The sequence below is a fragment of the Dermacentor variabilis genome, chromosome 1 (assembly GCF_050947875.1).
Source record: "Dermacentor variabilis isolate Ectoservices chromosome 1, ASM5094787v1, whole genome shotgun sequence".
NCBI lineage: Eukaryota > Metazoa > Arthropoda > Arachnida > Ixodida > Ixodidae > Dermacentor > Dermacentor variabilis.
The window spans coordinates 41,763,144-41,835,232 of NC_134568.1; the positions used below are offsets into that span (position 1 = coordinate 41,763,144).

Sequence of the window (72,089 nt, forward strand, 5' to 3'; positions counted from 1 at the left end):
TTTTTGCGAATCTTTTCAGAGAAGCGTGTCAATTGTAATGTAAGAAAAAAAGAAAAAAAGTGGGCTTTGATAAAAGAAGCAATCTCCGGTAGCACTCGCCTAACCTTCCAGTTTCTCACCGGCTGTGGGATGTAAGTCAGGAAGAAAAGGCAAAGATGCCATTGATGATAGTTTTTGGACTGGAAAACAACACTCAGGTGCTGAAGTCCCACGCTGCTCGTTTTGACTGTCTGACGCACAACAGCCAATTTGCGGAGCGGTGAACTTGTACGGAACTATGCCGAGCAAGGTTTCCAAATTAAAGAAAGTTATATCTCCCCTAAAATAAACATAAAAATGAGGTAATTACATAAAAGAAACGCCAAAAAACAAGCTATCTTATGCGCTTTCTATGATATTTTCAGATGGAGCGCCTCGTTGCGAAAATCAGGCCTAAAACTGAAGGAAAACCAACATTTTGGCACGTTTGTCATACTTTTGCCAAAAGTTCGTAAATTGTACTGGCGCCATCAATTTTAACTTGAAGTACAGCCCTAGGACAGTGAAGTAAAATAATTACGATGAACAAAGGAGTAGGTATTTCGCCAGTGAAGCATAGCCAACTTGGCGAGATTTTTGCAACATTTCTAGCACCTTAAGCTGCGTTTCCAACTGAAGCTTCCGATAAAGACCAGTGCATATTGACATGTGCTTAAATTGTTTATGTTTTTGGTGACCGTTCTCGAGATAATTTTTGTTACAGTGTCATCGCTCAGCCCAAGACGCGCAACGGACGTTTCTGTATCGGCTAGATATATTATCGCTGATTTTATCTGTTGGCTATCGTTCACCCAACCGTGTAATCAGATTAAATTTGCGATACGAATTGTGTGGTACTTTCTGAAAGGCATGCAGCCACCAGCAACTACGCCGCCATCTTGGACAAGTGATGTACAAAAGCAGACGTGCTTGACCCACAGAACCAGATTTCGACGATTGGCGAGTGTGCTCTCCACTCTCAATGTGCTGAGCAATAATTTTTTTTTTTGCTGGGCGCAGGTTCGTCCAGTGAACAGTTAGTTTCGTAACTTGCGTTGCACACTGTAGTTCATTACCGTCACTAAAACGTGACAGTATTGAAGATAAATCATTGTAGGTTCAGCGGACGAAGTAGGGCAGCATTGTGCACTAAAATAAGTTTGGTATTAATTTTCTAGCGGAACCATGTTTCAAGTACTTTAATAAGCTTAAGGAAAATATCACGTTACACAAAAACATATAAGGTATCCCAGCTAACGTTAAAGAAGTATGGGGTTTTACGTGCCAAAACCACTTTCGGACTATGAGGCACCCCGTAGTGGGGAACTCCGAAAATTTCGACCACCTGGGGTTCTTTAACGTGCACCTAAATCTAAGTACACGGGTGTTTTCGGATTTCGCCCCCATCGAAATGCGGCCGCCGCGCCCCAGCTAACGTTATCCAATATGTTCAATAAAATAAAATATTTCAAAAAACACGGTACAAACTACGATTATAAAATCTACGATGTTTGGTGTTCATAGACACTGACGAGTTAACACCGCAGTTCTTATAACTGCATCTCGCACTGTGTTTTTTGAATAATTTGCTTCGTTGAACGGCTTGGCTAACGTTAGCTGGGAAACACAGTATACTAGAAAATGACTTCGAGTAAGGTAGAAAGTAACCATGTTTTTTTTACAAGAAAATCTGAGACGCACGAGTAAATCGTCTGGGACAGTTGGTGTGCAGTAACCTGTTTTGTACGACAGAAGTGCTAAACAGTAGCTCACTATGGTGAAATACGCTAACAGAAGGCTGCTTTTCTACAGCGTAAGGTGTTGCGTTTCGCCTGCGACACGTGGTTTTGCCGGCGCGACTGCGGCGGGGCGGCAGACATTTTGGCCCGATCGTCGTCGCCGCAACACTCATCGCCAGGTGTTTCCAGGCGCGACTGCGGCGATGCGACCGCCTAGGGATCATCCTCGCATTCCAGTCATTGTGCCCGAAACAGGCGATGCCAAAGCAGGGATCTCATTCCAGTTATTGGGCCCGAAACAGGCGATGCCAAAGCAGGGATCTCGTTCCAGTCATTGTGCCCGAAACAGGCGATGCCAAAGCAGGGATCTCATTCCAGTTATTGGGCCCGAAACAGGCGATGCCAAAGCAGGGATCTCGTTCCAGTCATTGTGCCCGAAACAGGCGATGCCAAAGCAGGGACCATCCTCTCATTACAGTCATTGTGTCCGACCGGCAGCGCCACGACAGGGTGCTACGAGATCGTGCTCGACATGGTGCTACGGCATCGCTACGACAGTGTGCGTCACCATTAGCCCATTGTACATTCACGTGCTCGTCTTTTGAGGGGTTCCTTCTTGCCCTCAACTGCGAGAGTATAAAAACAGCTGCCCCCGGACGCCAAAAGGAGGGCTCCGATTTCTTCTGTTGAGTGAAGTGCTCTCCCGTCTCTCTACTACGGTCAAACCTGACCGCCAACTCTTTGCGATGTTAAAATAAACAAGTTGTTTCGTTGTTACCAGTCGACTCATGCTTTGCCGGGACCTTCGGATGCTTCCAGTTGTACCCCAGGCCGCCAGGCCAACGCTACCCTTGGGGCTTGCGACCCAGGTACAACCACGGGCGTCAGCGCCGAGTTCCCAACAGATCGTACCAGCAGTCCGATCCCAAACATCTGGTTGGCAGCGGTGAGATCGCCTCCGACTTCAGACAACTGTCTGCCAGCGGTGAGATCGCGACAACGGAGGCCAGCAGCGAAGAGATGCAGTTGACTGTATGCTGAGCAGCTCAACGACGATCCGGGAGCAGTGCAACGAGCCCTGTGTGACGACTGGTTGCCTGCAGCGGAACGACTGCGCGGAATTCCTGCCTGCGAGGTTTGGTGAGTGCGGGACTTTCTTCTTCTGAGCTTTGCCAGGCTTTTGTTAGTGTTAGAAACAGAGCTGGTAATTGTGGTTGTCGTTGCTGCCGGGTTAGTTGCGGCAAGACAATAGTAAGCAGTAGAGAAAGCAGCATTCAGAGCAGCCATGGATTTGAAGTCGTTGCGCAAACCGAAATTGTTGGAGCTTGCAAGAGAGTTGGGTCTGGATGTCTCAGACAAACTAAGAAAACCTGAACTGCTAAAGGCTATTCTTGAGTTAGAGGCTGAGGATGACGAGCTGTCGGAATGCCTTGAGACTATTGAAGAGAGGGAGACTGCAAAAAGACAGGAGCGCGAACTTAAAGAACAAAAAGAGAAAGAAAAAGAAGAGCGTGACCATCAACACGCTTTGGAAATGAAGCGTCTCGAGATAGAGATGGAACGCGCTCGTAATGGAAGTCAGGCACACGGTGCAGGAGAACGCGTATTGTTCAAAATGACTGACCTAATGCGGCCGTTTAAGCTTGGAGAGGACATTGGTTTGTTCCTGGTTAACTTTGAGCGAACGTGCGAGAAGCAGGGGTTCTCTCGGGAAACGTGGCCACAGCGCTTGCTCACTTTGTTACCCGGCGAGGCGGCCGACGTAGTCGCTCGCTTGGATAGAGAGGAAGCAGAGGATTTCGACAAAGTAAAATCGAGTCTGCTAAAAAAGTACCGGCTGTCTGCGGAGGCGTTCCGTCGGAAGTTTCGGGAAAATGAGAAAGGCAGAAGTGAGTCATATACAGAGTTTGCGTATAGGCTTATGTCGAACATGCAGGAGTGGCTCAAAGAAGAGAAAGCGTTTGGTGACCACGATAAAGTTCTGCAGTGTTTCGGGCTAGAACAGTTTTATAGTCGGTTACCGGAGAACGTGCGATACTGGGTCTTGGATAGGCCAGACGTGAGTACGGTGGCTAGAGCCGCTGAGCTAGCCGAGGAGTTTGTGACGCGTCGAGCTCGCGGAGCTAAGGACGGTCAAAAGGGTGAATTTGGCTCGAAGTTTGAGAGGCCGAAGTTCACAACCATGAGATTAAAGGGGGACACGCGTAGTGCGGATGCGAGCGAAAGCAGTCCGACCAAACGTAAAGAGACGGCGGCAGCCAAACGCAGAAAGCGGTTCGAGATGAGGCGAGCGCGCTTGTGTTATACGTGCCAGAAGCCGGGTCACTTTTCGGCGCAGTGTCCGGAAACAACACCAAAAGTTGTGTTTTTTTCAATAGGCAGCACTGACGAGAACATGAAGCTTCTCGAGCCTTACATGCGAGACCTCCTCGTGAACGGGAAAGAGTGCCGAGTGCTTCGCGATTCCGCAGCTACGATGGATGTAGTTCACCCGTCTTACGTAGAACCCCATATGTTCACGGGCGAGTGCGCATGGATCAAGCAAGCCGTGGAAGCTCATAGCGTGTGTCTGCCGGTAGCAAAAGTGCTTATTGAAGGACCTTTCGGAGCGCTTGAGACGGAGGCGGCAGTGTCATCTATGCTGCCACCCCAGTACCCGTACCTATTTTCAAACAGGTCCGATCACCTCCTGCGCGAGAAGGGGCTTTTGTTTGGTGAAGCTAGTGTTCAGGCCTTAACCAGATCGAAGGTTCGGGAGCTCGCTGCAAAGGCGGTAGTTGCGGGGCCGACGTTATCAAACAACGAAAAAGGGTCAGAGGCGCAGCAAGCTGATATTCAGAGCACACCCGAACTGAATAAAATTGAGTCTGTAGCGTTGAAGGCGCCAGATACTGGAGAGGAAAATCCCGATTCGGGAAAGTTAGAAGAGCTATCTACTGATTTGCTCATCGCGCCTACGTCAGACGGACTTGATAGGTTGCTAAAAGTCAGCCGGTCGGCTTTGATAGCCGAGCAAAAAAAGGATGGCAGCCTGGAAAACGTGCGCTGCAATGTCAAAGAAGGTATCGCCAGGAAAACTGCGCGTTTTGTGGAAAGAGGTGGAGTCCTGTACCGGAAGTATCTAGACCGAAGAGGAGTGGAGTTCGATCAGCTGATCGTGCCTCAATGCTATCGCCAGGATCTGTTGCGCTTGTCGCATGGGGGTTCGTGGTCCGGACACCTAGGAGTTAAGAAAACTAAGGACCGTCTCTTGCAAGAGTACTATTGGCCAGGGTGTTTTCGGGACGCAGACCATTTCGTGAGGACATGTGACACTTGTCAGCGGGTGGGCAAACCAGGGGACAAATCGAGGGCGCCGTTGAAATTGGTACCTATCATTACGGAGCCTTTTAGACGGCTCGTTATTGATACTGTGGGACCTCTGCCGGTAACAGCCACGGGGTACAGACACATTTTGACTGTGATCTGCCCAGCGACAAAGTTCCCTGAAGCAGTGCCGCTTAAAGAACTCAGCTCAGTTGAGATAGTTAATGCACTACTGTCCATATTTGCGCGAGTTGGTTTTCCTGCAGAAATCCAATCAGATCAGGGCACAGTGTTTACTAGCGCTTTGACGACAACTTTTCTCGAAAGGTGTGGGGTAAAGCTGTTACACAGCTCAGTGTACCACCCACAGTCGAATTCCGTTGAGAAGCTCCACTCCGTCATGAAGCGCGTGTTGAGAGCGTTGTGTTTTGAACATCGAACTGACTGGGAGCTGTGTCTGCCTGGGGTGATGTTTGCTTTAAGGACCGCGCCGCATGCGGCTACGGGGTTTTCGCCAGCTGAACTGGTGTACGGTCGCTCGCTTCGATCTCCGCTTCGCATGCTTCGAGAATCATGGGAAGGTAGGGGCGACGACCCAGTCGTGGTGGAGTACGTGCTTAAGCTCCTCGAACGCTTAAGAAGGGCACAGGAGTTGTCAGGTGAAGCAATGACAAAGGCCCAGCAGAGGGCCAAGGTTTATTATGATCGGACAGCCAGGGCCCGTCGTTTTGAGGTTGGCGATGAGGTCATGATATTGCGCACATCGCTAAACAACAAACTAGACGTGCAGTGGGAGGGCCCAGCACGAATTGTTCAGAAACTGTCGGACGTTAACTACGTGGTAAGTCTGCCAGGAAAGCGGAAAGCACAGCAAGTTTACCACTGTAATCTGCTCAAACCTTATAGACAAAGGGAAGCAGTGGTGTGCATGATGATAAACGTTCCTGAAGAGCTTCCGGTCGAGCTTCCGGGACTAGGCTCAGTGACGAACAGGGAAGACACCGGTCAAGTCATTAGTGACCTTATCAGTAAAGCACCGCTGTCGCCCGAGCAGAAAACCGAACTACACCAGCTATTACAAGAGTTTCAAGGTCTGTTCTCTGAGAGGCCTGGTAGGACTTCTGTACTTACTCATGATATAGAACTTACCTCCCCAGAGCCAGTACGATCCAAGGCGTATCGGGTGTCACCCCGCCAGAGCGATATTATGGAGGCTGAGGTAAAGAAAATGCTACAGCTCGGTGTTATTGAGGCAGGTGAGAGTGATTATACCTCCCCTTTGATTTTAGTTGAGGTACCGGGCAAGGAACCTCGTCCTTGCGTCGACTACCGCAGGCTTAATTCCATCACTAAGGATCAAATTTATCCGATCCCTAACATCGAGGAGCGCCTTGAGAAAGTTAGTAGCGCTCAGTTTATTTCCACCCTAGATCTTGTCAGGGGTTATTGGCAGGTTCCACTTACAGAAGAGGCTAGTAGGTATGCGGCGTTCATTTCACCAATGGGAACATTCCGTCCTAAAGTGTTGAGTTTTGGTTTGAAGAACGCGCCATACTGTTTTTCAAGTCTCATGGATAAAGTGTTGCGGGGACAGCAAGAATTCGCTTTACCGTATCTAGACGACGTAGCGATATTCTCCGCATCCTGGTCTGAGCATATGACACACTTGCGGGCAGTGCTAACCCGCCTGCGCGAAGCAGGCTTGACAGTGAAGGCTCCTAAGTGCCAGTTAGCACAGGCCGAGGTTGTCTACCTCGGTCACGTGATTGGTCAGGGTCGTCGCCGCCCCTCTGAAATAAAAGTGGCCGCTGTGCGAGACTTTCCGCAACCGCGCACAAAGACCGATATTCGGTCGTTCTTAGGTGTCGCCGGCTACTATCAGAGGTACATCCCTAGGTACTCTGATATCGCGGCTCCCCTGACGGATGCTCTAAGAAAAACAGAGCCTCAAACAGTCGTCTGGGACGAGACCAAGGAAAGAGCTTTTAGCGCCCTAAAGAGTGCCCTAACAAGCCAGCCTGTGCTACGATCGCCAGACTATACAAAAGGGTTCATTGTTCAGTGCGATGCTAGTGAGCGAGGCATGGGCGTTGTACTGTGCCAACGGGAAAATGGAGAAGTAGAACACCCCGTCCTGTATGCTAGTCGTAAGCTGACCAGTCGTGAGCAGGCGTATAGCGCCACCGAGAAAGAGTGTGCATGTCTCGTGTGGGCCGTTCAGAAATTGTCATGCTATCTAGCCGGCTCGAGGTTTATCATTGAGACGGATCACTGCCCTCTCCAATGGCTGCAGACCATCTCTCCCAAAAATGGCCGCCTCCTGCGCTGGAGCCTCGCTTTACAACAATATTCCTTTGAGGTGCGTTACAAAAAGGGGAGTCTCAACGGTAACGCCGATGGCTTAAGTCGAAGCCCCTAACGTAGGAATCAGCCTCAAAATTGTTTGTTACTGATGTTTTTCTTCCTGAGGCAGGATTTTTTTTAACATATTGCTTTTGTTTAGTGTTTCAAAGTGATGATATGCTTTCTAGTGCAATTTTTCAATTTGTGGACGCGTTCTGAGTGATGCTAGACTACTGTAAGGAACTAGGCAGTGGTATAAAAAGGGGAAAGAGCCTGGCAGGGCTTAGTGAGGGTTGTGCCGTGCTTGCTGACTGAGCGGTTGAGTTTCAGCGTAGTTCTAACGCTTGCCGGGAACGAGAACAAAAATGTGAACTCTCCCGAAGTCACTTTGCAGTGTCCCGTGCGAACCTGAACGAGAGAACGAGGCCTTCTCTGTGCGCTGCGCTCAAGAAACGTCGACGGACGCCCGACTTCGGTTATGAGCATCATCGAGCGACATCCCTCCGGACAGCGGATGCAGTCCCCTGTCCATCGGGATCTCCTTCCCCCGGCGGGGCGGTCTGTTGCGTTTCGCCTGCGACACGTGGTTTTGCCGGCGCGACTGCGGCGGGGCGGCAGACATTTTGGCCCGATCGTCGTCGCCGCAACACTCATCGCCAGGTGTTTCCAGGCGCGACTGCGGCGATGCGACCGCCTAGGGATCATCCTCGCATTCCAGTCATTGTGCCCGAAACAGGCGATGCCAAAGCAGGGATCTCATTCCAGTTATTGGGCCCGAAACAGGCGATGCCAAAGCAGGGATCTCGTTCCAGTCATTGTGCCCGAAACAGGCGATGCCAAAGCAGGGATCTCATTCCAGTTATTGGGCCCGAAACAGGCGATGCCAAAGCAGGGATCTCGTTCCAGTCATTGTGCCCGAAACAGGCGATGCCAAAGCAGGGACCATCCTCTCATTACAGTCATTGTGTCCGACCGGCAGCGCCACGACAGGGTGCTACGAGATCGTGCTCGACATGGTGCTACGGCATCGCTACGACAGTGTGCGTCACCATTAGCCCATTGTACATTCACGTGCTCGTCTTTTGAGGGGTTCCTTCTTGCCCTCAACTGCGAGAGTATAAAAACAGCTGCCCCCGGACGCCAAAAGGAGGGCTCCGATTTCTTCTGTTGAGTGAAGTGCTCTCCCGTCTCTCTACTACGGTCAAACCTGACCGCCAACTCTTTGCGATGTTAAAATAAACAAGTTGTTTCGTTGTTACCAGTCGACTCATGCTTTGCCGGGACCTTCGGATGCTTCCAGTTGTACCCCAGGCCGCCAGGCCAACGCTACCCTTGGGGCTTGCGACCCAGGTACAACCACGGGCGTCAGCGCCGAGTTCCCAACAGATCGTACCAGCAGTCCGATCCCAAACAAAGGTTAAAAAAACACCACTTTCGGAAAGGAAAAAAAATGGAGGTGCCGGGGTTTGAACCCGGGACTTCTCGCATGCGTAACGAGCACTCTACCTCTGAGCTACACCCCCACATTTAATCTCTTTATAGTAGCAAGATAACTACAGCGAAACTAGCACACATACCAGTGCATAATCTCCTGGCACCACGATGCTTTCAAAGCTCAAGTCCTTAAAATTTACCTGAAACTCCGGCATTATTCATCCAGCCAAAGCCAGCCAGCCAACCTCAAAAGCTTTAGCTCGGTTTGATGAAATTTTAGCCCGATTTTGATGAAATTTGTTGCATTTGAAAGAGAAAGTTAAATTCTAGTGACTTTTGGAAGCGGAATTTCGATTGTTGGCTTGAATTTTTCTAAAACAATTTTCAAATATTTGACCGTTTGAAAAAAATAGAAGCACGAAGTTTACAAATTGATAGCTATGCATCAAGAACTGATATCGCGGTTCTGTAAACGGCATCCATTAGATCATTCAAAGCGGACAAATTCAATATGTCATTTTACATCTTACATGAATTTGTTACGTTGGTTACAACGGTTTTACAAAAGTTGTATTTCCCTATGATTAAATTTTTTTATATTCATGTGTAACATATCAATTTAGTCCGCTATGGATGTACTTTTAGATGCATTTCACAGAATTGTATTATAATCTTTAGTGGTTGAGTTACAGAGTTGTAAACTTGATAGTTTCGTTTTTTGAAAATTTTTGATTTTCGCCAATTTTTAATAAAATATTGACGACCTAACTCAAAAATTCGAAACCAAGAGTCACTAGATTTTAAGTTTGTCTTTTAAATGCAACAAACCTCGTCAATTTTGGTGCAGTGGTTGCCGAGAAAAACGAATTCTCCTTTTACATGTATTTAGATAGGAGCACTCGAGCTAAAGCTTCCTCTTAAGGGCGGAGCACTTCCAGTTGTTCATTTTATACTCTGCAGAGGCCACGTGTGCTCTCATTTTCTACTATCGCTGAACTTTTCCCTATACTATTGGCGTTCCGCTTCACAGCATCAATAGACAGCACGCAGTGATTCTTAAGCCAAATCCGCCTCGCTAAAATGCATGAACAATAATTTTTTGAATACATATTTATTATACGAAACGCTGAAAGAGCTAACAGAAGCAAGTGCGACTAATTACGTTGCAGCATTTCAGTGGATGCTAACTCACTGCACTATTCCTGGAAACGCTTCAGCGGATGGAACTGCGAATCGGGTTCACAAATAAAAAAAAAGGGAGAGATTAAACTATCCTCTTTCACGTAGTGAAGACTGCTTGCTCCTGAAACAGTGACCCGGTCGCCTCAGCAAGAATACCTAGTTTGATCAATAGTTTGAAAGCACCGAATTATTGTTTTACTGCAATGGGAATTATATGAAAACTCCCGACGCATTTACACCATCGGTGTGCATGTCGCCGTCACCGTGATGTTCCGTATAAAGTGCAAGTGCGATGACACTGCGGCCGCTCGCCGTATGCTATGGGTGTGAATGAAAGCGTGCAAATGTGAGCCGAGAAGGATGGCGGCTCGAACTAGCGCGCGCACGGGAAGAAGGCGGGGAGAAAGCGCGCAGTCTTTCATCGCGCGTTGGTAGCTGGGGGCGCTCTACTCCAACGGAGGATGGACAAGGTTGAGAAGTGAGGGAAGCTCATAGTAAAGTTGATTATGAAGAACGACTGAGGAATATGGAAGAATGTAAATGGACTGGTAGAGTGTTCAGGTACTTGTACAGAAAATAACATTGATTCACAGTGGAGGAAAAGAACTAGGAAGCTTACCAGCAAGTATGCGGCCTGTAGGGTGGGCAAAACAGCAACAAAGAACGTCAAGCGGAAAGTCAGACAGGCTGAATTAATCTCATGGGTGGCGGCAATGTAAAAGAATCCTGCCATGAGTAACTACTTAAGAGGAAAAAACGAAATTCGGCGTAAATTCTGATGGCACGTAGGACTGATGTCTTATAACACCTTTGGCAAAAGTAGAATATGGCCTCTTTGCTGGCAAGCAAGCAAGATGGTGTGAGGGAATCCGAGTCAGGTGTCGGATGTGTGCTCTCAGGATATCAGTATCTATGTAGACTGTCAAAGGAGTGTCTCCAGCAATGGCCACTGTCGCAATCGATGACGTAGTTTTGGGGAGACCGAGACAAGTTCTTAGTGCTTGTGCTTGCACACTCTGAAGTTTGCGGATATTTGTAGTGCAAGTATTTCCTAGCACATGTAAGCTGCACTGCACGATGCCCAAAAACAGTGCTTTATATAGTTGCGGGCAAATTTAATTCTATTAGATCGAGGGTCATTCACCCTAAAGAAATATACACTTGGCACATGGCCAACTGGGTGGCTTCACAAAAAAGCGCTTGCCGTTTTAAGCGTTTTCTTGGAAACCACCAGTATCTTAGATCTATATTGTATTTTCCGCTGAAAGATACACGTACAATGCAAGTCTATGCTTATTTTCTCAGAAGTTTATTTAGTATGTTATGTACGGGTATAATTACGGGTCTGTACACTCGTCTGTGAAACTGAACTTTATGTCGCGGATGAAACGAAGCACATGCGTTTATATATGCAACTGCATACACGTGCATCTTCTGTGGGTCCCTGGACTCATGCATAGAACTTTTGGATATTACTGACTGACTGTTTTTGTGATAATTTTGTACCGCATTTCGTTACCAATGTTGTGGCAATAGTATTCTTTGCCGGGCGACGAGGAGTAGCCGGTGCCACTTGAAGGCGCCATTCTTTCCTAATAAGACACGCCAATAAAAAAAGCACAAATCGAACATTAGGAACGAATAAGCACTTTGTTCGGATGTACAGGATTTTTGGGAGGATGCGAACTATTGCTGTATATAATCGGTAAGGTCTGGCTCTCTCATAGACGTAGCCTGCTATAATGCGCAAGTCGTCATCGTTTAGGTCAACACTGTGTTCGTGGAGATGAAATTTAATGTATTTTAGCTGAGATGTTATGTTTTATTACAAAAACAGTTCACGGCTTCAAATATTCGAAAACTTTTCGGAAAATATTTGCGTTTACAAATGGTAGCAATTCAATTCGAAGACCGCATTGAATTGCTTCGCGCGCCAGACTACAAAAAGGAATTAATAGTTCAATGCGACGCAAGCGACAGAGGTATGGGCGTGGTACTTAGTCAGGTCGGCGACGATAACGAGGAGCATCCTATCCTCTATGCCAACCGTAAAGTAAATCTAAGAGAGGAAGCCTACAGCGCTTCAGAGAAGGAATGCGCTTGTTTAGTTTGGGCCGCCCAGAAGTTGTCGTGTTACATGTACGGAGCGAAGTTCATCTTCGAGACCGACCACTGTCCTCTGACGTGGCTCAATCAAATGTCACACAAAAATGGCCGCTTGCTCCGATGTAGTCTTAATCTCCAAGAGTACAACTTCTCCGTTAGATGTAAGAAGGGAAAGTTGCATAGCAATGCGTATGGTTTGAGCAGGCTAATTTGAATTCTGCGTTTGAGGGTCCCGCCTAAATTTTAGGGTTACTAGTGTTAATTTTATTAAGCCAAGAAGATCGCATCTCATTTAGCAAGATTCGCTCCATGATTGCTGAATTTGTCAGCACGAAATTGCTTCAGAAATTGGCATAGCGAAATGCAGCATTTTTTTTTGTTTCTGCACTTATTTTTTTTGGAAGCCTATAGGGTCTAAAGTGAGAGCCAATGTACGTCACCTCGGCGTAGAGCCGTGTTGTGGGGTTCATTTTGCAGTTGGTGGTCCTTGTTGGATGTTTTGGGGCGGTGACATTACACAAGTGGTCGCTGCGAGCCAAGGCATCACCCCCTGGCCACCAGGCATTCTCTTCCTGCCCAGCGGTTATCTGCGCTAGACAGTCGAGATTTTCCGGGACATGGAGGCGCTGTTAAGAACGGCCAGCTGCAGTGCAAGTTTGCCATCCATTTACGCAAGCCGTGGCAACCTCATCTTCGAACGCCGCCGCCAACCACTGGCCATGGCGCGACTAAGTCGACTTTGTGTCGGGAACAATTCGCGCATCCTCCACTCTCCGTCGCTTTAGCTAGGATGCGTTTGACGAAGTAGGCTTTGTGCTGAAACCGCCACCGTTACGGTCTGGCCTCGTCGCCGTTGTGACTGAAGGAGTTCGACGAAGCAGGCTTTGTGCGCAACACGACAACGCCGCCCTGTTCTGCTATGAGTGGGGGAGTTGCCGCGGGAGCACCGACGAAGGCCCCTTCCCACGTGCCGACTAAGACGCAGGACAATGGCTACCCGGGCGTGCTACCCGGGTCCCCTCCGAGTTCTACAAAATTCGTGTGGTGTCGGTTTCGGACCGTGAACACGTGTGTGTGTATGCATGTGTCTGTGTAAACTGTCCCGCGGAGAGGCGGCAGTTTACGATGACTAAACGAACGTTCGCGTTACCTTGTATCGCGGGAGGACCGAGTGTTTAAAAACTGCTGTTGTGCGGATGCTCGGCACACTTAAGCAGTCTCGTTGGACTGAGACACTCTCTCAAGCAGTCGTGTTAGACTGACGTACTTTCTCTCGCAGTCATGCTAGACTGATGAACTGCATGTAAATACCGTAAATAAACCCCTTTCCTCGTTCTCGATGAGAAGCAGTCCTTCCCTTCATCATCCTCCTCAGCGTGGATAACGGCATTGGCGAGCTACCTTCGAATTGATGCCGGACTCCAATCTTGACAACGGGTTACGAGCGATGGGATTCAGCCCCCAATCCTGACACCATGGAGGCTTGGACGCCATCCCCGGGCGGTAGTGACAGCGAGCCCGAACGGACTCAGGCGCTTAGGAGGGTCGTGGACGGAGGGGGATTAAGACCCGTGGCTCCGTGTTTCGCGCCTGCGCCATCATAAAGCAGAGATGCAGACAGCCTGCTATCGGCCAGAATGCCTGTTTACATCTACTTCTTCTTCCCCTCTCCATCCATGGAGTCCGACCGCGCGAGCCTAAGTGTGTCATTCTCTTCAATACAATATATAAATGCAAGACTCTTCTCTTTCAAATCGCCTTTGGCATATGCAGCGCGACCCACCTCATCAACCAGCCTAGTGAACACGCATGCAGTGCTTCTTAGCGAGTCAAAATAAGAGAGTAAAAACTTGAGAAATGTTTTGCAGGAAATTTACTTAAACATTTTTTAGAACAATCGCGCATATGTGGAACTGAATCCAGTGAGCATTCTGCGCCCAATCGAAAAAACTCCTATGCGCCATATTCACTAATTCCAGTGAGCCACATTGCGGTGGCATTAAAAAGCCGTTCATTCCTGTGTATCATATGTGGCCACCATGTGACATATGGAACTGTACTAGATTTTATATATGTCCTGATATGTTTTCCATGTTTTCCAAGTATTACGTCTCCTCCATCTTTGATTAAATCGACTGTTATTTCATCTTCTCCTGCAGCTCTTGATCGTTTCATCTGGCGGCTCTTTATACGAAGTGTCTATGGACTGCAATGTCATCCCAATGTCGTGTGTAAGAATTGTAGTCGTGCATATCAAAAAGGGGTATGTCGCCTTGCCGTCGTCTGCCTTATCCACACCAAAGACGACGTTGAAAAGAGGAGCAGCTTCTCATCGGGAATGAAGGAATATAATTTACACCAGGAATAGACAAGGTTACTTCGCAACACTCTGGCGTGACTGAACTGATGTACACCGAAGGAGCCGAAAAATGTCTACCTGAATCCCCTCTGCCCTCCCTATATCTGTAGGTCAGAGAAACCGACAGGTACACCTTCTTCTAATCGGAGCATCTAAAGTAACCGAAGACTCCGCCTTCAAGAGATGGCCACGCGCAATTACATATTACCTTTGTTCACTAAACACAATGTGGGAATAGCCACCGGCCCAAGCAGTTAACTACCCCAGAGACAGGAGGGAACCACTTGCTGAAGAAGGGGTTCAAACTTGCCTCACTCGACCCATATCGGCTGATTGAACGGACAATCAATTAACTGGTTCGTTTGACAGTCGTCTTGAGCGGCTAGCAATGGCCGTTACACTTGCTTTCACAGGAGCTTCTTGATCCCGTCATCGTGATCCGCGGTCGAGCAGCATCCAGAAAACACCGCTTTACAACCGCGCATTCTTCGTCAACCATGCATGTCACGCAATGCCATCACCGCTGGTCCGGTGGGGCGTGCTGACACCTTCACGATGCTGAAGCGGTTAACAGTTCGCTGATGCTACTGGCTTATCGTAGCGATGCATTCGTCGTCACGCCGTCATCGTCACACATTCGTTGTAATTCCAGCATCATCATGCCGTCATCGTCATTCCAGCTTCTTCGTCATGCCATCGCTATCACGCTGTCGTCATCATACCATCGCCGTCGCTCCAGCGTTATCCTCCCGTTGACGTCATGCCAGGATCGTTATTCCAGACTCGTTATATGTGTGTCATTGTTGTCATAGTGTCATCGCCATACTGTCGTCATCATGCCGTCGTGGTCGCTTCGTCGGCGTCATTTTGTTTGTAGCGATTTCAATGTGGTCATATCAGTATAGTCCTGCCCTCGTCGTCATTTCATCGTCCTCGCAGCTTCGTTGTCATGTCTTCGTGGCCGTTCAATCATCATCATTTTGTCGCAGTGATTCCGCTGTCATGTCATTGTCGTCATGACGTTGTCCATCCAGCGTCATCGCCGCAATTTCTTCGTAATCATGCGTAGGATGCGCATGATCAAGAGCCACAAGTTCCTGTCGAGCGAGTCGGTTCCCGCTTATCATTTGCTGTATGCTTGCAAATGGTTGATAAACTAGAACATTGTTCTTTGCAAACACTAATGACAGGTTCGTGTAAACCGACTCCCATAGCGTGTGGGATCCGCATGTTTTCTTTCTTTTTCTCATTTGCCAGCTGAATAGCAAAGCCGGCATTGCTTGACCGCTCTCTACATGTACTTGCGGGATAAGCACGCCATGTGCACCAGAAATCTCCGGCATGCGCACTCTGGGCTCTTTTTGCGAATCTTTTCAGAGAAGCGTGTCAATTGTAATGTAAGAAAAAAAGAAAAAAAGTGGGCTTTGATAAAAGAAGCAATCTCCGGTAGCACTCGCCTAACCTTCCAGTTTCTGACCGGCTGTGGGATGTAAGTCAGGAGGAAAAGGCAAAGATGCCATTGATAATAGTTTTTGGACTGGAAAACAACACTCAAGTGCTCAAGTCCCACGCTGCTCGTTTTGACTGTCTGACACACAACAGCCAATTTGCGGAGCGGTGAACTTGTACGGAACTATGCCGAGCAAGGTTTCCAAATTAAAGAAAGTTATATCTCCCCTAAAATAAACATAAAAATGAGGTAATTACATAAAAGAAACGCCAAAAAACAAGCCATCTTATGCGCTTTATATGATATTTTCAGATGGAGCGCCTCGTTGCGAAAATCAGGCCTAAAACTGAAGGAAAACCAACATTTTGGCACGTTTGTCATACTTTTGCCAAAAGTTCGTAAATTGTACTGGCGCCATCAATTTTAACTTGAAGTACAGCCCTAGGACAGTGAAGTAAAATAATTACGATGAACAAATGAGTAGGTATTTCGCCAGTGAAGCATAGCCAACTTGGCGAGATTTTTTCAACATTTCTAGCTCCTTAAGCTGCGTTTCCAACTGAAGCTTCCCATAAAGACCAGTGCATATTGACATGTGCTTAAATTGTTTATGTTTTTGGTGACCGTTCTCGAGATAATTTTTGTTACAGTGTTATCGCTCAGCCCAAGACGCGCAACGGACGTTTCTGTATCGGCTAGATATATTATCGCTGATTTTATCTGTTGGCTATCGTTCACCCAACCGTGTAATCAGATTGAATTTGCGATAGGAATTGTGCAGTACTTTCTGAAAGGCATGCAGCCACCAGCAACTACGCCGCCATCTTGGACAAGTGATGTACAAAAGCAGACGTGCTTGACCCACAGAACCAGATTTCGACGATTGGCGAGTGTGCTCTCCACTCTCAATGTGCTGAGCAATAATTTTTTTTTTGCTGGGCGCAGGTTCGTCCAGTGAACAGTTAGTTTCGTAACTTGCGTTGCACACTGTAGTTCATTACCGTCACTAAAACGTGACAGTATTGAAGATAAATCATTGTAGGTTCAGCGGACGAAGTAGGGCAGCATTGTGCACTAAAATAAGTTTGGTATTAATTTTCTAGCGGAACCATGTTTCAAGTACTTTAGTAAGCTTAAGGAAAATATCACGTTACACAAAAACATATAAGGTATCCCAGCTAACGTTAAAGAAGTAAGGGGTTTTACGTGCCAAAACCACTTTCGGGCTATGAGGCACCCCGTAGTGGGAACTCCGAAAATTTCGACCACCTGGGGTTCTTTAACGTGCACCTAAATCTAAGTACACGGGTGTTTTCGGATTTCGCCCCCATCGAAATGCGGCCGCCGCGCCCCAGCTAACGTTATCCAATATGTTCAATAAAATAAAATATTTCAAAAAACACGGTACAAACTACGATTATAAAATCTACGATGTTTGGTGTTCATAGACACTGACGAGTTAACACCGCAGTTCTTATAACTGCATCTCGCACTGTGTTTTTTGAATAATTTGCTTCGTTGAACGGCTTGGCTAACGTTAGCTGGGAAACACAGTATACTAGAAAATGACTTCGAGTAAGGTAGTAAGTAACCATGTTTTTTTTACAAGAAAATCTGAGACGCACGAGTAAATCGTCTGGGACAGTTGGTGTGCAGTAACCCTGTTTTGTACGACAGAAGTGCTAAACAGTAGCTCACTATGGTGAAATACGCTAACAGAAGGCTGCTTTTCTACAACGTAAGGTTAAAAAAACACCACTTTCGGAAAGGAAAAAAAATGGAGGTGCCGGGGTTTGAACCCGGGACTTCTCGCATGCGAAACGAGCACTCTACCTCTGAGCTACACCCCCGCATTTAATCACATTATAGTAGCAAGATAACTACAGCAAAACTAGCACACATACCAGTGCATAATCTCCTGGCACCACGATGCTTTCAAAGCTCAAGTCCTTAAAATTTACCTGAAACTCCGGCATTATTCATCCAGCCAAAGCCAGCCAGCCAACCTCAAAACTTAAGAGGAAGCTTTAGCTCGGGTGCTCCTATCTAAATACATGTAAAAGCAGAATTCGTTTTTCTCGGCCACCACAGCACCAAATTTGACGAGCTTTGCTGCATTTAAAAGAAAAACTTAAGATCTAGTGACTGTTAGTTTCGGATTTTTGATTTAGGTCGTCAATTTTTTATTAAAAGTTGGCAAAAAATGAAAATTTTCAAAAAACGAAACTATCAAGTTTACAACTCTATACCTCAGCAACGAAAATTGATAATACAATTCCGTGAACTGCATCTAATAGTACATTTAAAGCGGACAAAATTGATAGGTTACACATGAATGTAAAATAATATTGTAAAATGGAAATATAGGTTTTGCAGAACCCTTGTAAACAACGTAACAAATTCACGTAAGATATAAAATGACGTATGGAATTTGTCCGCTTTCAATGATCTGATGGATCTCGCTTACAGAACCGCAATATCTGCTCTTGATGCAGAGTTATGAATTTGTGAACTTCATGCTTCTATTTTTTTCAAACTTTCGAATTTTTGAAAATCTTTTTAACAAAATTCAGGGCCTAAATAGAAATTCCGTGACCAACAGTCACTAGAATTTCACTTTCCCTGTCAAATTCAACAAATTTCATTAAAATCGGTCCAGGGGTTATCTCAGAAAATCGTTTTTGCGTTTTTACATGTATTTGAATAGGCCGCGTCGGAGTTGGGCCCGAGCTAAAGCTTCCTCTTAAGAGGAAGCTTTAGCTCGGTTTGATGAAATTTTAGCCCGATTTTGATGAAATTTGTTGCATTTGAAAGAGAAAGTTAAATTCTAGTGACTGTTGGAAGCGGAATTTCGATTTATGGCTTGAATTTTTCGAAAACAATTTTCAAATATTAGCCGCTTGGAAAAAATAGAAGCACGAAGTTTACAAATTGATAGCTATGCATCAAGAACTGATATCGCGGTTCTGTAAACGGCATCCATTAGATCATTCAAAGCGGACAAATTCAATATGTCATTTTACATCTTACATGAATTTGTTACGTTGGTTACAACGGTTTTACAAAAGTTGTATTTCCCTATGATTAAATTTTTTTATATTCATGTGTAACATATCAATTTAGTCCGCTATGGATGTACTTTTAGATGCAATTCACAGAATTGTATTATAATTTTTAGTGGTTGAGTTACAGAGTTGTAAACTTGATAGTTTCGTTTTTTGAAAATTTTTGATTTTCGCCAATTTTTAATAAAAGATTGACGACCTAACTCAAAAATTCGAAACCAGCAGTCACTAGATTTTAAGTTTGTCTTTTAAATGCAACAAACCTCGTCAATTTTGGTGCAGTGGTTGCCGAGAAAAACGAATTCTCCTTTTACATGTATTTAGATAGGAGCACTCGAGCTAAAGCTTCCTCTTAAGGGCGGAGCTCTTCCAGTTGTTCATTTTATACTCTGCAGAGGCCACGTGTGATCTCATTTTCTACTATCGCTGAACTTTTCCCTGTACTATTGGCGTTCCGCTTCACAGCATCAATAGACAGCACGCAGTGATTCTTAAGCCAAATCCGCCTCGCTAAAATGCATGAACAATAATTTTTTGAATACATATTTATTATACGAAACGCTGAAAGAGCTAACAGAAGCAAGTGCTACAAATTACGTTGCAGCATTTCAGTGGATGCTAACTCACTGCACTATTCCTGGAAACGCTTCAGCGGATGGAACTGCGAATCGGGTTCACAAATAAAAAAAAAGGGAGAGATTAAACTATCCTCTTTCACGTAGTGAAGACTGCTTGCTCCTGAAACAGTGACCCGGTCGCCTCAGCAAAAATACCTAGTTTGATCAACAGTTTGAAAGCACCGAATTATTGTTTTACTGCAATGGGAATTATATGAAAACTCCCGGCGCATTTACACCATCGGTGTGCATGTCGCCGTCACCGTGATGTTCCGTATAAAGTGCAAGTGCGATGACATTGCGGCCGCTCGCCGTATGCTATGGGTGTGAATGAAAGCGTGCAAATGTGAGCCGAGAAGGATGGCGGCTCGAACTAGCGCGCGCACGGGAAGAAGGCGGGGAGAAAGCGCGCAGTCTTTCATCGCGCGTTGGTAGCAGGGGGCGCTCTACTCCAACGGAGGATGGACAAGGTTGAGAAGTGAGGGAAGCTCATAGTAAAGTTGATTATGAAGAACGACTGAGGAATATGGAAGAATGTAAATGGACTGGTAGAGTGTTCAGGTACTTGTACAGAAAATAACATTGATTCACAGTGGAGGAAAAGAACTAGGAAGCTTACCAGCAAGTATGCGGCCTGTAGGGTGGGCAAAACAGCAAGAAAGAACGTCAAGCGGAAAGTCAGACAGGCTGAATTAATCTCATGGGTGGCGGCAATGTAAAAGAATCCTGCCATGAGTAACTACTTAAGAGGAAAAAACGAAATTCGGCGTAAATTCTGATGGCACGTAGGACTGATGTCTTAGAACACCTTTGGCAAAAGTAGAATATGGCCTCTTTGCTGGCAAGCAAGCAAGATGGTGTGAGGGAATCCGAGTCAGGTGTCGGATGTGTGCTCTCAGGATATCAGTATCTATGTAGACTGTCAAAGGAGTGTCTCCAGCAATGGCCACTGTCGCAATCGATGACGTAGTTTTGGGGAGACCGAGACAAGTTCTTAGTGCTTGTGCTTGCACACTCTGAAGTTTGCGGATATTTGTAGCGCAAGTATTTCCTAGCACATGTAAGCTGCACTGCACGATGCCCAAAAACAGTGCTTTATATAGTTGCGGGCAAATTTAATTCTATTAGATCGAGGGTCATTCACCCTAAAGAAATATAAACTTGGCACATGGCCAACTGGGTGGCTTCAGAAAAAAGCGCTTGCCGTTTGAAGCGTTTCCTTGGAAACCACCAGTATCTTAGATCTATATTGTATTTTCCGCTGAAAGATACACGTACAATGCAAGTCTATGCTTATTTTCTCAGAAGTTTATTTAGTATGTTATTTACGGGTATAATTACGGGTCTGTACACTCGTCTGTGAAACTGAACTTTATGTCGCGGACGAAACGAAGCACATGCGTTTATATATGCAATTGCATACACGTGCATCTTCTGTGGGTCCCTGGACTCATGTACAGAACTTTTGGATATTACTGACTGACTGTTTTTGTGATAATTTTGTACCGCATTCCGTTACCAATGTTGTGGCAATAGTATTCTTTGCCGGGCGACGAGGAGTAGCCGGTGCCACTTGAAGGCGCCATTCTTTCCTAATAAGACACGCCAATAAAAAAAGCACAAATCGAACATTAGGAATGAATAAGCACTTTGTTCGGATGTACAGGATTCTTGGGAGGCTGCGAACTATTGCTGTATATAATCGGTAAGGTCTGGCTCTCTCATAGACGAAGCCTGCTATAATGCGCAAGTCGTCATCGTTTAGGTCAACACTGTGTTCGTGGAGATGAAATTTAATGTATTTTAGCTGAGATGTTATGTTTCATTACAAAAACAGTTCACGGCTTCAAATATTCGAAAACTTTTCGGAAAATATTTGCGTTTACAAATGGTAGCAATTCAATTCGAAGACCGCATTGAATTGCTTCGCGCGCCAGACTACAAAAAGGAATTAATAGTTCAATGCGACGCAAGCGACAGAGGTATGGGCGTGGTACTTAGTCAGGTCGGCGACGATAACGAGGAGCATCCTATCCTCTATGCCAGCCGTAAAGTAAATCTAAGAGAGGAAGCCTACAGCGCTTCAGAGAAGGAATGCGCTTGTTTAGTTTGGGCCGCCCAGAAGTTGTCGTGTTACATGTACGGAGCGAAGTTCATCTTCGAGACCGACCAATGTCCTCTGACGTGGCTCAATCAAATGTCACACAAAAATGGCCGCTTGCTCCGATGTAGTCTTAATCTCCAAGAGTACAACTTCTCCGTTAGATATAAGAAGGGAAAGTTGCATAGCAATGCGAATGGTTTGAGTAGGCTAATTTGAATTCTACGTTTGAGGGTCCCGCCTAAATTTTAGGGTTACTAGTGTTAATTTTATTAAGCCAAGAAGATCGCATCTCATTTAGCAAGATTCGCTCCATGATTGCTGAATTTGTCAGCACGAAATTGCTTCAGAAATTGGCATTGCGAAATGCAGCATTTTTTTTTGTTTCTGCACTTATTTTTTTTTTTTTTGAAGCCTATAGGGTCTAAAGTAACAGCCAATGTACGTCATCTCGGCGTAGAGCCGTGTTGTGGGGTTCATTTTGCAGTTGGTGGTCCTTGTTGGATGTTTTGGGGCGGTGACATTACACAAGTGGTCGCTGCGAGCCAAGGCATCACCCCCTGGCCACCAGGCATTCTCTTCCTGCCCAGCGGTTATCTGCGCTAGACAGTCGAGATTTTCCGGGACATGGAGGCGCTGTTAAGAACGGCCAGCTGCAGTGCAAGTTTGCCAGCCATTTACGCAAGCGGTGGCAACCTCATCTTCGAACGCCGCCGCCAACCACTGGCCATGGCGCGACTAAGTCGACTTTGTGTCGGGAACAATTCGCGCATCCTCCACTCTCCGTCGCTTTAGCTAGGATGCGTTTGACGAAGTAGGCTTTGTGCTGAAACCGCCACCGTTACGGTCTGGCCTCGTCGCCGTTGTGACTGAAGGAGTTCGACGAAGCAGGCTTTGTGCGCAACACGACAACGCCGCCCTGTTCTGCTATGAGTGGGGGAGTTGCCGCGGGAACGCCGACGAAGGCCCCTTCCCACGTGCCGACTAAGACGCAGGACAATGGCTACCCGGGCGTGCTACCCGGGTCCCCTCCGAGTTCTACAAAATTCGTGTGGTGTCCGTTTCGGACCGTGAACACGTGTGTGCGTGTGCATGTGTCTGTGTAAACTGTCCCGCGGAGAGGCGGCAGTTTACGATGACTAAACGAACGTTCGCGTCACCTTGTATCGCGGGAGGACCGAGTGTTTAAAAACTGCTGTTGTGCGGATGCTCGACACACTTAAGCAGTCACGTTGGACTGAGACACTCTCTCAAGCAGTCGTGTTAGACTGACGTACTTTCTCTCGCAGTCATGCTAGACTGATGAACTGCATGTAAATACCGTAAATAAACCCCTCTCCTCGTTCTCGGTGAGAAGCAGTCCTTCCCTTCATCATCGTCCTCAGCGTGGATAACGGCATGGGCGAGCTACCTTCGAATTGATGCCGGACTCCAATCTTGACAACGGGTTACGAGCGATGGGATTCAGCCCCCAATCCTGACACCATGGAGGCTTGGACGCCATCCCCGGGCGCTAGTGACAGCGAGCCCGAACGGACTCAGGCGCTTAGAAGGGTCGTGGACGGAGGGGGATTAAGACCCGTGGCTCCGTGTTTCGCGCCTGCGCCATCATAAAGCAGAGATGCAGAGAGCCTGCTATCGGCCAGAATGCCTGTTTACTTCTACTTCTTCTTCCCCTCTCCATCCATGGAGTCCGACCGCGCGAGCCTAAGTGTGTCATTCTCTTCAATACAATATATAAATGCAAGACTCTTCTCTTTCAAATCGCCTTTGGCATATGCAGCGCGACCCACCTCATCAACCAGCCTAGTGAATACGCATGCAGTGCTTCTTAGCGAGTCAAAATAAGAGAGTAAAAACTTGAGAAATTTTTTTCAGGAAATTTACTTAACCATTTTTTAGAACAATCCCGCATATGTGGAACTGAATCCAGTGAGCATTCTGTGCCCAATCGAAAAAACTCCTATGCGCCATATTCACTAATTCCAGTGAGCCACATTGCGGTGGCATTAAAAAGCCGTTCATTCCTATGTATCATATGCGGCCACCATGTGACATATGGAACTGTACTAGATTTTATATGTGTCCTGATATGTTTTCCATGTTTTCCAAGTATTATGTCTCCTCCATCTTTGATTAAATCGACTGTTATTTCATCTTCTCCTGCAGCTCTTGATCGTTTCATCTGGCGGCTCTTTATACGAAGTGTCTATGGACTGCAATGTCATCCCAATGTCGTGTGTAAGAATTGTAGTCGTGCATATCAAAAGGGGGTATGTCGCCTTGCCGTCGTCTGCCTTATCCACACCAAAGACGACGTTGAAAAGAGGAGCAGCTTCTCATCGGGAATGAAGGAATATAATTTACACCAGGAATAGACAAGGTTACTTCGCAACACTCTGGCGTGACTGAACTGATGTACACCGAAGGAGCCGAAAAATGTCTACCTGAATCCCCTCTGCCCTCCCTATATCTGTAGGTCAGAGAAACCGACAGGTACACCTTCCTCTAATCGGAGCATCTAAAGTAACCGAAGACTCCGCCTTCAAGAGATGGCCACGCGCAATTACATATTACCTTTGTTCACTAAACACAATGTGGGAATACCCACCGGCCCAAGCAGTTAACTACCCAAGATACAGGAGGGAACCACTTGCTGAAGAAGGGGTTCAAACTTGCCTCACTTGACCCATATCGGCTGATTGAATGGACAATCAATTAACTGGTTCGTTTGACAGTCGTCTTGAGCGGCTAGCAATGGCCGTTACACTTGCTTTCACAGGAGCTTCTTGATCCCGTCATCGTGATCCGCGGTCGAGCAGCATCCAGAAAACACCGCTTTACAACCGCGCATTCTTCGTCAACCATGCATGTCACGCAATGCCATCACCGCTGGTCCGGTGGGGCGTGCTGACACCTTCACGATGCTGAAGCGGTTGACAGTTCGCTGATGCTACTGGCTTATCGTAGCGATGCGTTCGTCGTCACGCCGTCATCGTCACACATTCGTTGTAATTCCAGCATCATCATGCCGTCATCGTCATTCCAGCTTCTTCGTCATGCCATCGCTATCACGCTGTCGTCATCATACCATCGCCGTCGCTCCAGCGTTATCCTCCCGTTGTCGTCATGGCAGGATCGTTATTCCAGACTCGTTATATGTGTGTCATTGTTGTCATAGTGTCATCGCCATACTGTCGTCATCATGCCGTCGTGGTCGCTTCGTCGGCGTCATTTTGTTTGTAGCGATTTCAATGTGGTCATATCAGTATAGTCCTGCCCTCGTCGTCATTTCATCGTCCTCGCAGCTTCGTTGTCATGTCTTCGTGGCCGTTCAATCATCATCATTTTGTCGCAGTGATTCCGCTGTCATGTCATTGTCGTCATGACGTTGTCCATCCAGCGTCGTCGCCGCAATTTCTTCGTAATCATGCGTAGGATGCGCATGATCAAGAGCCACAAGTTCCTGTCGAGCGAGTCGGTTCCCGCTTATCATTTGCTGTATGCTTGCAAATGGTTGATAAACTAGAACATTGTTCTTTGCAAACACTAATGACAGGTTCGTGTAAACCGACTCCCATAGCGTGTGGGATCCGCATGTTTTCTTTCTTTTTCTCATTTGCCAGCTGAATAGCAAAGCCGGCATTGCTTGACCGCTCTCTACATGTACTTGCGGGATAAGCACGCCATGTGCACCAGAAATCTCCGGCATGCGCACTCTGGGCTCTTTTTGCGAATCTTTTCAGAGAAGCGTGTCAATTGTAATGTAAGAAAAAAAGAAAAAAAGTGGGCTTTGATAGAAGAAGCAATCTCCGGTAGCACTCGCCTAACCTTCCAGTTTCTGACCGGCTGTGGGATGTAAGTCAGGAAGAAAAGGCAAAGATGCCATTGATAATAGTTTTTGGACTGGAAAACAACACTCAAGTGCTGAAGTCCCACGCTGCTCGTTTTGACTGTCTGACGCACAACAGCCAATTTGCGGAGCGGTGAACTTGTACGGAACTATGCCGAGCAAGGTTTCCAAATTAAAGAAAGTTATATCTCCCCTAAAATAAACATAAAAATGAGGTAATTACATAAAAGAAACGCCAAAAAACAAGCTATCTTACGCGCTTTCTATGATATTTTCAGATGGAGCGCCTCGTTGCGAAAATCAGGCCTAAAACTGAAGGAAAACCAACATTTTGGCACGTTTGTCATACTTTTGCCAAAAGTTCGTAAATTGTTCATGGTTATATTGCGCTCAGTTTTACAAACACGATACTAAGGAAGGACAGGACGTGGACGGACGAAGCGCAATTGCGCTTCGTCCGTCCACGAGCGACGGATTTGCGCTTCGTCCGTCCACGTCCTGTCCTTCCTTAGTATCGTGTTTGTAAAACTGAGCGCAATATAACCATGAACGTTCACCAACTAGCCCCCTTCATTGCTTTACTAAATCGTAAATTGTACTGGCGCCATCAATTTTAACTTGAAGTACAGCCCTAGGACAGTGAAGTAAAATAATTACGATGAACAAATGAGTAGGTATTTCGCCAGTGAAGCATAGCCAACTTGGCGAGATTTTTTCAACATTTCTAGCTCCTTAAAGGGACACTAAAGGTTACCAGAAACTCAAGTTAAAGTGGTAGAGCAATGTTCTAGAACGTCTAAGGCGTCAATATAATCGCGAACAGAGCTTTAGTAACCGAGAAATTGAGGTAAATGCATGACACGATTTGAGACCCCCCAGCGACATTCCGGTACTAGCCCGATGACGAAAGGTCTCCTCATAATTTGTGTTACTAATACTCAACTACTCGTATTAAAAATATCATTTCATTCGATTATAAGCCGGAAAAAATGCTACTTGTCTACGTCTATTCGATTCTAGGAAAAAATAATATTTTGACGTTACCCTTCAGTAATATGGGTGTTCGAAAGGTTTCGTTTTCGCTCGACTCTGCGCCGCGCACGCTTTGGAGTTTCAGTAGTTTCGTTATCGCGTCGTGCTGTGAGGGTTCTGCTCGCGAAACTTTCATTTGGAACAAGCAGCGAGAATGCCACGTCCATGTGATGTCGTGGGAAGCCCTCGTTGCTTTCCCGCTCCGGAGAGCCGGTGTCGAGGCCGCCGTCGTAGTACGCAACGACGCCGGCAGTGCGAGCCCTCAGAAGCAGGTCGCGCTCGTCGGTGCTCAAATCGCTGAAGTTGAGCCCACCATCGCGAGCCAATCTGTAGGTGTCAGGGTCCATTGCGACGAGCGTCGAAGTTAGCGTCATAGAATGAAGTACTAGCTTATGGGCGTCTTGCGCTGGAGTGTGAGGTATAGTAGCGGCGCCTGGTGGCGGTGCGGGAAACGACATCTGGGTCGTGCCAGCTTGGGTCGTATTGAGCCCTGGCTGTGGCGAAGCACGTTTCTAGGCCGAGTTTTGCGTCGATTCGCACATTTTTATGCCCTGTTGCGAGTGCGAAAAGGCTCGTCGCTTCTCATAGACCACGCCGACCACGCTGCGAGCTCGCTGCAGCCTATAGTTTAACGAAAACGGACTCTCCGTGTGCCGTGGGACGTAACGTGGGACGTAATTCGTTTCTCCTTCCGCTAGACACCATACTCCCGCTTTCGCTCTGCTGTCGGCTCTGTCTTGGCTCTGTTTCTGGCCGCGCGTTCGCGTTTTGCGCAGAAAAGCCGTAGCGCCGTCTGCGGACGCTGTTCTACTCACCGATGGCGCAACGTCACTATGAGACCATGATGTCAGTTCTCCTCGATCGGAGGGCGGGCGATTTGAACTGCGCTAGAGGTACGCGGACGCTTCAGAACGCATTTTCTCTTAAAATAAGTCTCTCCTTGGCACGAAACAAGCGTTTCGAGGTTTCTGGGACGGTATTTCAACAGTCCACGTTGACTTAATAGTAACCTTTAGTGTCCCTTTAAGCTGCGTTTCCAACTGAAGCTTCCCATAAAGACCAGTGCATATTGACATGTGCTTAAATTGTTTATGTTTTTGGTGACCGTTCTCGAGATAATTTTTGTTACAGTGTTATCGCTCAGCCCAAGACGCGCAACGGACATTTCTGTATCGGCTAGATATATTATCGCTGATTTTATCTGTTGGCTATCGTTCACCCGAGCGTGTAATCAGATTGAATTTGCGATACGAATTGTGCAGTATTTTCTGAAAGGCATGCAGCCACCAGCAACTACGCCGCCATCTTGGACAAGTGATGTACAAAAGCAGACGTGCTTGACCCACAGAACCAGATTTCGACGATTGGCGAGTGTGCTCTCCACTCTCAATGTGCTGAGCAACAATTTTTTTTTTTTTTGCTGGGCGCAGGTTCGTCCAGTGAACAGTTAGTTTCGTAACTTGCGTTGCACACTGTAGTTCATTACCGTCGCTAAAACGTGACAGTATTGAAGATAAATCATTGTAGGTTCAGCGGACGAAGTAGGGCAGCATTGTGCACTAAAATAAGTTTGGTATTAATTTTCTAGCGGAACCATGTTTCAAGTACTTTAATAAGCTTAAGGAAAATATCACGTTACACAAAAACATATAAGGTATCCCAGCTAACGTTAAAGAAGTATGGGGTTTTACGTGCCAAAACCACTTTCGGACTATGAGGCACCCCGTAGTGGGGAACTTCGAAAATTTCGACCACCTGGAGTTCTTTAACGTGCACCTAAATCTAAGTACACGGGTGTTTTCGGATTTCGCCCCCATCGAAATGCGGCCGCCGCGCCCCAGCTAACGTTATCCAATATGTTCAATAAAATAAAATATTTCAAAAAACACGGTACAAACTACGATTATAAAATCTACGATGTTTGGTGTTCATAGACACTGACGAGTTAACACCGCAGTTCTTATAACTGCATCTCGCACTGTGTTTTTTGAATAATTTGCTTCGTTGAACGGCTTGGCTAACGTTAGCTGGGAAACACAGTATACTAGAAAATGACTTCGAGTAAGGTAGTAAGTAACCATGTTTTTTTTACAAGAAAATCTGAGACGCACGAGTAAATCGTCTGGGACAGTTGGTGTGCAGTAACCCTGTTTTGTACGACAGAAGTGCTAAACAGTAGCTCACTATGGTGAAATACGCTAACAGAAGGCTGCTTTTCTACAACGTAAGGTTAAAAAAACACCACTTTCGGAAAGGAAAAAAAATGGAGGTGCCGGGGTTTGAACCCGGGACTTCTCGCATGCGAAACGAGCACTCTACCTCTGAGCTACACCCCCGCATTTAATCTCATTATAGTAGCAAGATAACTACAGCAAAACTAGCACACATACCAGTGCATAATCTCCTGGCACCACGATGCTTTCAAAGCTCAAGTCCTTAAAATTTACCTGAAACTCCGGCATTATTCATCCAGCCAAAGCCAGCCAGCCAACCTCAAAACTAAAGAGGAAGCTTTAGCTCGGGTGCTCCTATCTAAATACATGTAAAAGCAGAATTCGTTTTTCTCGGCCACCAAAGCACCAAATTTGACGAGGTTTGCTGCATTTAAAAGAAAAACTTAAGATCTAGTGACTGTTGGTTTCGGATTTTTGATTTAGGTCGTCAATTCTTTATTAAAAATTGGCAAAAAATGAAAATTTTCAAAAAACGAAACTATCAAGTTTACAACTCTATACCTCAGCAACGAAAATTGATAATACAATTCCGTGAACTGCATCTAATAGTACATTTAAAGCGGACAAAATTGATATGTTACACATGAATGTAAAATAATATTGTAAAATGGAAATATAGGTTTTGCAGAACCCTTGTAAACAACGTAACAAATTCACGTAAGATATAAAATGACGTATGGAATTTGTCCGCTTTCAATGATCTGATGGATCTCGCTTACAGAACCGCAATATCTGCTCTTGATGCAGAGTTATGAATTTGTGAACTTCATGCTTCTATTTTTTTCAAACTTTCGAATTTTTGAAAATCTTTTTAACAAAATTCAGGGCCTAAATAGAAATTCCGTGGCCAACAGTCACTAGAATTTCACTTTCCCTGTCAAATTCAACAAATTTCATTAAAATCGGTCCAGGGGTTATCTCAGAAAATCGTTTTTGCGTTTTTACATGTATTTGAATAGGCCGCGTCGGAGTTGGGCCCGAGCTAAAGCTTCCTCTTAAGAGGAAGCTTTAGCTCGGTTTGATGAAATTTTAGCCCGATTTTGATGAAATTTGTTGCATTTGAAAGAGAAAGTTAAATTCTAGTGACTGTTGGAAGCGGAATTTCGATTTATGGCTTGAATTTTTCTAAAACAATTTTCAAATATTTGACCGTTTGAAAAAAATAGAAGCACGAAGTTTACAAATTGATATCTATGCATCAAGAACTGATATCGCGGTTCTGTAAACGGCATCCATTAGATCATTCAAAGCGGACAAATTCAATATGTCATTTTACATCTTACAAGAATTTGTTACGTTGGTTACAACGGTTTTACAAAAGTTGTATTTCCCTATGATTAAATTTTTTTATATTCATGTGTAACATATCAATTTAGTCCGCTATGGATGTACTTTTAGATGCAATTCACAGAATTGTATTATAATCTTTAGTGGTTGAGTTACAGAGTTGTAAACTTGATAGTGTCGTTTTTTGAAAATTTTTGATTTTCGCCAATTTTTAATAAAAGATTGACGACCTAACTCAAAAATTCGAAACAAACAGTCACTAGATTTTAAGTTTGTCTTTTAAATGCAACAAACCTCGTCAATTTTGGTGCAGTGGTTGCCGAGAAAAACGAATTCTCCTTTTACATGTATTTAGATAGGAGCACTCGAGCTAAAGCTTCCTCTTAAGGGCGGAGCTCTTCCAGTTGTTCATTTTATACTCTGCAGAGGCCACGTGTGCTCTCATTTTCTACTATCGCTGAACTTTTCCCTATACTATTGGCGTTCCGCTTCACAGCATCAATAGACAGCACGCAGTGATTCTTAAGCCAAATCCGCCTCGCTAAAATGCATGAACAATAATTTTTTGAATACATATTTATTATACGAAACGCTGAAAGAGCTAACAGAAGCAAGTGGTACTAATTACGTTGCAGCATTTCAGTGGATGCTAACTCACTGCACTATTCCTGGAAACGCTTCAGCGGATGGAACTGCTAATCGGGTTCACAAATAAAAAAAAAAGGGAGAGATTAAACTATCCTCTTTCACGTAGTGAAGACTGCTTGCTCCTGAAACAGTGACCCGGTCGCCTCAGCAAAAATACCTAGTTTGATCAACAGTTTGAAAGCACCGAATTATTGTTTTACTGCAATGGGAATTATATGAAAACTCCCGGCGCATTTACACCATCGGTGTGCATGTCGCCGTCACCGTGATGTTCCGTATAAAGTGCAAGTGCGATGACACTGCGCCCGCTCGCCGTATGCTATGGGTGTGAATGAAAGCGTGCAAATGTGAGCCGAGAAGGATGGCGGCTCGAACTAGCGCGCGCACGGGAAGAAGGCGGGGAGAAAGCGCGCAGTCTTTCATCGCGCGTTGGTAGCAGGGGGCGCTCTACTCCAACGGAGGATGGACAAGGTTGAGAAGTGAGGGAAGCTCATAGTAAAGTTGATTATGAAGAACGACTGAGGAATATGGAAGAATGTAAATGGACTGGTAGAGTGTTCAGGTACTTGTACAGAAAATAACATTGATTCACAGTGGAGGAAAAGAACTAGGAAGCTTACCAGCAAGTATGCGGCCTGTAGGGTGGGCAAAACAGCAACAAAGAACGTCAAGCGGAAAGTCAGACAGGCTGAATTAATCTCATAGGTGGCGGCAATGTAAAAGAATCCTGCCATGAGTAACTACTTAAGAGGAAAAAACGAAATTCGGCGTAAATTCTGATGGCACGTAGGACTGATGTCTTATAACACCTTTGGCAAAAGTAGAATATGGCCTCTTTGCTGGCAAGCAATCAAGATGGTGTGAGGGAATCCGAGTCAGGTGTCGGATGTGTGCTCTAAGGATATCAGTATCTATGTAGACTGTCAAAGGAGTGTCTCCAGCAATGGCCACTGTCGCAATCGATGACGTAGTTTTGGGGAGACCGAGACAAGTTCTTAGTGCTTGTGCTTGCACACTCTGAAGTTTGCGGATATTTGTAGTGCAAGTATTTCCTAGCACATGTAAGCTGCACTGCACGATGCCCAAAAACAGTGCTTTATACAGTTGCGGGCAAATTTAATTCTATTAGATCGAGGGTCATTCACCCTAAAGAAATATACACTTGGCACATGGCCAACTGGGTGGCTTCAGAAAAAAGCGCTTGCCGTTTTAAGCGTTTTCTTGGAAACCACCAGTATCTTAGATATATATTGTATTTTCCGCTGAAAGATACACGTACAATGCAAGTCTATGCTTATTTTCTCAGAAGTTTATTTAGTATGTTATGTACGGGTATAATTACGGGTCTGTACACTCGTCTGTGAAACTGAACTTTATGTCGCGGACGAAACGAAGCACATGCGTTTATATATGCAACTGCATACACGTGCATCTTCTGTGGGTCCCTGGACTCATGTACAGAACTTTTGGATATTACTGACTGACCGTTTTTGTGATAATTTTGTACCGCATTTAGTTACCAATGTTGTGGCAATAGTATTCTTTGCCGGGCGACGAGGAGTAGCCGGTGCCACTTGAAGGCGCCATTCTTTCCTAATAAGACACGCCAATAAAAAAAGCACAAATCGAACATTAGGAACGAATAAGCACTTTGTTCGGATGTACAGGATTCTTGGGAGGATGCGAACTATTGCTGTATATAATCGGTAAGGTCTGGCTCTCTCATAGACGTAGCCTGCTATAATGCGCAAGTCGTCATCGTTTAGGTCAACACTGTGTTCGTGGAGATGAAATTTAATGTATTTTAGCTGAGATGTTATGTTTTATTACAAAAACAGTTGACGGCTTCAAATATTCGAAAACTTTTCGGAAAATATTTGCGTTTACAAATGGTAGCAATTCAATTCGAAGACCGCATTGAATTGCTTCGCGCGCCAGACTACAAAAAGGAATTAATAGTTCAATGCGACGCAAGCGACAGAGGTATGGGCGTGGTACTTAGTCAGGTCGGCGACGATAACGAGGAGCATCCTATCCTCTATGCCAGCCGTAAAGTAAATCTAAGAGAGGAAGCCTACAGCGCTTCAGAGAAGGAATGCGCTTGTTTAGTTTGGGCCGCCCAGAAGTTGTCGTGTTACATGTACGGAGCGAAGTTCATCTTCGAGACCGACCACTGTCCTCTGACGTGGCTCAATCAAATGTCACACAAAAATGGCCGCTTGCTCCGATGTAGTCTTAATCTCCAAGAGTACAACTTCTCCGTTAGATATAAGAAGGGAAAGTTGCATAGCAATGCGAATGGTTTGAGCGCGCTAATTTGAATTCTGCGTTTGAGGGTCCCGCCTAAATTTTAGGGTTACTAGTGTTAATTTTATTAAGCCAAGAAGATCGCATCTCATTTAGCAAGATTCCCTCCATGATTGCTGAATTTGTCAGCACGAAATTTCTTCAGAAATTGGCATAGCGAAATGCAGCATTTTTTTTTTGTTTCTGCACTTATTTTTTTTGGAAGCCTATAGGGTCTAAAGTGAGAGCCAATGTACGTCATCTCGGCGCAGAGCCGTGTTGTGGGGTTCATTTTGCAGTTGGTGGTCCTTGTTGGATGTTTTGGGGCGGTGACATTACACAAGTGGTCGCTGCGAGCCAAGGCATCACCCCCTGGCCACCAGGCATTCTCTTCCTGCCCAGCGGTTATCTGCGCTAGACAGTCGAGAATTTCCGGGACATGGAGGCGCTGTTAAGAACGGCGAGCTGCAGTGCAAGTTTGCCAGCCATTTACGCAAGCGGTGGCAACCTCATCTTCGAACGCCGCCGCCAACCACTGGCCATGGCGCGACTAAGTCGACTTTGTGTCGGGAACAATTCGCGCATCCTCCACTCTCCGTCGCTTTAGCTAGGATGCGTTTGACGAAGTAGGCTTTGTGCTGAAACCGCCACCGTTACGGTCTGGCCTCGTCGCCGTTGTGACTGAAGGAGTTCGACGAAGCAGGCTTTGTGCGCAACACGACAACGCCGCCCTGTTCTGCTATGAGTGGGGGAGTTGCCGCGGGAACGCCGACGAAGGCCGCTTCCCACGTGCCGACTAAGACGCAGGACAATGGCTACCCGGGCGTGCTACCCGGGTCCCCTCCGAGTTCTACAAAATTCGTGTGGTGTCGGTTTCGGACCGTGAACACGTGTGTGTGTGTGCATGTGTCTGTGTAAACTGTCCCGCGGAGAGGCGGCAGTTTACGATGACTAAACGAACGTTCGCGTCACCTTGTATCGCGGGAGGACCGAGTGTTTAAAAACTGCTGTTGTGCGGATGCTCGACACACTTAAGCAGTCACGTTGGACTGAGACACTCTCTCAAGCAGTCGTGTTAGACTGACGTACTTTCTCTCGCAGTCATGCTAGACTGATGAACTGCATGTAAATACCGTAAATAAACCCCTTTCCTCGTTCTCGATGAGAAGCAGTCCTTCCCTTCATCATCGTCCTCAGCGTGGATAACGGCATGGGCGAGCTACCTTCGAATTGATGCCGGACTCCAATCTTGACAACGGGTTACGAGCGATGGGATTCAGCCCCCAATCCTGACACCATGGAGGCTTGGACGCCATCCCCGGGCGCTAGTGACAGCGAGCCCGAACGGACTCAGGCGCTTAGAAGGGTCGTGGACGGAGGGGGATTAAGACCCGTGGCTCCGTGTTTCGCGCCTGCGCCATCATAAAGCAGAGATGCAGACAGCCTGCTATCGGCCAGAATGCCTGTTTACTTCTACTTCTTCTGCCCCTCTCCATCCATGGAGTCCGACCGCGCGAGCCTAAGTGTGTCATTCTCTTCAATACAATATATAAATGCAAGACTCTTCTCTTTCAAATCGCCTTTGGCATATGCAGCGCGACCCACCTCATCAACCAGCCTAGTGAATACGCATGCAGTGCTTCTTAGCGAGTCAAAATAAGAGAGTAAAAACTTGAGAAATTTTTTTCAGGAAATTTACTTAACCATTTTTTAGAACAATCGCGCATATGTGGAACTGAATCCAGTGAGCATTCTGTGCCCAATCGAAAAAACTCCTATGCGCCATATTCACTAATTCCAGTGAGCCACATTGCGGTGGCATTAAAAAGCCGTTCATTCCTATGTATCATATGTGGCCACCATGTGACATATGGAACTGTACTAGATTTTATATGTGTCCTGATATGTTTTCCATGTTTTCCAAGTATTATGTCTCCTCCATCTTTGATTAAATCGACTGTTATTTCATCTTCTCCTGCAGCTCTTGATCGTTTCATCTGGCGGCTCTTTATACGAAGTGTCTATGGACTGGAATGTCATCCCAATGTCGTGTGTAAGAATTGTAGTCGTGCATATCAAAAGGGGGTATGTCGCCTTGCCGTCGTCTGCCTTATCCACACCAAAGACGACGTTGAAAAGAGGAGCAGCTTCTCATCGGGAATGAAGGAATATAATTTACACCAGGAATAGACAAGGTTATTTCGCAACACTCTGGCGTGACTGAACTGATGTACACCGAAGGAGCCGAAAAATGTCTACCTGAATCCCCTCTGCCCTCCCTATATCTGTAGGTCAGAGAAACCGACAGGTACACCTTCCTCTAATCGGAGCATCTAAAGTAACCGAAGACTGCGCCTTCAAGAGATGGCCACGCGCAATTACATATTACCTTTGTTCACTAAACACAATGTGGGAATACCCACCGGCCCAAGCAGTTAACTACCCCAGAGACAGGAGGGAACCACTTGCTGAAGAAGGGGTTCAAACTTGCCTCACTTGACCCATATCGGCTGATTGAATGGACAATCAATTAACTGGTTCGTTTGACAGTCGTCTTGAGCGGCTAGCAATGGCCGTTACACTTGCTTTCACAGGAGCTTCTTGATCCCGTCATCGTGATCCGCGGTCGAGCAGCATCCAGAAAACACCGCTTTACAACCGCGCATTCTTCGTCAACCATGCATGTCACGCAATGCCATCACCGCTGGTCCGGTGGGGCGTGCTGACACCTTCACGATGCTGAAGCGGTTGACAGTTCGCTGATGCTACTGGCTTATCGTAGCGATGCGTTAGTCGTCACGCCGTCATCGTCACACATTCGTTGTAATTCCAGCATCATCATGCCGTCATCGTCATTCCAGCTTCTTTGTCATGCCATCGCTATCACGCTGTCCTCATCATACCATCGCCGTCGCTCCAGCGTTATCCTCCCGTTGTCGTCATGCCAGGATCGTTATTCCAGACTCGTTATATGTGTGTCATTGTTGTCATAGTGTCATCGCCATACTGTCGTCATCATGCCGTCGTGGTCGCTTCGTCGGCGTCATTTTGTTTGTAGCGATTTCAATGTGGTCATATCAGTATAGTCCTGCCCTCGTCGTCATTTCATCGTCCTCGCAGCTTCGTTGTCATGTCTTCGTGGCCGTTCAATCATCATCATTTTGTCGCAGTGATTCCGCTGTCATGTCATTGTCGTCATGACGTTGTCCATCCAGCGTCATCGCCGCAATTTCTTCGTAATCATGCGTAGGATGCGCATGATCAAGAGCCACAAGTTCCTGTCGAGCGAGTCGGTTCCCGCTTATCATTTGCTGTATGCTTGCAAATGGTTGATAGACTAGAACATTGTTCTTTGCAAACACTAATGACAGGTTCGAGTAAACCGACTCCCATAGCGTGTGGGATCCGCATGTTTTCTTTCTTTTTCTCATTTGCCAGCTGAATAGCAAAGCCGGCATTGCTTGACCGCTCTCTACATGTACTTGCGGGATAAGCACGCCATGTGCACCAGAAATCTCCGGCATGCGCACTCTGGGCTCTTTTTGCCAATCTTTTCAGAGAAGCGTGTCAATTGTAATGTAAGAAAAAAAGAAAAAAAGTGGGCTTTGATAAAAGAAGCAATCTCCGGTAGCACTCGCCTAACCTTCCAGTTTCTCACCGGCTGTGGGATGTAAGTCAGGAAGAAAAGACAAAGATGCCATTGATAATAGTTTTTGGACTGGAAAACAACACTCAGGTGCTGAAGTCCCACGCTGCTCGTTTTGACTGTCTGACGCACAACAGCCAATTTGCGGAGCGGTGAACTTGTACGGAACTATGCCGAGCAAGGTTTCCAAATATAAAGAAAGTTATATCTCCCCTAAAATAAACATAAAAATGAGGTAATTACATAAAAGAAACGCCAAAAAACAAGCTATCTTATGCGCTTTCTATGATATTTTCAGATGGAGCGCCTCGTTGCGAAAATCAGGCCTAAAACTGAAGGAAAACCAACATTTTGGCACGTTTGTCATACTTTTGCCAAAAGTTCGTAAATTGTACTGGCGCCATCAATTTTAACTTGAAGTACAGCCCTAGGACAGTGAAGTAAAATAATTACGATGAACAAAGGAGTAGGTATTTCGCCAGTGAAGCATAGCCAACTTGGCGAGATTTTTTCAACATTTCTAGCACCTTAAGCTGCGTTTCCAACTGAAGCTTCCCATAAAGACCAGTGCATATTGACATGTGCTTAAATTGTTTATGTTTTTGGTGACCGTTCTCGAGATAATTTTTGTTACAGTGTTATCGCTCAGCCCAAGACGCGCAACGGACGTTTCTGTATCGGCTAGATATATTATCGCTGATTTTATCTGTTGGCTATCGTTCACCCAACCGTGTAATCAGATTGAATTTGCGATACGAATTGTGTAGTACTTTCTGAAAGGCATGCAGCCACCAGCAACTACGCCGCCATCTTGGACAAGTGATGTACAAAAGCAGACGTGCTTGACCCACAGAACCAGATTTCGACGATTGGCGAGTGTGCTCTCCACTCTCAATGTGCTGAGCAATAATTTTTTTTTTTTGCTGGGCGCAGGTTCGTCCAGTGAACAGTTAGTTTCGTAACTTGCGTTGCACACTGTAGTTCATTACCGTCACTAAAACGTGACAGTATTGAAGATAAATCATTGTAGGTTCAGCGGACGAAGTAGGGCAGCATTGTGCACTAAAATAAGTTTGGTATTAATTTTCTAGCGGAACCATGTTTCAAGTACTTTAATAAGCTTAAGGAAAATATCACGTTACACAAAAACATATAAGGTATCCCAGCTAACGTTAAAGAAGTATGGGGTTTTACGTGCCAAAACCACTTTCGGACTATGAGGCACCCCGTAGTGGGGAACTCCGAAAATTTCGACCACCTGGGGTTCTTTAACGTGCACCTAAATCTAAGTACACGGGTGTTTTCGGATTTCGCCCCCATCGAAATGCGGCCGCCGCGCCCCAGCTAACGTTATCCAATATGTTCAATAAAATAAAATATTTCAAAAAACACGGTACAAACTACGATTATAAAATCTACGATGTTTGGTGTTCATAGACACTGACGAGTTAACACCGCAGTTCTTATAACTGCATCTCGCACTGTGTTTTTTGAATAATTTGCTTCGTTGAACGGCTTGGCTAACGTTAGCTGGGAAACACAGTATACTAGAAAATGACTTCGAGTAAGGTAGTAAGTAACCATGTTTTTTTTACAAGAAAATCTGAGACGCACGAGTAAATCGTCTGGGACAGTTGGTGTGCAGTAACCCTGTTTTGTACGACAGAAGTGCTAAACAGTAGCTCACTATGGTGAAATACGCTAACAGAAGGCTGCTTTTCTACAACGTAAGGTTAAAAAAACACCACTTTCGGAAAGGTAAAAAAATGGAGGTGCCGGGGTTTGAACCCGGGACTTCTCGCATGCGAAACGAGCACTCTACCTCTGAGCTACACCCCCGCATTTAATCTCATTATAGTAGCAAGATAACTACAGCGAAACTAGCACACATACCAGTGCCTAATCTCCTGGCACCGCGATGCTTTCAAAGCTCAAGTCCTTCAAATTTACCTGAAACTCCGGCATTATTCATCCAGCCAAAGCCAGCCAGCCAACGTCAAAACTTAAGAGGAAGCTTTAGCTCGGGTGCTCCTATCTAAATACATGTAAAAGCAGAATTCGTTTTTCTCGGCCACCAAAGCACCAAATTTGACGAGGTTTGCTGCATTTAAAAGAAAAACTTAAGATCTAGTGACTGTTGGTTTCGGATTTTTGATTTAGGTCGTCAATTCTTTATTAAAAATTGGCAAAAAATGAAAATTTTCAAAAAACGAAACTATCAAGTTTACAACTCTATACCTCAGCAACGAAAATTGATAATACAATTCCGTGAACTGCATCTAATAGTACATTTAAAGCGGACAAAATTGATAGGTTACACATGAATGTAAAATAATATTGTAAAATGGAAATATAGGTTTTGCAGAACCCTTGTAAACAACGTAACAAATTCACGTAAGATATAAAATGACGTATCGAATTTGTCCGCTTTCAATGATCTGATGGATCTCGCTTACAGAACCGCAATATCTGCTCTTGATGCAGAGTTATGAATTTGTGAACTTCATGCTTCTATTTATTTCAAACTTTCGAATTTTTGAAAATCTTTTTAACAAAATTCAGGGCCTAAATAGAAATTCCGTGACCAACAGTCACTAGAATTTCACTTTCCCTGTCAAATTCAACAAATTTCAATAAAATCGGTCCAGGGGTTATCTCAGAAAATCGTTTTTGCGTTTTTACATGTATTTGAATAGGCCGCGTCGGAGTTGGGCCCGAGCTAAAGCTTCCTCTTAAGAGGAACCTTTAGCTTGGTTTGATGAAATTTTAGCCCGATTTTGATGAAATTTGTTGCATTTGAAAGAGAAAGTTAAATTCTAGTGACTGTTGGAAGCGGAATTTCGATTTATGGCTTGAATTTTTCTAAAACAATTTTCAAATATTAGCCGCTTGGAAAAAATAGAAGCACGAAGTTTACAAATTGATAGCTATGCATCAAGAACTGATATCGCGGTTCTGTAAACGGCATCCAATAGATCATTCAAAGCGGACTAATTCAATATGTCATTTTACATCTTACATGAATTTGTTACGTTGGTTACAACGGTTTTACAAAAGTTGTATTTCCCTATGATTAAATTTTTTTATATTCATTTGTAACATATCAATTTAGTCCACTATGGATGTACTTTTAGATGCAATTCACAGAATTGTATTATAATCTTTAGTGGTTGAGTTACAGAGTTGTAAACTTGATAGTTTCGTTTTTTGAAAATTTTTGATTTTCGCCAATTTTTAATAAAAGATTGACGAACTAACTCAAAAATTCGAAACCAGCAGTCACTAGTTTTAAAGTTTGTCTTTTAAATGCAACAAACCTCGTCAATTTTGGTGCAGTGGTTGCCGAGAAAAACGAATTCTCCTTTTACATGTATTTAGATAGGAGCACTCGAGCTAAAGCTTCCTCTTAAGGGCGGAGCTCTTCCAGTTGTTCATTTTATACTCTGCAGAGGCCACGTGTGCTCTCATTTTCTACTATCGCTGAACTTTTCCCTGTACTATTGGCGTTCCGCTTCACAGCATCAATAGACAGCACGCAGTGATTCTTAAGCCAAATCCGCCTCGCTAAAATGCATGAACAATAATTTTTTGAATACATATTTATTATACGAAACGCTGAAAGAGCTAACAGAAGCAAGTGCTACTAATTACGTTGCAGCATTTCAGTGGATGCTAACTCACTGCACTATTCCTGGAAACGCTTCAGCGGATGGAACTGCGAATCGGGTTCACAAATAAAAAAAAAGGGAGAGATTAAACTATCCTCTTTCACGTACTGAAGACTGCTTGCTCCTGAAACAGTGACCCGGTCGCCTCAGCAAAAATACCTAGTTTGATCAACAGTTTGAAAGCACCGAATTATTGTTTTACTGCAATGGGAATTATATGAAAACTCCCGGCGCATTTACACCATCGGTGTGCATGTCGCCGTCACCGTGATGTTCCGTATAAAGTGCAAGTGCGATGACATTGCGGCCGCTCGCCGTATGCTATGGGTGTGAATGAAAGCGTGCAAATGTGAGCCGAGAAGGATGGCGGCTCGAACTAGCGCGCGCACGGGAAGAAGGCGGGGAGAAAGCGCGCAGTCTTTCATCGCGCGTTGGTAGCAGGGGGCGCTCTACTCCAACGGAGGATGGACAAGGTTGAGAAGTGAGGGAAGCTCATAGTAAAGTTGATTATGAAGAACGACTGAGGAATATGGAAGAATGTAAATGGGCTGGTAGAGTGTCCAGGTACTTGTACAGAAAATAACATTGATTCACAGTGGAGGAAAAGAACTAGGAAGCTTACCAGCAAGTATGCGGCCTGTAGGGTGGGCAAAACAGCAACAAAGAACGTCAAGCGGAAAGTCAGACAGGCTGAATTAATCTCATAGGTGGCGGCAATGTAAAAGAATCCTGCCATGAGTAACTACTTAAGAGGAAAAAACGAAATTCGGCGTAAATTCTGATGGCACGTAGGACTGATGTCTTATAACACCTTTGGCAAAAGTAGAATATGGCCTCTTTGTTGGCAAGCAAGCAAGATGGTGTGAGGCAATCCGAGTCAGGTGTCGGATGTGTGCTCTAAGGATATCAGTATCTATGTAGACTGTCAAAGGAGTGTCTCCAGCAATGGCCACTGTCGCAATCGATGACGTAGTTTTGGGGAGACCGAGACAAGTTCTTAGTGCTTGTGCTTGCACACTCTGAAGTTTGCGGATATTTGTAGTGCAAGTATTTCCTAGCACATGTAAGCTGCACTGCACGATGCCCAAAAACAGTGCTTTATACAGTTGCGGGCAAATTTAATTCTATTAGATCGAGGGTCATCCACCCAAAAGAAATATACACTTGGCACATGGCCAACTGGGTGGCTTCAGAAAAAAGCGCTTGCCGTTTTAAGCGTTTTCTTGGAAACCACCAGTATCTTAGATCTATATTGTATTTTCCGCTGAAAGATACACGTACAATGCAAGTCTATGCTTATTTTCTCAGAAGTTTATTTAGTATGTTATGTACGGGTATAATTACGGGTCTGTACACTCGTCTGTGAAACTGAACTTTATGTCGCGGACGAAACGAAGCACATGCGTTTATATATGCAACTGCATACACGTGCATCTTCTGTGGGTCCCTGGACTCATGTACAGAACTTTTGGATATTATTGACTGACCGTTTTTGTGATAATTTTGTACCGCATTTCGTTACCAATGTTGTGGCAATAGTATTCTTTGCCGGGCGACGAGGAGTAGCCGGTGCCACTTGAAGGCGCCATTCTTTCCTAATAAGACACGCCAATAAAAAAAGCACAAATCGAACATTAGGAACGAATAAGCACTTTGTTCGGATGTACAGGATTCTTGGGAGGATGCGAACTATTGCTGTATATAATCGGTAAGGTCTGGCTCTCTCATAGACGTAGCCTGCTATAATGCGCAAGTCGTCATCGTTTAGGTCAACACTGTGTTCGTGGAGATGAAATTTAATGTATTTTAGCTGAGATGTTATGTTTTATTACAAAAACAGTTCACGGCTTCAAATATTCGAAAACTTTTCGGAAAATATTTGCGTTTACAAATGGTAGCAATTCAATTCGAAGACCGCATTGAATTGCTTCGCGCGCCAGACTACAAAAAGGAATTAATAGTTCAATGCGACGCAAGCGACAGAGGTATGGGCGTGGTACTTAGTCAGGTCGGCGACGATAACGAGGAGCATCCTATCCTCTATGCCAGCCGTAAAGTAAATCTAAGAGAGGAAGCCTACAGCGCTTCAGAGAAGGAATGCGCTTGTTTAGTTTGGGCCGCCCAGAAGTTGTCGTGTTACATGTACGGAGCGAAGTTCATCTTCGAGACCGACCACTGTCCTCTGACGTGGCTCAATCAAATGTCACACAAAAATGGCCGCTTGCTCCGATGTAGTCTTAATCTCCAAGAGTACAACTTCTCCGTTAGATATAAGAAGGGAAAGTTGCATAGCAATGCGAATGGTTTGAGCGCGCTAATTTGAATTCTGCGTTTGAGGGTCCCGCCTAAATTTTAGGGTTACTAGTGTTAATTTTATTAAGCCAAGAAGATCGCATCTCATTTAGCAAGATTCCCTCCATCATTGCTGAATTTGTCAGCACGAAATTTCTTCAGAAATTGGCATAGCGAAATGCAGCATTTTTTTTTTGTTTCTGCACTTATTTTTTTGGAAGCCTATAGGGTCTAAAGTGAGAGCCAATGTACGTCATCTCGGCGTAGAGCCGTGTTGTTGGGTTCATTTTGCAGTTGGTGGTCCTTGTTGGATGTTTTGGGGCGGTGACATTACACAAGTGGTCGCTGCGAGCCAAGGCATCACCCCCTGGCCACCAGGCATTCTCTTCCTGCCCAGCGGTTATCTGCGCTAGACAGTCGAGATTTTCCGGGACATGGAGGCGCTGTTAAGAACGGCGAGCTGCAGTGCAAGTTTGCCAGCCATTTACGCAAGGGGTAGCAACCTCATCTTCGAACGCCGCCGCCAACCACTGGCCATGGCGCGACTAAGTCGACTTTGTGTCGGGAACAATTCGCGCATCCTCCACTCTCCGTCGCTTTAGCTAGGATGCGTTTGACGAAGTAGGCTTTGTGCTGAAACCGCCACCGTTACGGTCTGGCCTCGTCGCCGTTGTGACTGAAGGAGTTCGACGAAGCAGGCTTTGTGCGCAACACGACAACGCCGCCCTGTTCTGCTATGAGTGGGGGAGTTGCCGCGGGAACGCCGACGAAGGCCCCTTCCCACGTGCCGACTAAGACGCAGGACAATGGCTACCCGGGCGTGCTACCCGGGTCCCCTCCGAGTTCTACAAAATTCGTGTGGTGTCGGTTTCGGACCGTGAACACGTGTGTGTGTGTGCATGTGTCTGTGTAAACTGTCCCGCGGAGAGGCGGCAGTTTACGATGACTAAACGAACGTTCGCGTCACCTTGTATCGCGGGAGGACCGAGTGTTTAAAAACTGCTGTTGTGCGGATGCTCGACACACTTAAGCAGTCACGTTGGACTGGGACACTCTCTCAAGCAGTCGTGTTAGACTGACGTACTTTCTCTCGCAGTCATGCTAGACTGATGAACTGCATGTAAATACCGTAAATAAACCCCTTTCCTCGTTCTCGATGAGAAGCAGTCCTTCCCTTCATCATCGTCCTCAGCGTGGATAACGGCATGGGCGAGCTACCTTCGAATTGATGCCGGACTCCAATCTTGACAACGGGTTACGAGCGATGGGATTCAGCCCCCAATCCTGACACCATGGAGGCTTGGACGCCATCCCCGGGCGCTAGTGACAGCGAGCCCGAACGGACTCAGGCGCTTAGAAGGGTCGTGGACGGAGGGGGATTAAGACCCGTGGCTCCGTGTTTCGCGCCTGCGCCATCATAAAGCAGAGATGCAGACAGCCTGCTATCGGCCAGAATGCCTGTTTACTTCTACTTCTTCTTCCCCTCTCCATCCATGGAGTCCGACCGCGCGAGCCTAAGTGTGTCATTCTCTTCAATACAATATATAAATGCAAGACTCTTCTCTTTCAAATCGCCTTTGGCATATGCAGCGCGACCCACCTCATCAACCAGCCTAGTGAATACGCATGCAGTGCTTCTTAGCGAGTCAAAATAAGAGAGTAAAAACTTGAGAAATTTTTTTCAGGAAATTTACTTAACCATTTTTTAGAACAATCGCGCATATGTGGAACTGAATCCAGTGAGCATTCTGTGCCCAATCGAAAAAACTCCTATGCGCCATATTCACTAATTCCAGTGAGCCACATTGCGGTGGCATTAAAAAGCCGTTCATTCCTATGTATCATATGTGGCCACCATGTGACATATGGAACTGTACTAGATTTTATATGTGTCCTGATATGTTTTCCATGTTTTCCAAGTATTATGTCTCCTCCATCTTTGATTAAATCGACTGTTATTTCATCTTCTCCTGCAGCTCTTGATCGTTTCATCTGGCGGCTCTTTATACGAAGTGTCTATGGACTGCAATGTCATCCCAATGTCGTGTGTAAGAATTGTAGTCGTGCATATCAAAAGGGGGTATGTCGCCTTGCCGTCGTCTGCCTTATCCACACCAAAGACGACGTTGAAAAGAGGAGCAGCTTCTCATCGGGTATGAAGGAATATAATTTACACCAGGAATAGACAAGGTTACTTCGCAACACTCTGGCGTGACTGAACTGATGTACACCGAAGGAGCCGAAAAATGTCTACCTGAATCCCCTCTGCCCTCCCTATATCTGTAGGTCAGAGAAACCGACAGGTACACCTTCCTCTAATCGGAGCATCTAAAGTAACCGAAGACTCCGCCTTCAAGAGATGGCCACGCGCAATTACATATTACCTTTGTTCACTAAACACAATGTGGGAATAGCCACCGGCCCAAGCAGTTAACTACCCCAGAGACAGGAGGGAACCACTTGCTGAAGAAGGGGTTCAAACATGCCTCACTCGACCCATATCGGCTGATTGAATGGACAATCAATTAACTGGTTCGTTTGACAGTTGTCTTGAGCGGCTAGCAATGGCCGTTACACTTGCTTTCACAGGAGCTTCTTGATCCTGTCATCGTGATCCGCGGTCGAGCAGCATCCAGAAAACACCGCTTTACAACCGCGCATTCTTCGTCAACCATGCATGTCACGCAATGCCATCACCGCTGGTCCGGTGGGGCGTGCTGACACCTTCACGATGACGAAGCGGTTGACAGTTCGCTGATGCTACTGGCTTATCGTAGCGATGCGTTCGTCGTCACACCGTCATCGTCACACATTCGTTGTAATTCCAGCATCATCATGCCGTCATCGTCATTCCAGCTTCTTCGTCATGCCATCGCTATCACGCTGTCGTCATCATACCATCGCCGTCGCTCCTGCGTTATCCTCCCGTTGTCGTCATGCCAGGATCGTTATTCCAGACTCGTTATATGTGTGTCATTGTTGTCATAGTGTCATCGCCATACTGTCGTCATCATGCCGTCGTGGTCGCTTCGTCGGCGTCATTTTGTTTGTAGCGATTTCAATGTGGTCATATCAGTATAGTCCTGCCCTCGTCGTCATTTCATCGTCCTCGCAGCTTCGTTGTCATGTCTTCGTGGCGGTTCAATCATCATCATTTTGTCGCAGTGATTCCGCTGTCATGTCATTGTCGTCATGACGTTGTCCATGCAGCGTCATCACCGCAATTTCTTCGTAATCATGCGTAGGATGCGCATGATCAAGAGCCACAAGTTCCTGTCGAGCGAGTCGGTTCCCGCTTATCATTTGCTGTATGCTTGCAAATAGTTGATAAACTAGAACATTGTTCTAATAATAATATTTGGGGTTTTACGTGCCAAAACCACTTTCTGATTATGAGGCACGCCGTAGTGGAGGACTCCGGAAATTTTGACCACCTGGGGTTCTTTAACGTGCACCTAAATCTAAGCACACGGGTGTTTTCGCATTTCGCCCCCATCGAAATGCGGCCGCCGTGGCCGGGATTCGATCCCGCGACCTCGTGCTCAGCAGCCCAACACCATAGCCACTGAGCAACCACGGCGGGTAACATTGTTCTTTGCAAACACTAATGACAGGTTCGTGTAAACCGACTCTCATAGCGTGTGGGATCCGCATGTTTTCTTTCTTTTTCTCATTTGCCAGCTGAATAGCAAAGCCGGCATTGCTTGACCGCTCTCTACATGTACTTGCGGGATAAGCACGCCATGTGCACCAGAAATCTCCGGCATGCGCACTCTGGGCTCTTTTTGCGAATCTTTTCAGAGAAGCGTGTCAATTGTAATGTAAGAAAAAAAGAAAAAAAGTGGGCTTTGATAAAAGAAGCAATCTCCGGTAGCACTCGCCTAACCTTCCAGTTTCTGACCGGCTGTGGGATGTAAGTCAGGAAAAAAAGGCAAAGATGCCATTGATAATAGTTTTTGGACTGGAAAACAACACTCAAGTGCTGAAGTCCCACGCTGCTCGTTTTGACTGTCTGACACACAACAGCCAATTTGCGGAGCGGTGAACTTGTACGGAACTATGCCGAGCAAGGTTTCCAAATTAAAGAAAGTTATATCTCCCCTAAAATAAACATAAAAATGAGGTAATTACAAAAAAGAAACGCCAAAAAACAAGCTATCTTATGCGCTTTCTATGATATTTTCAGATGGAGCGCCTCGTTGCGAAAATCAGGCCTAAAACTGAAGGAAAACCAACATTTTGGCACGTTTGTCATACTTTTGCCAAAAGTTCGTAAATTGTACTGGCGCCATCAATTTTAACTTGAAGTACAGCCCTAGGACAGTGAAGTAAAATAATTACGATGAACAAATGAGTAGGTATTTCGCCAGTGAAGCATAGCCAACTTCGCGAGATTTTTTCAACATTTCTAGCTCCTTAAGCTGCGTTTCCAACTGAAGCTTCCCATAAAGACCAGTGCATATTGACATGTGCTTAAATTGTTTATGTTTTTGGTGACCGTTCTCGAGATAATTTTTGTTACAGTGTTATCGCTCAGCCCAAGACGCGCAACGGACGTTTCTGTATCGGCTAGATATATTATCGCTGATTTTATCTGTTGGCTATCGTTCACCCAACCGTGCAATCAGATTGAATTTGCGATACGAATTGTGCAGTACTTTCTGAAAGGCATGCAGCCACCAGCAACTACGCCGCCATCTTGGACAAGTGATGTACAAAAGCAGACGTGCTTGACCCACAGAACCAGATTTCGACGATTGGCGAGTGTGCTCTCCACTCTCAATGTGCTGAGCAATAATTTTTTTTTTGCTGGGCGCAGGTTCGTCCAGTGAACAGTTAGTTTCGTAACTTGCGTTGCACACTGTAGTTCATTACCGTCACTAAAACGTGACAGTATTGAAGATAAATCATTGTAGGTTCAGCGGACGAAGTAGGGCAGCATTGTGCACTAAAATAAGTTTGGTATTAATTTTCTAGCGGAACCATGTTTCAAGTACTTTAATAAGCTTAAGGAAAATATCACGTTACACAAAAACATATAAGGTATCCCAGCTAACGTTAAAGAAGTATGGGGTTTTACGTGCCAAAACCACTTTCGGACTATGAGGCACCCCGTAGTGGGGAACTCCGAAAATTTCGACCACCTGGGGTTCTTTAACGTGCACCTAAATCTAAGTACACGGGTGTTTTCGGATTTCGCCCCCATCGAAATGCGGCCGCCGCGCCCCAGCTAACGTTATCCAATATGTTCAATAAAATAAAATATTTCAAAAAACACGGTACAAACTACGATTATAAAATCTACGATGTTTGGTGTTCATAGACACTGACGAGTTAACACCGCAGTTCTTATAACTGCATCTCGCACTGTGTTTTTTGAATAATTTGCTTCGTTGAACGGCTTGGCTAACGTTAGCTGGGAAACACAGTATACTAGAAAATGACTTCGAGTAAGGTAGTAAGTAACCATGTTTTTTTTACAAGAAAATCTGAGACGCACGAGTAAATCGTCTGGGACAGTTGGTGTGCAGTAACCCTGTTTTGTACGACAGAAGTGCTAAACAGTAGCTCACTATGGTGAAATACGCTAACAGAAGGCTGCTTTTCTACAACGTAAGGTTAAAAAAACACCACTTTCGGAAAGGAAAAAAAATGGAGGTGCCGGGGCTTGAACCCGGGACTTCTCGCATGCGAAACGAGCACTCTACCTCTGAGCTACACCCCCACATTTAATCTCATTATAGTAGCAAGGTAACTACAGCGAAACTAGCACACATACCAGTGCATAATCTCCTGGCACCGCGATGCTTTCAAAGCTCAAGTCCTTCAAATTTACCTGAAACTCCGGCATTATTCATCCAGCCAAAGCCAGCCAGCCAACCTCAAAACTTAAGAGGAAGCTTTAGCTCGGGTGCTCCTATCTAAATACATGTAAAAGCAGAATTCGTTTTTCTCGGCCACCAAAGCACCAAATTTGACGAGGTTTGCTGCATTTAAAAGAAAAACTTAAGATCTAGTGACTGTTGGTTTCGGATTTTTGATTTAGGTCGTCAATTCTTTATTAAAAATTGGCAAAAAATGAAAATTTTCAAAAAACGAAACTATCAAGTTTACAACTCTATACCTCAGCAACGAAAATTGATAATACAATTCCGTGAACTGCATCTAATAGTACATTTAAAGCGGACAAAATTGATAGGTTACACATGAATGTAAAATAATATTGTAAAATGGAAATATAGGTTTTGCAGAACCCTTGTAAACAACGTAACAAATTCACGTAAGATATAAAATGACGTATCGAATTTGTCCGCTTTCAATGATCTGATGGATCTCGCTTACAGAACCGCAATATCTGCTCTTGATGCAGAGTTATGAATTTGTGAACTTCATGCTTCTATTTTTTTCAAACTTTCGAATTTTTGAAAATTTTTTAACAAAATTCAGGGCCTAAATAGAAATTCCGTGACCAACAGTCACTAGAATTTCACTTTCCCTGTCAAATTCAACAAATTTCATTAAAATCGGTCCAGGGGTTATCTCAGAAAATCGTTTTTGCGTTTTTACATGTATTTGAATAGGCCGCGTCGGAGTTGGGCCCGAGCTAAAGCTTCCTCTTAAGAGGAAGCTTTAGCTCGGTTTGATGATATTTTAGCCCGATTTTGATGAAATTTGTTGCATTTGAAAGAGAAAGTTAAATTCTAGTGACTGTTGGAAGCGGAATTCCATTTATGGCTTGAATTTTTCTAAAACAATTTTCAAATATTTGACCGTTTGAAAAAAATAGAAGCACGAAGTTTACAAATTGATAGCTATGCATCAAGAACTGATATCGCGGTTCTGTAAACGGCATCCATTAGATCATTCAAAGCGGACAAATTCAATATGTCATTTTACATCTTACATGAATTTGTTACGTTGGTTACAACGGTTTTACAAAAGTTGTATTTCCCTATGATTAAATTTTTTTATATTCATGTGTAACATATCAATTTAGTCCGCTATGGACGTACTTTTAGATGCAATTCACAGAATTGTATTATAATCTTTAGTGGTTGAGTTACAGAGTTGTAAACTTGATAGTGTCGTTTTTTGAAAATTTTTGATTTTCGCCAATTTTTAATAAAAGATTGACGACCTAACTCAAAAATTCGAAACCAACGGTCACTAGATTTTAAGTTTGTCTTTTAAATGCAACAAACCTCGACAATTTTGGTGCAGTGGTTGCCGAGAAAAACGAATTCTCCTTTTACATGTATTTAGATAGGAGCACTCGAGCTAAAGCTTCCTCTTAAGGGCCGAGCTCTTCCAGTTGTTCATTTTATACTCTGCAGAGGCCACGTGTGCTCTCATTTTCTACTATCGCTGAACTTTTCCCTATACTATTGGCGTTCCGCTTCACAGCATCAATAGACAGCACGCAGTGATTCTTAAGCCAAATCCGCCTCGCTAAAATGCATGAACAATAATTTTTTGAATACATATTTATTATTCGAAACGCTGAAAGAGCTAACAGAAGCAAGTGCTACTAATTACGTTGCAGCATTTCAGTGGATGCTAACTCACTGCACTATTCCTGGAAACGCTTCAGCGGATGGAACTGCGAATCGGGTTCACAAATAAAAAAAAAAGGGAGAGATTAAACTATCCTCTTTCCCGTAGTGAAGACTGCTTGCTCCTGAAACAGTGACCCGGTCGCCTCAGCAAAAATACCTAGTTTGATCAACAGTTTGAAAGCACCGAATTATTGTTTTACTGCAATGGGAATTATATTAAAACTCCCGGCGCATTTACACCATCGGTGTGCATGTCGCCGTCACCGTGATGTTCCGTATAAAGTGCAAGTGCGATGACATTGCGGCCGCTCGCCGTATGCTATGGGTGTGAATGAAAGCGTGCAAATGTGAGCCGAGAAGGATGGCGGCTCGAACTAGCGCGCGCACGGGAAGAAGGCGGGGAGAAAGCGCGCAGTCTTTCATCGCGCGTTGGTAGCAGGGGGCGCTCTACTCCAACGGAGGATGGACAAGGTTGAGAAGTGAGGGAAGCTCATAGTAAAGTTGATTATGAAGAACGACTGAGGAATATGGAAGAATGTAAATGGACTGGTAGAGTGTTCAGGTACTTGTACAGAAAATAACATTGATTCACAGTGGAGGAAAAGAACTAGGAAGATTACCAGCAAGTATGCGGCCTGTAGGGTGGGCAAAACAGCAACAAAGAACGTCAAGCGGAAAGTCAGACAGGCTGAATTAATCTCATGGGTGGCGGCAATGTAAAAGAACCCTGCCATGAGTAACTACTTAAGAGGAAAAAACGAAATTCGGCGTAAATTCTGATGGCACGTAGGACTGATGTCTTATAACACCTTTGGCAAAAGTAGAATATGGCCTCTTTGCTGGCAAGCAAGCAAGATGGTGTGAGGGAATCCGAGTCAGGTGTCGGATGTGTGCTCTCAGGATATCAGTATCTATGTAGACTGTCAAAGGAGTGTCTCCAGCAATGGCCACTGTCGCAATCGATGACGTAGTTTTGGGGAGACCGAGACAAGTTCTTAGTGCTTGTGCTTGCACACTCTGAAGTTTGCGGATATTTGTAGTGCAAGTATTTCCTAGCACATGTAAGCTGCACTGCACGATGCCCAAAAACAGTGCTTTATATAGTTGCGGGCAAATTTAATTCTATTAGATCGAGGGTCATTCACCCTAAAGAAATATACACTTGGCACATGGCCAACTGCGTGGCTTCAGAAAAAAGTGCTTGCCGTTTTAAGCGTTTTCTTGGAAACCACCAGTATCTTAGATCTATATTGTATTTTCCGCTGAAAGATACACGTACAATGCAAGTCTATGCTTATTTTCTCAGAAGTTTATTTAGTATGTTATGTACGGGTATTATTACGGGTCTGTACACTCGTCTGTGAAACTGAACTTTATGTCGCGGACGAAACGAAGCACATGCTTTTATATATGCAACTGCATACACGTGCATCTTCTGTGGGTCCCTGGACTCATGTACAGAACTTTTGGATATTACTGACTGACTGTTTTAGTGATAATTTTGTACCGCATTTCGTTACCAATGTTGTGGCAATAGTATTCTTTGCCGGGCGACGAGGAGTAGCCGGTGCCACTTGAAGGCGCCATTCTTTCCTAATAAGACACGCCAATAAAAAAAGCACAAATCGAACATCAGGAACGAATAAGCACTTTGTTCGGATGTACAGGATTCTTGGAAGGATGCGAACTATTGCTGTATATAATCGGTAAGGTCTGGCTCTCTCATAGACGAAGCCTGCTATAATGCGCAAGTCGTCATCGTTTAGGTCAACACTGTGTTCGTGGAGATGAAATTTAATGAATTTTAGCTGAGATGTTATGTTTTATTACAAGAACAGTTCACGGCTTCAAATATTCGAAAACTTTTCGGAAAATATTTGCGTTTACAAATGGTAGCAATTCAATTCGAAGACCGCATTGAATTGCTTCGCGCGCCAGACTACAAAAAGGAATTAATAGTTCAATGCGACGCAAGCGACAGAGGTATGGGCGTGGTACTTAGTCAGGTCGGCGACGATAACGAGGAGCATCCTATCCTCTATGCCAGCCGTAAAGTAAATCTAAGAGAGGAAGCCTACAGCGCTTCAGAGAAGGAATGCGCTTGTTTAGTTTGGGCCGCCCAGAAGTTGTCGGGTTACATGTACGGAGCGAAGTTCATCTTCGAGACCGACCACTGTCCTCTGACGTGGCTCAATCAAATGTCACACAAAAATGGCCGCTTGCTCCGATGTAGTCTTAATCTCCAAGAGTACAACTTCTCCGTTAGATATAAGAAGGGAAAGTTGCATAGCAATGCGAATGGTTTGAGCAGGCTAATTTGAATTCTGCGTTTGAGGGTCCCGCCTAAATTTTAGGGTTACTAGTGTTAATTTTATTAAGCCAAGAAGATCGCATCTCATTTAGCAAGATTCGCTCCATGATTGCTGAATTTGTCAGCACGAAATTTCTTCAGAAATTGGCATAGCGAAATGCAGCATTTTTTTTTGTTTCTGCACTTATTTTTTTTGGAAGCCTATAGGGTCTAAAGTGAGAGCCAATGTACGTCATCTCGGCGTAGAGCCGTGTTGTGGGTTCATTTTGCAGTTGGTGGTCCTTGTTGGATGTTTTGGGGCGGTGACATTACACAAGTGGTCGCTGCGAGCCGAGGCATCACCCCCTGGCCACCAGGCATTCTCTTCCTGCCCAGCGGTTATCTGCGCTAGACAGTCGAGATTTTCCGGGACATGGAGGCGCTGTTAAGAACGGCCAGCTGCAGTGCAAGTTTGCCAGCCATTTACGCAAGCGGTGGCAACCTCATCTTCGAACGCCGCCGCCAACCACTGGCCATGGCGCGACTAAGTCGACTTTGTGTCGGGAACAATTCGCGCATCCTCCACTCTCCGTCGCTTTAGCTAGGATGCGTTTGACGAAGTAGGCTTTGTGCTGAAACCGCCACCGTTACGGTCTGGCCTCGTCGCCGTTGTGACTGAAGGAGTTCGACGAAGCAGGCTTTGTGCGCAACACGACAACGCCGCCCTGTTCTGCTATGAGTGGGGGAGTTGCCGCGGGAACGCCGACGAAGGCCCCTTCCCACGTGCCGACTAAGACGCAGGACAATGGCTACCCGGGCGTGCTACCCGGGTCCCCTCCGAGTTCTACAAAATTCGTGTGGTGTCGGTTTCGGACCGTGAACACGTGTGTGTGTGTGCATGTGTCTGTGTAAACTGTCCCACGGAGAGGCGGCAGTTTACGATGACTAAACGAACGTTCGCGTCACCTTGAAGCGCGGGAGGACCGAGTGTTTAAAAACTGCTGTTGTGCGGATGCTCGACACACTTAAGCAGTCACGTTGGACTGAGACACTCTCTCAAGCAGTCGTGTTAGACTGACGTACTTTCTCTCGCAGTCATGCTAGACTGAAGAACTGCATGTAAATACCGTAAATAAACCCCTTTCCTCGTTCTCGATGAGAAGCAGTCCTTCCCTTCATCATCGTCCTCAGCGTGGATAACGGCATGGGCGAGCTACCTTCGAATTGATGCCGGACTCCAATCTTGACAACGGGTTACGAGCGATGGGATTCAGCCCCCAATCCTGACACCATGGAGGCTTGGACGCCATCCCCGGGCGCTAGTGACAGCGAGCCCGAACGGACTCAGGCGCTTAGAAGGGTCGTGGACGGAGGGGGATTAAGACCCGTGGCTCCGTGTTTCGCGCCTGCGCCATCATAAAGCAGAGATGCAGACAGCCTGCTGTCGGCCAGAATGCCTGTTTACTTCTACTTCTTCTTCCCCTCTCCATCCATGGAGTCCGACCGCGCGAGCCTAAGTGTGTCATTCTCTTCAATACAATATATAAATGCAAGACTCTTCTCTTTCAAATCGCCTTAGGCATATGCAGCGCGACCCACCTCATCAACCAGCCTAGTGAATACGCATGCAGTGCTTCTTAGCGAGTCAAAATAAGAGAGTAAAAACTTGAGAAAGTTTTTTCAGGAAATTTACTTAACCATTTTTTAGAACAATCGCGCATATGTGGAACTGAATCCAGTGAGCATTCTGTGCCCAATCTAAAAAACTCCTATGCGCCATATTCACTAATTCCAGTGAGCCACATTGCGGTGGCATTAAAAAGCCGTTCATTCCTATGTATCATATGTGGCCACCATGTGACATATGGAACTGTACTAGACTTTATATGTGTCCTGATATGTTTTCCATGTTTTCCAAGTATTATGTCTCCTCCATCTTTGATTAAATCGACTGTTATTTCATCTTCTCCTGCAGCTCTTGATCGTTTCATCTGGCGGCTCTTTATACGAAGTGTCTATGGACTGCAATGTCATCCCAATGTCGTGTGTAAGAATTGTAGTCGTGCATATCAAAAGGGGGTATGTCGCCTTGCCGTCGTCTGCCTTATCCACACCAAAGACGACGTTGAAAAGAGGAGCAGCTTCTCATCGGGAATGAAGGAATATAATTTACACCAGGAATAGACAAGGTTACTTCGCAACACTCTGGCGTGACTGAACTGATGTACACCGAAGGAGCCGAAAAATGTCTACCTGAATCCCCTCTGCGCTCCCTATATCTGTAGGTCAGAGAAACGGACAGGTACACCTTCCTCTAATCGGAGCATCTAAAGTAACCGAAGACTCCGCCTTCAAGAGATGGCCACGCGCAATTACATATTACCTTTGTTCACTAAACACAATGTGGGAATACCCACCGGCCTAAGCAGTTGACTACCCCAGAGACAGGAGGGAACCACTTGCTGAAGAAGGGGTTCAAACTTGCCTCACTTGACCCATATCGGCTGATTGAATGGACAATCAATTAACTGGTTCGTTTGACAGTCGTCTTGAGCGGCTAGCAATGGCCGTTACACTTGCTTTCACAGGAGCTTCTTGATCCCGTCATCGTGATCCGCGGTCGAGCAGCATCCAGAAAACACCGCTTTACAACCGCGCATTCTTCGTCAACCATGCATGTCACGCAATGCCATCACCGCTGGTCCGGTGGGGCGTGCTGACACCTTCACTATGCTGAAGCGGTTGACAGTTCGCTGATGCTACTGGCTTATCGTAGCGATGTGTTCGTCGTCACGCCGTCATCGTCACACATTCGTTGTAATTCCAGCATCATCATGCCGTCATCGTCATTCCAGCTTCTTCGTCATGCCATCGCTATCACGCTGTCGTCATCATACCATCGCCGTCGCTCCTGCGTTATCCTCCCGTTGTCGTCATGCCAGGATCCTTATTCCAGACTCGTTATATGTGTGTCATTGTTGTCATAGTGTCATCGCCATACTGTCGTCATCATGCCGTCGTGGTCGCTTCGTCAGCGTCATTTTGTTTGTAGCGATTTCAATGTGGTCATATCAGTATAGTCCTGCCCTCGTCGTCATTTCATCGTCCTCGCAGCTTCGTTGTCATGTCTTCGTGGCCGTTCAATCATCATCATTTTGTCGCAGTGATTCCGCTGTCATGTCATTGTCGTCATGACGTTGTCCATCCAGCGTCATCGCCGCAATTTCTTCGTAATCATGCGTAGGATGCGCATGATCAAGAGCCGCAAGTTCCTGTCGAGCGAGTCGGTTCCCGCTTATCATTTGCTGTATGCTTGCAAATGGTTGATAAACTAGAACATTGTTCTTTGCAAACACTAATGACAGGTTCGTGTAAACCGACTCCCATAGCGTGTGGGATCCGCATGTTTTCTTTCTTTTTCTCATTTGCCAGCTGAATAGCAAAGCCGGCATTGCTTGACCGCTCTCTACATGTACTTGCGGGATAAGCACGCCATGTGCACCAGAAATCTCCGGCATGCGCACTCTGGGCTCTTTTTGCGAATCTTTTCAGAGAAGCGTGTCAATTGTAATGTAAGAAAAAAAGAAAAAAAGTGGGCTTTGATAAAAGAAGCAATCTCCGGTAGCACTCGCCTAACCTTCCAGTTTCTGACCGGCTGTGGGATGTAAGTCAGGAAGAAAAGGCAAAGATGCCATTGATAATAGTTTTTGGACTGGAAAACAACACTCAAGTGCTCAAGTCCCACGCTGCTCGTTTTGACTGTCTGACGCACAACAGCCAATTTGCGGAGCGGTGAACTTCTACGGAACTATGCCGAGCAAGGTTTCCAAATTAAAGAAAGTTATATCTCCCCTAAAATAAACATAAAAATGAGGTACTTACATAAAAGAAACGCCAAAAAACAAGCTATCTTATGCGCTTTCTATGATATTTTCAGATGGAGCGCCTCGTTGCGAAAATCAGGCCTAAAACTGAAGGAAAACCAACATTTTGGCACGTTTGTCATACTTTTGCCAAAAGTTCGTAAATTGTACTGGCGCCATCAATTTTAACTTGAAGTACAGCCCTAGGACAGTGAAGTAAAATAATTACGATGAACAAAGGAGTAGGTATTTCGCCAGTGAAGCATAGCCAACTTGGCGAGATTTTTTCAACATTTCTAGCTCCTTAAGCTGCGTTTCCAACTGAAGCTTCCCATAAAGACCAGTGCATATTGACATGTGCTTAAATTGTTTATGTTTTTTGTGACCGTTCTCGAGATAATTTTTGTTACAGTGTTATCGCTCAGCCCAAGACGCGCAACGGAAATTTCTGTATCGGCTAGATATATTATCGCTGATTTTATCTGTTGGCTATCGTTCACCCAACCGTGTAATCAGATTGAATTTGCGATACGAATTGTGCAGTACTTTCTGAAAGGCATGCAGCCACCAGCAACTACGCCGCCATCTTGGACAAGTGATGTACAAAAGCAGACGTGTTTGACCCACAGAACCAGATTTCGACGATTGGCGAGTGTGCTCTCCACTCTCAATGTGCTGAGCAATAATTTTTTTTTTTGCTGGGCGCAGGTTCGTCCAGTGAACAGCTAGTTTCGTAACTTGCGTTGCACACTGTAGTTCATTACCGTCACTAAAACGTGACAGTATTGAAGATAAATCATTGTAGGTTCAGCGGACGAAGTAGGGCAGCATTGTGCACTAAAATAAGTTTGGCATTAATTTTCTAGCGGAACCATGTTTCAAGTACTTTAATAAGCTTAAGGAAAATATCACGTTACACAAAAACATATAAGGTATCCCCGCTAACGTTAAAGAAGTATGGCGTTTTACGTGCCAAAACCACTTTCGGACTATGAGGCACCCCGTAGTGGGGAACTTCGAAAATTTCGACCACCTGGGGTTCTTTAACGTGCACCTAAATCTAAGTACACGGGTGTTTTCGGATTTCGCCCCCATCGAAATGCGGCCGCCGCGCCCCAGCTAACGTTATCCAATATGTTCAATAAAATAAAATATTTCAAAAAACACGGTACAAACTACGATTATAAAATCTACGATGTTTGGTGTTTATAGACACTGACGAGTTAACACCGCAGTTCTTATAACTGCATCTCGCACTGTGTTTTTTGAATAATTTGCTTCGTTGAACGGCTTGGCTAACGTTAGCTGGGAAACACAGCATACTAGAAAATGACTTCGAGTAAGGTAGTAAGTGACCATGTTTTTTTTACAAGAAAATCTGAGACGCACGAGTAAATCGTCTGGGACAGTTGGTGTGCAGTAACCCTGTTTTGTACGACAGAAGTGCTAAACAGTAGCTCACTATGGTGAAATACGCTAACAGAAGGCTGCTTTTCTACAACGTAAGGTTAAAAAAACACCACTTTCGGAAAGGAAAAAAAATGGAGGTGCCGGGGTTTGAACCCGGGACTTCTCGCATGCGAAACGAGCACTCTACCTCTGAGCTACACCCCCACGTTTAATCTCATTATAGTAGCAAGATAACTACAGCGAAACTAGCACACATACCAGTGCATAATCTCCTGGCACCACGATGCTTTCAAAGCTCAAGTTCTTCAAATTTACCTGAAACTCCGGCATTATTCATCCAGCCAAAGCCAGCCAGCCAACCTCAAAACTTAAGAGGAAGCTTTAGCTCGGGTGCTCCTATCTAAATACATGTAAAAGCAGAATTCGTTTTTCTCGGCCACCAAAGCACCAAATTTGACGAGGTTTGCTGCATTTAAAAGAAAAACTTAAGATCTAGTGACTGTTGGTTTCGGATTTTTGATTTAGGTCGTCAATTCTTTATTAAAAATTGGCAAAAAAATGAAAATTTTCAAAAAACGAAACTATCAAGTTTACAACTCTATACCTCAGCAACGAAAATTGATAATACAATTCCGTGAACTGCATCTAATAGTACATTTAAAGCGGACAAAATTGATATGTTACACATGAATGTAAAATAATATTGTAAAATGGAAATATAGGTTTTGCAGAACCCTTGTAAACAACGTAACAAATTCACGTAAGATATAAAATGACGTATCGAATTTGTCCGCTTTCAATGATCTGATGGATCTCGCTTACAGAACCGCAATATCTGCTCTTGATGCAGAGTTATGAATTTGTGAACTTCATGCTTCTATTTTTTTCAAACTTTCGAATTTTTGAAAATCTTTTTAACAAAATTCAGGGCCTAAATAGAAATTCCGTGACCAACAGTCGCTAGAATTTCACTTTCCCTGTCAAATTCAACAAATTTCATTAAAATCGGTCCAGGGGTTATCTCAGAAAATCGTTTTTGCGTTTTTACATGTATTTGAATAGGCCGCGTCGGAGTTGGGCCCGAGCTAAAGCTTCCTCTTAAGAGGAAGCTTTAGCTCGGTTTGATGAAATTTTAGCCCGATTTTGATGAAATTTGTTGCATTTGAAAGAGAAAGTTAAATTCTAGTGACTGTTGGAAGCGGAATTTCGATTTATGGCTTGAATTTTTCTAAAACAATTTTCAAATATTTGACCGTTTGAAAAAAATAGAAGCACGAAGTTTACAAATTGATAGCTATGCATCAAGAACTGATATCGCGGTTCTGTAAACGGCATCCATTAGATCATTCAAAGCGGACAAATTCAATATGTCATTTTACATCTTACATGAATTTGTTACGTTGGTTACAACGGTTTTACAAAAGTTGTATTTCCCTATGATTAAATTTTTTTATATTCATGTGTAACATATCAATTTAGTCCGCTATGGACGTACTTTTAGATGCAATTCACAGAATTGTATTATAATCTTTAGTGGTTGAGTTACAGAGTTGTAAACTTGATAGTGTCGTTTTTTGAAAATTTTTGATTTTCGCCAATTTTTAAGAAAAGATTGACGACCTAACTCAAAAATTCGAAACCAACAGTCACTAGATTTTAAGTTTGTCTTTTAAATGCAACAAACCTCGTCAATTTTGGTGCAGTGGTTGCCGAGAAAAACGAATTCTCCTTTTACATGTATTTAGATAGGAGCACTCGAGCTAAAGCTTCCTCTTAAGGGCGGAGCTCTTCCAGTTGTTCATTTTATACTCTGCAGAGGCCACGTGTGCTCTCATTTTCTACTATCGCTGAACTTTTCCCTATACTATTGGCGTTCCGCTTCACAGCATCAATAGACAGCACGCAGTGATTCTTAAGCCAAATCCGCCTCGCTAAAATGCATGAACAATAATTTTTTTAATACATATTTATTATACGAAACGCTGAAAGAGCTAACAGAAGCAAGTGCTACTAATTACGTTGCAGCATTTCAGTGGATGCTAACTCACTGCACTATTCCTGGAAACGCTTCAGCGGATGGAACTGCGAATCGGGTTCCCAAATAAAAAAAAAAAGGGAGAGATTAAACTATCCTCTTTCACGTAGTGAAGACTGCTTGCTCCTGAAACAGTGACCCGGTCGCCTCAGCAAAAATACCTAGTTTGATCAACAGTTTGAAAGCACCGAATTATTGTTTTACTGCAATGGGAATTATATGAAAACTCCCGGCGCATTTACACCATCGGTGTGCATGTCGCCGTCACCGTGATGTTCCGTATAAAGTGCAAGTGCGATGACATTGCGGCCGCTCGCCGTATGCTATGGGTGCGAATGAAAGCGTGCAAATGTGAGCCGAGAAGGATGGCGGCTCGAACTAGCGCGCGAACGGGAAGAAGGCGGGGAGAAAGCGCGCAGTCTTTCATCGAGCGTTGGTAGCAGGGGGCGCTCTACTCCAACGGAGGATGGACAAGGTTGAGAAGTGAGGGAAGCTCATAGTAAAGTTGATTATGAAGAACGACTGAGGAATATGGAAGAATGTAAATGGACTGGTAGAGTGTTCAGGTACTTGTACAGAAAATAACATTGATTCACAGTGGAGGAATAGAACTAGGAAGCTTACCAGCAAGTATGCGGCCTGTAGGGTGGGCAAAACAGCAACAAAGAACGTCAAGCGGAAAGTCAGACAGGCTGAATTAATCTCATGGGTGGCGGCAATGTAAAAGAATCCTGCCATGAGTAACTACTTAAGAGGAAAAAACGAAATTCGGCGTAAATTCTGATGGCACGTAGGACTGATGTCTTATAACACCTTTGGCAAAAGTAGAATATGGCCTCTTTGCTGGCAAGCAAGCAAGATGGTGTGAGGGAATCCGAGTCAGGTGTCGGATATGTTCTCTAAGGATATCAGTATCTATGTAGACTGTCAAAGGAGTGTCTCCAGCAATGGCCACTGTCGCAATCGATGACGTAGTTTTGGGGAGACCGAGACAAGTTCTTAGTGCTTGTGCTTGCACACTCTGAAGTTTGCGGATATTTGTAGTGCAAGTATTTCCTAGCACATGTAAGCTGCACTGCACGATGCCCAAAAACAGTGCTTTATATAGTTGCGGGCAAATTTAATTCTATTAGATCGAGGGTCATTCACCCTAAAGAAATATACACTTGGCACATGGCCAACTGGGTGGCTTCAGAAAAAAGCGCTTGCCGTTTTAAGCGTTTTCTTGGAAACCACCAGTATCTTAGATCTATATTGTATTTTCCGCTGAAAGATACACGTACAATGCAAGTCTATGCTTATTTTCTCAGAAGTTTATTTAGTATGTTATGTACGGGTATAATTACGGGTCTGTACACTCGTCTGTGAAACTGAACTTTATGTCGCGGATGAAACGAAGCACATGCGTTTATATATGCAACTGCATACACGTGCATCTTCTGTGGGTCCCTGGACTCATGCATAGAACTTTTGGATATTACTGACTGACTGTTTTTGTGATAATTTTGTACCGCATTTCGTTACCAATGTTGTGGCAATAGTATTCTTTGCCGGGCGACGAGGAGTAGCCGGTGCCACTTGAAGGCGCCATTCTTTCCTAATAAGACACGCCAATAAAAAAAGCACAAATCGAACATTAGGAACGAATAAGCACTTTGTTCGGATGTACAGCATTCTTGGGAGGATGCGAACTATTGCTGTATATAATCGGTAAGGTCTGGCTCTCTCATAGAGGAAGCCTGCTATAATGCGCAAGTCGTCATCGTTTAGGTCAACACTGTGTTCGTGGAGATGAAATTTAATGTATTTTAGCTGAGATGTTATGTTTTATTACAAAAACTGTTCACGGCTTCAAATATTCGAAAACTTTTCGGAAAATATTTGCGTTTACAAATGGTAGCAATTCAATTCGAAGACCGCATTGAATTGCTTCGCGCGCCAGACTACAAAAAGGAATTAATAGTTCAATGCGACGCAAGCGACAGAGGTATGGGCGTGGTACTTAGTCAGGTCGGCGACGATAACGAGGAGCATCCTATCCTCTATGCCAGCCGTAAAGTAAATCTAAGAGAGGAAGCCTACAGCGCTTCAGAGAAGGAATGCGCTTGTTTAGTTTGGGCCGCCCAGAAGTTGTCGTGTTACATGTACGGAGCGAAGTTCATCTTCGAGACCGACCACTGTCCTCTGACGTGGCTCAATCAAATGTCACACAAAAATGGCCGCTTCCTCCGATGTAGTCTTAATCTCCAAGAGTACAACTTCTCCGTTAGATATAAGAAGGGAAAGTTGCATAGCAATGCGAATGGTTTGAGCAGGCTAATTTGAATTCTGCGTTTGAGGGTCCCGCCTAAATTTTAGGGTTACTAGTGTTAATTTTATTAAGCCAAGAAGATCGCATCTCATTTAGCAAGATTCCCTCCATGATTGCTGAATTTGTCAGCACGAAATTGCTTCAGAAATTGGCATAGCGAAATGCAGCATTTTTTTTTGTTTCTGCACTTATTTTTTTTGGAAGCCTATAGGGTCTAAAGTGAGAGCCAATGTACGTCACCTCGGCGTAGAGCCGTGTTGTGGGGTTCATTTTGCAGTTGGTGGTCCTTGTTGGATGTTTTGGGGCGGTGACATTACACAAGTGGTCGCTGCGAGCCAAGGCATCACCCCCTGGCCACCAGGCATTCTCTTCCTGCCCAGCGGTTATCTGCGCTAGACAGTCGAGATTTTCCGGGACATGGAGGCGCTGTTAAGAACGGCCAGCTGCAGTGCAAGTTTGCCAGCCATTTACGCAAGCGGTGGCAACCTCATCTTCGAACGCCGCCGCCAACCACTGGCCATGGCGCGACTAAGTCGACTTTGTGTCGGGAACAATTCGCGCATCCTCCACTCTCCGTCGCTTTAGCTAGGATGCGTTTGACGAAGTAGGCTTTGTGCTGAAACCGCCACCGTTACGGTCTGGCCTCGTCGCCGTTGTGACTGAAGGAGTTCGACGAAGCAGGCTTTGTGCGCAACACGACAACGCCGCCCTGTTCTGCTATGAGTGGGGGAGTTGCCGCGGGAACGCCGACGAAGGCCCCTTCCCACGTGCCGACTAAGACGCAGGACAATGGCTACCCGGGCGTGCTACCCGTGTCCCCTCCGAGTTCTACAAAATTCGTGTGGTGTCGGTTTCGGACCGTGAACACGTGTGTGTGTGTGTGTGCATGTGTCTGCGTAAACTGTCCCGCGGAGAGGCGGCAGTTTACGATGACTAAACGAACGTTCGCGTCACCTTGTATCGCGGGAGGACCGAGTGTTTAAAAACTGCTGTTGTGCGGATGCTCGACACACTTAAGCAGTCACGTTGGACTGAGACACTCTCTCAAGCAGTCGTGTTAGACTGACGTACTTTCTCTCGCAGTCATGCTAGACTGATGAACTGCATGTAAATACCGTAAATAAACCCCTTTCCTCGTTCTCGATGAGAAGCAGTCCTTCCCTTCATCATCCTCCTCAGCGTGGATAACGGCATGGGCGAGCTACCTTCGAATTGATGCCGGACTCCAATCTTGACAACGGGTTACGAGCGATGGGATTCAGCCCCCAATCCTGACACCATGGAGGCTTGGACGCCATCCCCGGGCGGTAGTGACAGCGAGCCCGAACGGACTCAGGCGCTTAGAAGGGTCGTGGACGGAGGGGGATTAAGACCCGTGGCTCCGTGTTTCGCGCCTGCGCCATCATAAAGCAGAGATGCAGACAGCCTGCTATCGGCCAGAATGCCTGTTTACTTCTACTTCCTCTTCCCCTCTCCATCCATGGAGTCCGACCGCGCGAGCCTAAGTGTGTCATTCTCTTCAATACAATATATAAATGCAAAACTCTTCTCTTTCAAATCGCCTTTGGCATATGCAGCGCGACCCACCTCATCAACTAGCCTAGTGAATACGCATGCAGTGCTTCTTAGCGAGTCAAAATAAGAGAGTAAAACTTGAGAAATTTTTTTCAGGAAATTTACTTAACCATTTTTTAGAACAATCGCGCATATGTGGAACTGAATAAAGTGAGCATTCTGTGCCCTATCGAAAAAACTCCTATGCGCCATATTCACCAATTCCAGTGAGCCACATTGCGGTGGCATTAAAAAGCCGTTCATTCCTATGTATCATATGTGGCCACTATGTGACATATGGAACAGTACTAGATTTTATATGTGTCCTGATATGTTTTCCATGTTTTCCAAGTATTATGTCTCCTCCATCTTTGATTAAATCGACTGTTATTTCATCTTCTCCTGCAGCTCTTGATCGTTTCATCTGGCGGCTCTTTATACGAAGTGTCTATGGACTGCAATGTCATCCCAATGTCGTGTGTAAGAATTGTAGTCGTGCAAATTAAAAGGGGGTATGTCGCCTTGCCGTCGTCTGCCTTATCCACACCAAAGACGACGTTGAAAAGAGGAGCAGCTTCTCATCGGGAATGAAGGAATATAATTTGCACCAGGAATAGACAAGGTTACTTCGCAACACTCTGGCGTGACTGAACTGATGTACACCGAAGGAGCCGAAAAATGTCTACCTGAATCCCCTCTGCCCTCCCTATATCTGTAGGTCAGAGAAAGCGACAGGTACACCTTCCTCTAATCGGAGCATCTAAAGTAAGCCTTCAAGAGATGGCCACGCGCAATTACATATTACCTTTGTTCACTAAACACAATGTGGGAATACCCACCGGCCCAAGCAGTTAACTACCCCAGAGACAGGAGGGAACCACTTGCTGAAGAAGGGGTTCAAACTTGCCTCACTTGACCCATATCGGCTGATTGAATGGACAATCAATTAACTGGTTCGTTTGACAGTCGTCTTGAGCGGCTAGCAATGGCCCTTACACTTGCTTTCACAGGAGCTCCTTGATCCCGTCATCGTGATCCGCGGTCGAGCAGCATCCAGAAAACACCGCTTTACAACCGCGCATTCTTCGTCAACCATGCATGTCACGCAATGCCATCACCGCTGGTCCGGTGGGGCGTGCTGACACCTTCACGATGCTGAAGCGGTTGACAGTTCGCTGATGCTACTGGCTTATCGTAGCGATGCGTTCGTCGTCACGCCGTCATCGTCACACATTCGTTGTAATTCCAGCATCATCATGCCGTCATCGTCATTCCAGCTTCTTCGTCATGCCATCGCTATCACGCTGTCGTCATCATACCATCGCCGTCGCTCCAGCGTTATCCTCCCGTTGTCGTCATGCCAGGATCGTTATTCCAGACTCGTTATATGTGTGTCATTGTTGTCATAGTGTCATCGCCATACTGTCGTCATCATGCCGTCGTGGTCGCTTCGTCGGCGTCATTTTGTTTGTAGCGATTTCAATGTGGTCATATCAGTATAGTCCTGCCCTCGTCGTCATTTCATCGTCCTCGCCGCTTCGTTGTCATGTCTTCGTGGCCGTTCAATCATCATCATTTTGTCGCAGTGATTCCGCTGTCATGTCATTGTCGTCATGACGTTGTCCATCCAGCGTCATCGCCGCAATTTCATCGTAATCATGCGTAGGATGCGCATGATCAAGAGCCACAAGTTCCTGTCGAGCGAGTCGGTTCCCGCTTATCATTTGCTGTATGCTTGCAAATGGTTGATAAACTGGAACATTGTTCTTTGCAAACACTAATGACAGTTTCGTGTAAACCGACTCCCATAGCGTGTGGGATCCGCATGTTTTCTTTCTTTTTCTCATTTGCCAGCTGAATAGCAAAGCCGGCATTGCTTGACCGCTCTCTACATGTACTTGCGGGATAAGCACGCCATGTGCACCAGAAATCTCCGGCATGCGCACTCTGGGCTCTTTTTGCGAATCTTTTCAGAGAAGCGTGTCAATTGTAATGTAAGAAAAAAAGAAAAAATGTGGGCTTTGATAAAAGAAGCAATCTCCGGTAGCACTCGCCTAACCTTCCAGTTTCTGACCGGCTGTGGGATGTAAGTCAGGAAGAAAAGGCAAAGATGCCATTGATAATAGTTTTTGGACTGGAAAACAACACTCAAGTGCTGAAGTCCCACGCTGCTCGTTTTGACTGTCTGACACACAACAGCCAATTTGCGGAGCGGTGAACTTGTACGGAACTATGCCGAGCAAGGTTTCCAAATTAAAGAAAGTTATATCTCCCCTAAAATAAACATAAAAATGAGGTAATTACATAAAAGAAACGCCAAAAAACAAGCTATCTTATGCGCTTTCTATGATATTTTCAGATGGAGCGCCTCGTTGCGAAAATCAGGCCTAAAACTGAAGGAAAACCAACATTTTGGCACGTTTGTCATACTTTTGCCAAAAGTTCGTAAATTGTACTGGCGCCATCAATTTTAACTTGAAGTACAGCCCTAGGACAGTGAAGTAAAATAATTACGATGAACAAATGAGTAGGTATTTCGCCAGTGAAGCATAGCCAACTTGGCGAGATTTTTTCAACATTTCTAGCTCCTTAAGCTGCGTTTCCAACTGAAGCTTCCCATAAAGACCAGTGCATATTGACATGTGCTTAAATTGTTTATGTTTTTGGTGACCGTTCTCGAGATAATTTTTGTTACAGTGTTATCGCTCAGCCCAAGACGCGCAACGGACGTTTCTGTATCGGCTAGATATATTATCGCTGATTTTATCTGTTGGCTATCGTTCACCCAACCGTGTAATCAGATTGAATTTGCGATACGAATTGTGCAGTACTTTCTGAAAGGCATGCAGCCACCAGCAACTACGCCGCCATCTTGGACAAGTGATGTACAAAAGCAGACGTGCTTGACCCACAGAACCAGATTTCGACGATTGGCGAGTGTGCTCTCCACTCTCAATGTGCTGAGCAATAATTTTTTTTTTGCTGGGCGCAGGTTCGTCCAGTGAACAGTTAGTTTCGTAACTTGCGTTGCACACTGTAGTTCATTACCGTCACTAAAACGGGACAGTATTGAAGATAAATCATTGTAGGTTCAGCGGACGAAGTAGGGCAGCATTGTGCACTAAAATAAGTTTGGTATTAATTTTCTAGCGGAACCATGTTTCAAGTACTTTAATAAGCTTAAGGAAAATATCACGTTACACAAAAACATATAAGGTATCCCCGCTAACGTTAAAGAAGTATGGGGTTTTACGTGCCAAAACCACTTTCGGACTATGAGGCACCCCGTAGTGGGGAACTCCGAAAATTTCGACCACCTGGGGTTCTTTAACGTGCACCTAAATCTAAGTACACGGGTGTTTTCGGATTTCGCCCCCATCGAAATGCGGCCGCCGCGCCCCAGCTAACGTTATCCAATATGTTCAATAAAATAAAATATTTCAAAAAACACGGTACAAACTACGATTATAAAATCTACGATGTTTGGTGTTCATAGACACTGACGAGTTAACACCGCAGTTCTTATAACTGCATCTCGCACTGTGTTTTTTGAATAATTTGCTTCGTTGAACGGCTTGGCTAACGTTAGCTGGAAAACACAGTATACTAGAAAATGACCTCGAGTAAGGTAGTAAGTAACCATGTTTTTTTTACAAGAAAATCTGAGACGCACGAGTAAATCGTCTGGGACAGTTGGTGTGCAGTAACCCTGTTTTGTACGACAGAAGTGCTAAACAGTAGCTCACTATGGTGAAATACGCTAACAGAAGGCTGCTTTTCTACAGCGTAAGGTTAAAAAAACACCACTTTCGGAAAGGAAAAAAAATGGAGGTGCCGGGGTTTGAACCCGGGACTTCACGCATGCGAAACGAGCACTCTACCTCTGAGCTACACCCCCCCCCCCTTTTTTTTTCTCTTTATGCATTTAATCTCTTTATAGTAGCAAGATAACTACAGCGAAACTAGCACACATACCAGTGCATAATCTCCTGGCACCACGATGCTTTCAAAGCTCAAGTCCTTCAAATTTACCTGAAACTCCGGCATTATTCATCCAGCCAAAGCCAGCCAGCCAACCTCAAAACTTAAGAGGAAGTTTTAGCTCGGGTGCTCCTATCTAAATACATGTAAAAGCAGAATTCGTTTTTCTCGGCCACCACAGCACCAAATTTGACGAGCTTTGCTGCATTTAAAAGAAAAACTTAAGATCTAGTGACTGTTGGTTTCGGATTTTTGATTTAGGTCGTCAATTTTTTATTAAAAATTGGCAAAAAATGAAAATTTTCAAAAAACGAAACTATCAAGTTTACAACTCTATACCTCAGCAACGAAAATTGATAATACAATTTCGTGAACTGCATCTAATAGTACATTTAAAGCGGACAAAATTGATAGGTTACACATGAATGTAAAATAATATTGTAAAATGGAAATATAGGTTTTGCAGAACCCTTGTAAACAACGTAACAAATTCACGTAAGATATAAAATGACGTACCGAATTTGTCCGCTTTCAATGATCTGATGGATCTCGCTTACAGAACCGCAATATCTGCTCTTGATGCAGAGTTATGAATTTGTGAACTTCATGCTTCTATTTTTTTCAAACTTTCGAATTTTTGAAAATCTTTTTAACAAAATTCAGGGCCTAAATAGAAATTCCGTGACCAACAGTCACTAGAATTTCACTTTCCCTGTCAAATTCAACAAATTTCATTAAAATCGGTCCAGGGGTTATCTCAGAAAATCGTTTTTGCGTTTTTACATGTATTTGAATAGGCCGCGTCGGAGTTGGGCCCGAGCTAAAGCTTCTTTCATCAAGCTCGGTTTGATGAAATTTTAGCCCGATTTTGATGAAATTTGTTGCATTTGAAAGAGAAAGTTAAATTCTAGTTACTGTTGGAAGCGGAATTTCGATTTATGGCTTGAATTTTTCTAAAAGAATTTTCAAATATTTGACCGCTTGGAAAAAATAGAAGCACGAAGTTTACAAATTGATAGCTATGCATCAAGAACTGATATCGCGGTTCTGTAAACGGCATCCATTCGATCATTCAAAGCGGACAAATTCAATATGTCATTTTACATCTTACATGAATTTGTTACGTTGGTTACAACGGTTTTACAAAAGTTGTATTTCCCTATGATTAAATTTTTTTATATTCATGTGTAACATATCAATTTAGTCCGCTATGGACGTACTTTTAGATGCAATTCACAGAATTGTATTATAATCTTTAGTGGTTGAGTTACAGAGTTGTAAACTTGATAGTGTCGTTTTTTGAAAATTTTTGATTTTCGCCAATTTTTAATAAAAGATTGACGACCTAACTCAAAAATTCGAAACCAACAGTCACTAGATTTTAAGTTTGTCTTTTAAATGCAACAAACCTCGTCAATTTTGGTGCAGTGGTTGCCGAGAAAAACGAATTCTCCTTTTACATGTATTTAGATAGGAGCACTCGAGCTAAAGCTTCCTCTTAAGGGCGGAGCTCTTCCAGTTGTTCATTTTATACTCTGCAGAGGCCACGTGTGCTCTCATTTTCTACTATCGCTGAACTTTTCCCTATACTATTGGCGTTCCGCTTCACAGCATCAATAGACAGCACGCAGTGATTCTTAAGCCAAATCCGCCTCGCTAAAATGCATGAACAATAATTTTTTGAATACATATTTATTATACGAAACGCTGAAAGAGCTAACAGAAGCAAGTGCTACTAATTACGTTGCAGCATTTCAGTGGATGCTAACTCACTGCACTATTCCTGGAAACGCTTCAGCGGATGGAACTGCGAATCGGGTTCCCAAATAAAAAAAAAAAGGGAGAGATTAAACTATCCTCTTTCACGTAGTGAAGACTGCTTGCTCCTGAAACAGTGACCCGGTCGCTTCAGCAAAAATACCTAGTTTGATCAACAGTTTGAAAGCACCGAATTATTGTTTTACTGCAATGGGAATTATATGAAAACTCCCGGCGCATTTACACCATCGGTGTGCATGTCGCCGTCACCGTGATGTTCCGTATAAAGTGCAAGTGCGATGACATTGCGGCCGCTCGCCGTATGCTATGGGTGCGAATGAAAGCGTGCAAATGTGAGCCGAGAAGGATGGCGGCTCGAACTAGCGCGCGAACGGGAAGAAGGCGGGGAGAAAGCGCGCAGTCTTTCATCGAGCGTTGGTAGCAGGGGGCGCTCTACTCCAACGGAGGATGGACAAGGTTGAGAAGTGAGGGAAGCTCATAGTAAAGTTGATTATGAAGAACGACTGAGGAATATGGAAGAATGTAAATGGACTGGTAGAGTGTTCAGGTACTTGTACAGAAAATAACATTGATTCACAGTGGAGGAAAAGAACTAGGAAGCTTACCAGCAAGTATGCGGCCTGTAGGGTGGGCAAAACAGCAACAAAGAACGTCAAGCGGAAAGTCAGACAGGCTGAATTAATCTCATGGGTGGCGGCAATGTAAAAGAATCCTGCCATGAGTAACTACTTAAGAGGAAAAAACGAAATTCGGCGTAAATTCTGATGGCACGTAGGACTGATGTCTTATAACACCTTTGGCAAAAGTAGAATATGGCCTCTTTGCTGGCAAGCAAGCAAGATGGTGTGAGGGAATCCGAGTCAGGTGTCGGATATGTTCTCTAAGGATATCAGTATCTATGTAGACTGTCAAAGGAGTGTCTCCAGCAATGGCCACTGTCGCAATCGATGACGTAGTTTTGGGGAGACCGAGACAAGTTCTTAGTGCTTGTGCTTGCACACTCTGAAGTTTGCGGATATTTGTAGTGCAAGTATTTCCTAGCACATGTAAGCTGCACTGCACGATGCCCAAAAACAGTGCTTTATATAGTTGCGGGCAAATTTAATTCTATTAGATCGAGGGTCATTCACCCTAAAGAAATATACACTTGGCACATGGCCAACTGGGTGGCTTCAGAAAAAAGCGCTTGCCGTTTTAAGCGTTTTCTTGGAAACCACCAGTATCTTAGATCTATATTGTATTTTCCGCTGAAAGATACACGTACAATGCAAGTCTATGCTTATTTTCTCAAAAGTTTATTTAGTATGTTATGTACGGGTATAATTACGGGTCTGTACACTCGTCTGTGAAACTGAACTTTATGTCGCGGATGAAACGAAGCACATGCGTTTATATATGCAACTGCATACACGTGCATCTTCTGTGGGTCCCTGGACTCATGCATAGAACTTTTGGATATTACTGACTGACTGTTTTTGTGATAATTTTGTACCGCATTTCGTTACCAATGTTGTGGCAATAGTATTCTTTGCCGGGCGACGAGGAGTAGCCGGTGCCACTTGAAGGCGCCATTCTTTCCTAATAAGACACGCCAATAAAAAAAGCACAAATCGAACATTAGGAACGAATAAGCACTTTGTTCGGATGTACAGCATTCTTGGGAGGATGCGAACTATTGCTGTATATAATCGGTAAGGTCTGGCTCTCTCATAGAGGAAGCCTGCTATAATGCGCAAGTCGTCATCGTTTAGGTCAACACTGTGTTCGTGGAGATGAAATTTAATGTATTTTAGCTGAGATGTTATGTTTTATTACAAAAACTGTTCACGGCTTCAAATATTCGAAAACTTTTCGGAAAATATTTGCGTTTACAAATGGTAGCAATTCAATTCGAAGACCGCATTGAATTGCTTCGCGCGCCAGACTACAAAAAGGAATTAATAGTTCAATGCGACGCAAGCGACAGAGGTATGGGCGTGGTACTTAGTCAGGTCGGCGACGATAACGAGGAGCATCCTATCCTCTATGCCAGCCGTAAAGTAAATCTAAGAGAGGAAGCCTACAGCGCTTCAGAGAAGGAATGCGCTTGTTTAGTTTGGGCCGCCCAGAAGTTGTCGTGTTACATGTACGGAGCGAAGTTCATCTTCGAGACCGACCACTGTCCTCTGACGTGGCTCAATCAAATGTCACACAAAAATGGCCGCTTCCTCCGATGTAGTCTTAATCTCCAAGAGTACAACTTCTCCGTTAGATATAAGAAGGGAAAGTTGCATAGCAATGCGAATGGTTTGAGCAGGCTAATTTGAATTCTGCGTTTGAGGGTCCCGCCTAAATTTTAGGGTTACTAGTGTTAATTTTATTAAGCCAAGAAGATCGCATCTCATTTAGCAAGATTCCCTCCATGATTGCTGAATTTGTCAGCACGAAATTGCTTCAGAAATTGGCATAGCGAAATGCAGCATTTTTTTTTGTTTCTGCACTTATTTTTTTTTGAAGCCTATAGGGTCTAAAGTGAGAGCCAATGTACGTCATCTCGGCGTAGAGCCGTGTTGTGGGGTTCATTTTGCAGTTGGTGGTCCTTGTTGGATGTTTTGGGGCGGTGACATTACACAAGTGGTCGCTGCGAGCCAAGGCATCACCCCCT

The 72,089-nt window shown here is 44.9% G+C and overlaps 7 non-coding genes across 7 annotated transcripts; all 7 read right to left on the reverse strand.

Moving 5' to 3' along the window:
• Positions 1-8,857: 8,857 nt before the first annotated feature.
• On the reverse strand, positions 8,858-8,929 carry TRNAA-CGC (transfer RNA alanine (anticodon CGC)). The gene has a single exon. It is a non-coding gene; the product is annotated as a tRNA-Ala (tRNA).
• An 8,786-nt stretch (positions 8,930-17,715) lies between these two features.
• On the reverse strand, positions 17,716-17,787 carry TRNAA-CGC (transfer RNA alanine (anticodon CGC)). Its single transcript has one exon. It is a non-coding gene; the product is annotated as a tRNA-Ala (tRNA).
• An 11,082-nt stretch (positions 17,788-28,869) lies between these two features.
• TRNAA-CGC (transfer RNA alanine (anticodon CGC)) lies at positions 28,870-28,941 on the reverse strand. Its single transcript has one exon. It is a non-coding gene; the product is annotated as a tRNA-Ala (tRNA).
• Positions 28,942-38,473: 9,532 nt separating this feature from the next.
• Positions 38,474-38,545, reverse strand: TRNAA-CGC (transfer RNA alanine (anticodon CGC)). Its single transcript has one exon. It is a non-coding gene; the product is annotated as a tRNA-Ala (tRNA).
• Positions 38,546-48,319: 9,774 nt separating this feature from the next.
• TRNAA-CGC (transfer RNA alanine (anticodon CGC)) lies at positions 48,320-48,391 on the reverse strand. Its single transcript has one exon. It is a non-coding gene; the product is annotated as a tRNA-Ala (tRNA).
• A 9,526-nt stretch (positions 48,392-57,917) lies between these two features.
• TRNAA-CGC (transfer RNA alanine (anticodon CGC)) lies at positions 57,918-57,989 on the reverse strand. Its single transcript has one exon. It is a non-coding gene; the product is annotated as a tRNA-Ala (tRNA).
• Positions 57,990-67,511: 9,522 nt separating this feature from the next.
• On the reverse strand, positions 67,512-67,583 carry TRNAA-CGC (transfer RNA alanine (anticodon CGC)). Its single transcript has one exon. It is a non-coding gene; the product is annotated as a tRNA-Ala (tRNA).
• Between the last annotated feature and the right edge of the window lie 4,506 nt (positions 67,584-72,089).